A 72089-nucleotide genomic window follows, 5' to 3' on the forward strand; every position below is an offset into this window, starting at 1 on the left:
TCAGATATAATTGTAAGCTCCTGCATATTGCCTATGCAATCACGTCGTTTTTAAAAAAAAAAAAAAACATGTCCACGAATCTGTACACTCATTTTTGCATATACCATATGCAACCGTTAGTATTTGGTTTTGTTCGTCCTTAGCAACTGCACGTAACATGGTACATTTAAACTCACCATTGAGGTGGGCACCATCTACTACAAGGGTCGATTTACAAAAATTGACAAAAGCGCGTACCTACAATACATTGTATATCTATTCAAATACACCAAAATAAAATTAAAAAATAAAAAATAAAAAAATATTAAAATACTAACCGAACAACCAAGTGCGACGTACAAAAACTCAAAGCGATCATCACCATCTGTTTTAATATGTGTCATCGTACCCAGATTATGTTTGACCAAATTGTGGAAATAAGCCGGAAGTTTGGTAAAAAAATCATCTTTCGTACCCCTTAACAACAACAATGCATATTGCTTCGCACGCCATGCCTGATGGTATGAGATATTGATATTCAATTGAGCATTCATATCATTAATATCTTTTCCCCAATAAACTCTACTATAATCTTCAGCCAAAGCATCAGCAAGATATTCATCCAAAAAATATTTGTTTGCTTGTCGATGATTAGGTTGCAAAATTGTTGAAGAACATGTGTGTACATCAATAATTTATTCACTTGGAAAAGTCCATCAAAATTTTTAATTGCTTTTGCTCTTAGTAACCAATAACAATTTTTCGAAACACACACAACCTCATACATTGATTTTGTGGATCTACTTGTCCTTTTCTGAAAACCTTCTCGAAGACATTTTTTACCAATAGCCCGCTTTAAAAGTTCTTTGTTCTTAAATATATTCTCACATTCAATCTTTTGAAGATTGATGCTTACCATCTGTGTTGGGATATCTTCATTAATATCAACTGGACATGTTGGTAGAGAAGGCATACCGTAAAAAAAGTTATCGGGAAACTTAGCTTTAACTTCGTCACCCAACTCATCTCCATCTGAATTGCTTTCTAAGTCGGTTATATCTAAACTTACATCAGCAACATCAACATAATCCTCGTAAACATGCCTTTTTTCATCTTTTTGACGCATAATTTTTTTCTTTTCACTTTTATCTACTACACGTCTATTCATAACTTTAACTTCTTGTTCAGGAACATCAACATAACAACCACCCACGTCATTAAGATATGTACCAACATCATAATCACCAACATACTTGTAATTCTCAGGATCCACATAGTGAATAGGGGAATAAGTAACATTAATATTTTCAGCAACACTGTGAAATTAAGGTACACTAGGAGTATTGAAAGTACCTATCAGATCGTTGCTCCCTTTATAGCTGCATAAATTACCAACCGACTGATTTTCACTCTGACCAACCTCATTAACCTCATCTCCTTCATCAACCACCACAAACACTTTCACGGCCCTTCCTCCACCACATTTGATTACATTTATCAACATTCTAACATTCATGTCTTCAACTATGGCTGTATAATAATTCAATTCAGGATGATGAAAACGAAGACTAATTCTATATTTGTCTAACAAACCTATTTTGCTTCTCACCAAAGATACAAAATCACTATAACTAATATACTCAGAAAATATCAAAGCGAATTCAAAAATAGACATACGTATTCTAGATTTGTTTCAATAACTTGTCATCTCTCACCGGTTACAAGACAAACCAAATATTCAATCATTTTTTTAGAAAGATTCTAAAGAAATTTTATAAAGAAATAACAAGTAAACTGATAATTTTCTACAAAAGTTTATATATAATAAGGTTATTTCATAGTCAAACTCATTGATTTCATAGTCAAAATAAAAAATAAATAAATAAATAACATAAAATCACAAATCAAAGAGAGAGGAAATCGAGATGGACACAGTCCATTTGCAATTTTAGCCTGCTAAACCCTATATATATACAATAAAAATACCCCACCTGCAAATGTACAACCTGCAAATGTACAAGTGGCTAAAGCATATCTTTGCTTTAGTCACTTATACATTCGCAGATGGAATGTGAAAATATCATACATATCATTCTCATCTGCGATTTCGATGGCCAATTTTGCAATTTCAATTTTTTTTTTTTTTGACTATTTTCCACAAAAAATTTGTCATTTTCTCTTTCTTTAAAAATTAGATATGCATGTCTTTTTATTTATTTATTTATTTAGTTGAACTTGTTATATTCAATTTGGGGATGAGGTATTGGATATGGGAACTCATGATTCCCACCCACAAATCCATCAAAAGACAATTCTTCTGCTGCACATTACTTCACAACCGGCCACGATTGATAATGTCCGCTGTGTATCAATTTCCACCAAACTTTTAGGGTTTTGAAGAACCGAACAAATCGATCCATCATTCTTCACACACAATAAAACAATCGTCGAACGAATCCAGTAAGCATTGCTCATCTTTCTGTGCTTTTAATTACTAAATTTCACTTCTTTTTTGCAATATGAATCCCGCAATTCCGTTTGTTCAAGCTACTCATCCCAATTCGTATTAATGTTCATTGGGTCCTATGAACAGAAATGCTTAAATCGATGTTTTCCTGTTGCAAAGTTTACATATCGGAGACACGAAACAAATCTGCTCTGGAATCAATTGAACAAGCTGCAAAACTATTTCCGGAAGCAGCGATTGTCAATAAATTTGAAGATGAGAAGTACAACAGAGTAGGATACACACTTGTCTCAAAACACTCTCCAGATTCATGTCCCTTAAAGCATGCTGTTTTCTCAATGGTGAAATCGGCTTTTGAAGCCATTGATTTTGGATTGCATACTGGAACTCATCCGAGGCTTGGTGTTGTTGATCATATCTGTTTTCATCCGTTAGCTTCAACATCACTTGAACAAGTGGCTGGAATTGCCAAAGCTCTTGCTGTAGATATTGGATCCATACTTAAAGGTTTGCTTTCTTAACTAATATGTAAAACTCTCGTTATTGTGGGAAAATTTTTATGAATAAGTCATAATTTTTTTAATAGAAAAGTCTGATATCATAATCTCCAAGAAAGTCTTAATATTTTGGGTCAGTTTTACGGTTTAATCCCAATATTTATTTTGTGAACAAAAAAGTCCCGATTATCTAACTTTATACGATAATTTGTTGTTTTCTGTTGACAACAAAATAAGGGTTGTTTCGTTAATTTGGGCAAAATATAAAATAATCGGGACTTTTCTGTTCGAAAAATAAAAGTTAGGGAGTAAACCATAAACTGACCCAAAATATTAGGACTTTATCGGAGATTTCCCTTTCATGTTAAAATAAAAATAAGGATTTGTTTTTTTGTTAATTTGGGCAAAATATTAAATAATGAGAACTTTTCTGTTAAAAAAAATCATGACTATATCAAAATTTTCCCAAAATAATGAGACTTTTATGTATATTTCCCCACAAATAAATCAAAATTTTTTTTAAACCAAAGCTTAAACATTTTCAATAATCATTTCATGTATTTCAAATGAATAATGACGTTTTTGAACCATTATATTTGACAAAATACTTTCATTTAATTTGCTTATTATAACATCTTACTTTCATTTTTTCGATTACTGCATTGTACTTCTTTGAAGTAAAATATTTTAATAACAAAAAAATGAAAGTACAATACTATAATAGTGAACAAAAATGTCCCCAACTTTTTGTCAAATCACATCATAACTTACTATTACAGTTCACTACATGTCAAACACAGTACACAATACACAATATACAATACGCAGTACAATTGTATACTATACTGTCATAACAAAAGGCTATGCTAATATATACAAACATAGCCTACAGTCCCAACCTACACATACGGAGCCGCTCATGACACCGAAAGATCACTAGACTCCATCAGAAGGTCCCTCGGCTACTTCAACCCAAACACAACCACGCACCACTGGTCCGGTGGACCACGGTCCATGGTTCTACCACTCAAACCGGACCATGGTCCAGCCCACGCGGTTCAATCCAAAGGCGTGATCACCATCGGTACAACCAAGTGGGTCGATAACTACAACGTGCCCGTGTTTTGTGCTGACATGGCAACAGTTCGAAGGATTGCGAAAAGGGTGAGTCAGAGAGGAGGTGGGCTCACTTCGGTTCAGTCCATGGCTCTGGTTCATGGTGAGGTTATTGAGGTGGCTTGTAATTTGTTGGACCCGGGTGCGGTTGGTGGTGACAAGGTTCAGGGTGCGGTTGAAAAGGCGGGTTTGGAGGAGGGTGTATCGGTTGGTAAAGGGTATTTTACGGATCTTTCTCAAGAAGAGATTATTCAAAGTTATTTGGATTTGAATTGTTCTTGAATTTGAATTTGAATTGGAATAATTTGATATTTTGATGTAGTTATGTTGAAGGTGTGATTACATTGTTATTGATCTCTTATGATGTTGATGTAACATTCAATTTTTAACAAAGTAGCAATTATAAAATTATGTATTCGATCACTCTTTTTTTTGAATATAAATGTAAGGAAGAATTCAACAACCAACCTGAAATGTAATAGTTTATACATATATAAACTATTATATATGTATAAAAGAAACATTGTTGTACAATTAAATTAATTAAAAAACGGGTCAACTATTAACGGATTTTTACCTATTTATGACTTGGAATAACTAACCGGGTTTATTAAAAATTTGGTTGAACTGTTGACCCAAAACCCAGATTAATCCCATTGTTATGTTATTTTTATACGTAAGTTAGTTATTTTTTATTGGACAAAAGAGCTCTTACAAATTATGAGATTATGTGACATAAAAAAATATAACTATTTCAAATATTTAATGAATTGTTAAAAAAATTTCATTAATTTATATGTTTAGTAAGATATTATATTCATTTAAAACAAACTATTCATTATAAAAATTGAAAACCAGATTTGAGCAAGTCAACTAAAAAAACGGATATTAGTTAAATCATTGTTTATAACACCACAAATATGGAAGCCATACTCATTTTAGCACCAAAATACTATGAATAATCATAATAAATATTTCTAACACGTAGATGTAGCTTTACATTTTACACCCACATATCCAAAACTTTAATCATGTTGTATAGTGTCCAATGTAACAAACGCATAAGAAACAAAAAGGGCCTCAACCCGTATTAAGAAATAATACTTGCATTGATTTCTTTAAACTTTACAACTTGCAATTTTTACCCAAAAACAAAAATCAACTTTCAATCTATAAAAAACAATGTACACTTTCCCAAAATCTAACCCAACCCCTCTTCACGAAGGACACGTTTTACTTCCAAAATCATCCGACAAAAGCTCCACAAACAACTCATTCAACCTCACCGCACCCTTTCCGGGGCTAAAAACCGAATCATCACCACGAACCGCACACGGGTCCGAGCCACGGTCCGAGCCACCCACGCACCACGCACCACGACCGAACCGATGGGTTCGACCCAAAAGCTCTTGATCAATCTTGTCAAGAACCACATCATCTTTTTGAAATTTTCTTGCAAATGGCGCGCTACTATTCACCATTTTTTCAAAGTCTTTAATGGTTAAGTAACGCGGGTGTTGCTTTGGAGGCGTGTCCCACGCGATGTAATGAAGGTCGTGACTTATTGCGGTTTTTGTGAACTCTTCCGTGTTGCAAATGACTGTGTGGAAATAGCCTTCGGGTGAAGACACAAAGTTTGTGTAGTACATTAAAATTGTTCTTGGAAAATTATCGTATCCCCAAATGCAATATTCCACAAATGATCGTGTTAGCATTACCCATGCGGAGCCTATTATATTGTGAAAAAAAAATTGTAAGATACTGTTTCTTTTTAACTTAATGGACTTGGGCTGTGTTTGGCGGGCCACAGCTAAGATAGCTTATTTTTCAAGCTTTTTTAAGTTGTTATGTTTGACAAGTCAAAAAGTAGCTTATAAACTAGTTTTTTAAAAAGCTACTTAGACTAACCTTTTAGGAGCTTTTTAAAATCTTTTCAAATATATCCCTTAAATAATTATAGAAACACATTCTTTTAAATATTTTTTTATGTCATTTTATATATCTTTCAGTTAGTTTTACTAAACATTATTTTTTATCAGCTACCTTTTTATTTAACAAGTTTTTCAGCTATCAGCTGAAAAGCTAGCTAGTATGCCAAACATAACTTTAATGGAGACACATAATTAATCTAGTGAGCTATATATGAGTGTTTCTTTTACTAACTTGTGAAAGGAATCATGAGGGTTTTTGCATTTAAGTCCTAACTTATTTAGAATTTGCCTTTATTTGTTTTTAGGGCTAATGGGGGACGAAATTTGCCCACATATGAAAGTGTAGGGACTAAATCTGTAAATTTTCTATTAGGTAGGGACTATTTTGTAATTTTTTTAACATACGGACCGTTTCTCTAAATAAATAAAAATTACACAATGATATCTTCTGTGAATTACGGGGAAAATTTTTGTAATTTTTCTAAACATATGGACCGTTTTTGTAAAACAAAATACACAACATTTTCTGGAAATTATGGGGACAATTTTAGTAATTTATTTTCTACACAGGGTCAAACCTGCCAACATACAAAAATCTTAAACATATGGACTATTTTTTTAGAAAAAAAAGAAGAAAGTTTACAGACCTTTTCTGTAAATTAAAAAACTGCAGGGACTAAATTTACAAATTTATTCAGTTATAGCAGTGAAAATTACTTTGTATTTGATATAAATTTTTGACCCATGAATGAAGTACAAAGCTTTTACGACTCCCTTCCTTACAAAGAGATGTAAACGTTGACTTTTAGGTCAAAGTCAAACAAAAAACTACTTTTCAAATTTGAAATTAATATGGCTATTGAAATCAAACCTATCACCAACGTTAATATATTTTACCATAACATTCAAAAATAGTATAACCATCAAAATTTTATTGAAAAGACTGAAAAATCCTTGTCAATTTTGAATGTATAATTTTGACCCAAAAAGTCAAAGTAAACATACATCAATTCTCATTTTCTTTAGAAGATGCAGAGTGCTTTATAACTTGAGGCAAAATGTAGAAAAGCACTAGTACTTTCACCATTATATTTATTTAGCAACTTAACTATTTTCAAAAAAGCATGATGACTAAATCAATATAATGATTTATTTTTTGTAAATTGTCCTTTTAACTTATTATATCCAGAATTAGAAATCTTACCAGTGAACAATTTAAAAGATGTAGGAAGAGATCTTCTTTGTGAAGTGATTGCAAGATCCGATTTCTTTGACAAATAAAGACCGGGGTCCACAATAATCGGCTTTGCCCTTTGATTCCTACAAAAAAATACGTATCAAAAACTATCATTATTTTTGCAAGATTTAAAAAATAATAATAACAATAAGAATAATCAAATCTATGAAAGTACATTGTTGTTTCTTACAATTTCCATCCTGTAAGCTTTGTGTGTTCAATGAAGTTGAGAGTTCTTGACAAATTAGAGAAAACATGAAGTAGATCTACATGATTAAAACATGAGCAATTTATAAGAATGTAATTAAAATGTAACAATTAACAACATATAAAATGGAAGTAGGATGATGTAATAACTAATAAATAAACAAATGAAAGTATGTTGTTATTTCTTCCATTTAAGCTTAACAAAAAATATAATAATATTCTAGCAACACATGTAGATGTAGCCAAATAGACAAACTACAAGAATACCATTATTTGTTTTTTACGTTTCTTGTTTTTACAATGATGTGCGTGAAAGAATAAAGATAGAATCATCCTAAGATCATTTTTTACAATGTTGCTTCTTTTTACTTAATGGACTTAATGGAGACAGACTTAATACTATAAGCTATATATGAGTGTTTCTTTTTGTCTTAATACATAAAGAAAAAAACATCACACAAAAAGTCAGGGAAATGATGATTTTCTCTATTAAGTCGTTCTTTCTGCATTAAGTCTCTAATAAGTCAAAAATAAACAACACCAAAGTATCTAAAGGTAATAAGCATCACTATTCACTACCTACATTATTCATTTTACGGGTATCATTCCATTTTCCTATTTTTCCACACACAATGGCATCATTATTTCTACGAAGAAAAACGTTGAATGTAAAACACCTAAACAAATAGCATCCAAATATCAATGTTATAAATGTCATGAGTTGAATGATAATAAACCAACTAATGATATGGAAATTTCAAACTCACCATCTTGTGTCACAAGAGGATAATCAGAAGCACTAAGATTTATAAACCAATCCCAATTCAAACTCTCCTTCAACAAAATAGCAATAGCTTGAAGGGTTGTTGCTATCATTGTGGGGCCCTTATATGTCACCAAATTAGATTGAGCCATGACTCTAACATTCTCAACTTCAGAAAAAGTTGGATCGTTTTTAACAGCCATTGTTAACTCCAATCTTTCGCGAGGTGGAGCTTCAAGATCCATATGCAAGATGTATTGATTTCTTGGATGATAAACAGCTTGTAATGTTCTCATCATTCTCTTACTATCTCCCTTCGTACCTGAAATAAGGTAAGCTAATCTAGGGGCTTTTTCTTTCGGGAATTCACTAGGTTTTTCTATGTTCATGTCGACAAAAAACCCACTCGAATCATCTGATTTTGCAAAAGAAACTATATCGAAATGGGATGAATCGTGATTGTACGATGATGAGGATGAGGATGATGATGATGAATAAAACCCAAAAATGGCAGCTGAAATTAGAGTAATCCATACGAGCAAGCTTACAAAAAAGGGGATTATCCACTTTCTATCGCTATTGTATATCCTCCCTGAGTAAACATTAGCATGTTTCTTGAAATTCTTACCGAAAATTGACATCTAGGGCTTTGGGTAGACGAAAGTTTCGATTTTTTTAATCGACAACACATCAAACCCTTGAAATATCGCAAATTAACAGAAACCCATGTTTCGAAAACAATAAAGATCGAAATTCTGCGAAAGGAAATCAAGAATATGAACCTGGTGTGGAGAAATTAGTTGAATTTGAGTTGACTTGATTGCTCAAAACAGGAAATATCTTTGACCTTCGGACAATGGTTTTCAATCGATGGGGAAATACCGGAATAAAGACATATACAATTCAAATTCCAAGTGGGCTTTCGGTAGGCGAAAGCAAAGATCGTTTTTTGTTTATCAAGAAAAAAAAGAAACGAGACAAGACAGTAGTATTTTTAGGGCATGAAAAGGAGGAAGGTGGGGGTATGGAGAGTTTTTTAACTAAATGGGAGTAGATGATTGCGTAGATTGAGGTGGCGAGGGGACAACAACATCAGGAAGTGTTCTTCTTTTTAAAGTATTTTTAGAGTTGAAAACACTAATGGAGTAAAGCATAAGTTGGAATAAAAGCAGAGTTAACTTGTAAAATAAGGGGTTGAAATTGACCCTAGATTCGTGCTTTGTGACTTTGTGTTTCCATATAATTGGTTTATCTTGCATTCGACGATCCCGTGGGTTTGGGTTGTAAATTTTTTTATTTTTATTTTTAAAAATATTTTTAAATTCATTTACGTCTGATTTGAACATTCGACCTTAGAAAGGAATGACAACATCATCGTTAGGCTATGAGTCATTTAATTGTAAACTAGTTCTGAAACTCGTATATTATACGGGTTGATTAAAACAAAATGTTAAATAGAAACAATTAAATGAGAAGTTTATTTGAATTCGAAATTTGAAATAAATGAAAATTATGAGAAAAAAACATGCAAAAAATAAATAAATTAAAATTATTGTTTAGTTATCAGACTCGTATACTAAACAGGTTAATTATAACAAAATGTTAAAAACAAAGGTTTAAACTGTAAATTTATTTGAAATTGAAATTTAAATTTAAAATTTAAAATTTAAAATTAATATCATTTTGGTAGGTTTAATTTATGGAAACTAATTAATAATATATTAGATATGAAAAATGAAATAAATGACAAGTGGAAAATAAATATATCTTTAAATTATGACAAAATGACATGTGAAATATATCTTTAAATTATGACAAAATGTTAAAAACAAAGGTTTAAACTGTAAATTTATTTGAAATTGAAATTTAAAATTTAAAATTTAAAATTTAAAATTTAAAATTTAAAATTTAAAACTAATATCATTATGGTAGGTTTAATTTATGGATACTAATTAATAATATATTAGATATGAAAAATGAAATAAATGACAAGTGGAAAATAAATATATCTTTAAGTTATGACAAAATGACATGTGGCAATTTGAATGAGAGAAGAACATTTGACAAAATCATTTTTATTTATTAGGGTAGATGTTATAATTTATAGAATTATAGTGGAAGGAGGGTGGATTCGTAATCCATGACACGTCAATAATGTGTTTTGTTCCAAAATTCAATGATTTTCAAGGCATTATTTCCATGACATGTTAGATGTTTGAGTCAGAGTTCACCCAAGGAGATTAAAGTTGTGGTTCGGTCGTATGGTAGTGATCAAGCCTCAAAATCTCGTATTTTTTCCTTTACTTTCATTAAAGAGTATTAAACCATTCGATGTGAACAACTATTTATAACACTATTTTAGTGTCACTTTACATGTCACATCACCAATGATGTCATAACACTAAGTGGGAAAATGATCACTATGTTACATCTTTTTATAACACCAACTTTATTCCACTTTATAATTTCTTTTTTTTCGAATTTCTTTTTTGTTTTTTAATTAAAACAAATATATTTTAAATATAACATAATAAATAAAACATAATGTTTGAAAATTATAAATAACATAGAATAAAAATAATTTTTAAAAATTAAAAATAACATAGAAATTAATACATAACATCCAAAGTAAAAAAAAAAATACAACGCCATTCGTTAAAAAAACATTTTTTAAAAAAACTAAATGTTATTCGTTATCGTTATCGTTACCATAGAAAATATAATTCACCAAGTCCTTTTGAAGTTGTCTGTGTTTATTTGCGTCATGAATGTCAATGACTCGATGCAAATACTTTGTTGTTCCTGGTTGAAATTGAACGTGTCTGGGCTCCGTTGGGATATAGTGTGCAATATTGTGTCATTTATCTTCTACTACCATGTTATGCATTATGATACATGCATACATTATATATCGTAGAGTTTCTAAATCCAATGGTCGTGCTGCATGTTCAACTATATGTCACTTCGCCTTCAGCACTCCAAAAGAATGTTTCACATCCTTACCTGTTCCTTCTTGTCCTCTCTTAAAAAATTTGTCTCTTTCTTGATGCTGATGAATTCATGATGCAACTCGTGGTACTAAAAAGATTTTGAAATGGGCAATTCGTCTTTTATTACACTTACTAAGAGGTTAATAAGATGTTGTTTCTTAAGGAGTATTGGCCAAACAGTTTAAATCAATTTAATTGGTGTGTAATATAAGATCATAGTTGAGTTATTAGCTAATTATTTAGAAAAGGTGGTGGGGAGCATTGTCAGTATTAAGCAATCGACATTCATTAAATAATGTTTGTCTGTTTGGTGAGCTAAAGCATTGGAAATATTCTATTTGAATAGAACTATGTAATTTTAATAGATTGATTCAACCAAATTCTTAGATGAAAGTCAATTAAGGTTTTTATGTTCTTGTAATGTGTGATCCTTTACAAGAATCTTGCTAGTACTAGAATTAAACTCTTCAAAAAATAGCATGAAAAACAAACATAGTGTCTAGAAAAGCTAATTGTGGTTCAAATCCATAGCGATTTCAAATAAATCGTGTTTATAAAAGAATATACTAATTTGAAATATATAATATCATCATTAAATTGCAATGTTGGTGATCTGAGAGTAAAGGACTATTCATTTGGTTTGAAGAAGGAATAGCATAATGCAACATGCCAACATTGCATACATGTTTTCTTTGACAGAAATAAGAAGAACACCTTATGTAATAATCGACTGAGAGTTAGGATCCATTCTTGATTTTATGGGTTTGGAAGGTTAGAAGATTTCTCGATCTTATTCTTGAAACCCACACCTAAAACTCTAGAAAGGAAGTGATGATCCATGTGGTGACAGAATGAAGATAAGAAGATGAAGTGTGTTCTTTCACACACGCACAGAGAGATAGATAGATAGAGAGAGGGAGAGAGAGAGAGAGAGAGTGTGTGTGTGTGATGTTGGTCATTCTTGTATTTAATAATAATAATATATTAAAAGTAAATAAAGAAAACTAAAAATTAAATATATAAAAGATAAAAAAAAAAATAAAAAAAAGTCATTTCAATTTTTGAATACAATGAAACTAACTAAAGGACCATGTATCCAATTTTTTCAAGGTTTAAACAATTTTCCTCAAAAAATACATACAATTGATACCATTTTTTGTAGTTTTACTATATATATACTTAGTTTATTGTATTCTAACTACTTATTGTGTAGATATAAGGATGAATATGGACCAATCATTTTAATTATTTTAAGAAAATAATTTACTTATATTATTAAATTAAAGAAAAATAGAATAATACCATTTAATTAATAGAAGGGCAATATTGTACATTTGCATTGTCTTAAAATTAGGAAACACAAATTTAAAAAAGGAAATTTTTGGATTTTAGGGGATATTTGATAATCTTAAATTTGAATTCTGATTTTTTTTTAATAATTTAATTTAAATAATTCTAACATAATTTTTAATCATACCCGATTTTATTCTATCATAATCGCATTCTTTTATAATGATATTCTATGAAAATGCAAGCCATAAACTAATAAAGAGTCTACTTCTCGAAGAATAACAAGTTTTTGGATACAAGTAAAATTTTTTCTATCATATTATTAAAAAACTAAAAACTTTATATTATATTCTATGATAATGAAACACTCATTAATAAAAAAAGAAACATAATCTCGAGATTATTCTACCAGAATATAATATTACATATAGTATTATCATTCTATGGTAGATTATTTTGCCAAAATATAATGATGAGTAATGCTTTCTTTGGTGATCATTGTTCATCTCCAATGCACACACCATCATACAACCTTCATGTCCCCGATCACCATGCTCCCTTCACACATTATATGAGAATAACCGCCATGAAATCAAATTATGTAATAATAACATTCTGTTAGAATGCTTTTATATGACAGATAATAAAACAAACTTTAGTAATTCTAATAGAATGCATACCACATGGTCAGATATAATACTTTCTACCAAAATATAAGACTTTCTACAGATTATTCTAAAGAAAGAATACATTAGCTTCAGAAAATTCTTAAAGAATGGAACACTTATTGATGAAATGAATCACACCCAGAGAAGGAAAAAGGGATTTGATGGTACCCGAATCGAGAAACCTAATTTTTTTAGAGTTGAATTGATGAATAAAACGGATAGATCGCGTAAAAAATCAGAAAAAGAAATAGAATAAACATAAATTTTGATGAACCTCGAGAGTCTTATGATGCAAATAATCCAATAGCATTACATTCCAATTTGAAGAGATGATGTAGTAATCTACTGGTGTATCGTCTTGTAACCAAAAAAAGACATGGATGAATTTAGAAAAAAGAAAAGAGAAGTTGGTTAAACTTGTCAAACCTATCTAAACCGGATTAGAAGTAGCTTTGAAACTAGATGGTAGTTCAAAACTAACCACAAGAAGTTAAAGAATAATGAAATAATGGAAATATTTTTTTAGAGGAAGAGCCAATAAGGGGGTTGGAAAGAGCACCAAGTGGGTTTAATCCATAATCATTATGTATATCCTATACCAAGAAACATAGTGGCATTCAATTCACTTATAAACACTAGTAGTTCAAAACTAAGTACATGATGTTAAAAAAAATTATGAGATTATGAAAGTACCTTTTCATATGATTCTATGAATTCAATCCCAACTCACTTTCAATCAAAGATAGATTGGAATAAAATTCAAGTCCAATTCCTATGAAATTTGGCAAACACCCCCCCCCCCCCCCCGGTAAGATGCACTTCCAAATAGGAACTACAACAAAAAATACATGTAACATTCATTTGCATTCGTATCACCATTTCCAGTAAGAGATTTGAGTAAAAAATACGTTAAGAACACATATCTATTCTCAAAAACACCAAATTTTGTTGAAATGTATTCCTTGGCATTGCATTAAACACTTGCAGGGCATAATGAAACGACCCTTAACATTGACCAATTTCCAATAATGAGAATTACCCAAATGAATTAAATATTATTAACGATTGCAGATGAGATCGATTAAGAAAAAAAAAAGAACAACATTTATGGAAACCCATTTCAATTTCAAATCAAAACTAAATGGGGGGAACCAGAATGTTGAGCAGAAAATAGGTTAAGAAGACATACATATTCTCAAAAACACCTTAGGATGTGAGGAGTCAAATGACAAGAATACGATAACTATGTGTGTCATGAAGATTAGGCCAGACTTGTGGGCATAAGGTGTGATTATGAACCAATGTTGTCGGGGTAGGGAACAACTCTGGTCATCATCTATTCTACAATCGCAATCGTAGGGGATTAAGAACCAACGTTGTCTTTAAGAGATAAAGGCAATAAAGCATGTAGGCGGCTGGAATTGGATGATGTAGGGCTTTTGAAACGTAGGACAATACAATCTGCATGTATAAATGATGATAATATATATAGGCTTAATGATAATTAACAAAGTCATAAATAATTACCTAATATAAAAGGGCTTTGTTTTGGGATAAATATCACATAATTAAATTAAAAATATTAACTAAATATAAGATTACATAATTACCCTTTTGAAGTGATTGGCCTACAATGATTCTTACATTCACACAATAAATATTTAGAATACATGAACCTAGCTCTCTCTCTCTCTCTCTATATATATATATATATATATATATATATATATATAGGGTTAGGTTATTTTGTTTTCACTATCTATTGTGTGCATGTATGACTGATTCTGGACCAATCATTTTAGTTATTTTAAGAAAGTAATTAATGCATATTACATGTTGAAGATATAATAGGTATTAATTACATCTTCAGCATTTAATAAGCATTAATTACTTTCTTAAAATAACTAAAATGATTGGTCCAGAATCAATCATACATGCACACAATAGATAGTGAAAACATTTGAACCTAACTCTCTCTCTCTCTCTCTCTCTATATATATATATATATATATATATATATATATATATATATATAGTTTTAGACAAAACTGCAAAATGGTCCTTATGGTTTGTATTTTTTTTTCAAAAAACTGATCCAAGCCTTGACAAATATGGAAAAATTGTCATTTTTAGCTAGTTTATTGTGGTTTTATTCCCTTTTCAAATTGAAAATACTAATTTATCCTCTTAGTAGTTTTTAGATCTTTTTTCTATTGAATTTAAATTTTTATTAGATATAAATATAAGACTCTTGCTCTCTCTTACACACGCACACACTATTTCCCTTTTTTTCTCTCTTACTCTCTCATTCTCTCTCTCTCTCTCTCTCTCTCTCTCTCTCTCTCTCTCTCTTTCTCATGGACGCCATTCTTCAAACACTACCACTCGATTTTGATTTAGGGATTTTGATGACTGCTTGTAGAAATCTAAACGCCATTCTCACAACACATAAATTGTAACGCCAAGTTTCGGGTATGTTATTTATTTAAGTAATTTTAATAAATTGAAAGTTAGACCTCTGGTGACCGCGGCGTGTTATGGGAGTCCCATAACGTAGCTAAGGCAAGAATTTTCATGGCCTTTAAGTTGTTGTCATGGTGTGGCTTATATCGCCACCGGGTGGACGTTGTTTAATAACAAACCCTAATTCGGGTTTGAGCACCTATTTAAGGGAATATGATCGCTAGGGTTGGCCACCCTCAGCCTCATTCACTCTCCCTCAGCCTCCAAGAGAAAACCCTAGCTTCCTTTGCTTACCCTTGATCTTGTGTGTGTTTTGGTGGTGTTTTGAAGATTAAGAAGAAGAAGGCTATCTTGATCTTAGTTCCAGTAAGCAACTCTCTTCATCTATCTTGAGCATGTTTTTGGACCCTTGTGTGTCGTCAAAATCTAATCATTATGCTTTATATGTATAGATCTAGCTATTTCCCCCATATCTTCTTGGTGTGAGAATTTGGATGGTTGAATCTCATAAAGTTGGCAAATTTATGGATCCATGTTATCATTATAGTGTTATATGTTTTAGATCTTAGGATCTAGGTAGTTTTTGGTACCATGCTCAAGTTTAAGCCTTTATTTCCATGATTTTGACCTAAAATGGAAGGGACATGCATTGGACATGCATGTCCATAAAGTTGTGATTTTTAAGGTTTATTGGGAGTAAGAAACGCTTCAAGAAACTTTGGATGAGCAACTCTAGAAGTTTGTGATTCTTGTGTTAAAGCTAAGCACACTGGGCTACCTTTTTCGCATAATTCAATAAAAATGGTTGATTATTTTGAGTTATTATATATTGATGTTTGGTGTAAGTATCGTACACCCACTCTCTCGGGCGCTAATTATTTCCTAACGGTTGTTGACGATTACGGTAGAACTATTTAGGTCTATTTGCTCAAACACAAAAACGATGTATATTATTACCCGGTAAATTTCCATGAACTTGTAAAACTCAAATTAAGAAGTAGATTAAGCGAATTAGAACCGAAAATGGTGGGAAATTTATATTAGGCTCGATGAGATATTTTATGCAAAGGAAGGGATTGTCTTAGAAACAACTTGTCCACACACCCCTCAACAAAACAGGGTTGTCGAAAGAAATCATAGATACATACTTGAAATTACGCAAGCATTGAAGTTTGAAGTTAACCTTCCTGTCAAGTTCACAGAGGGGGTTTGTGTGCTCACTGCAACCTACATAATAAATTGGTTGCCATTAAAGGTTATAAGACATAAAACTCCTTATGAGGTCCTTTTTGGATGAAAACCAAAATAGTCACATGAAAGTCCTTGGATGTTTAGTATATGCCAGAAACATTGAAACAAGAGGTGACAAGTTCGAAGTGAGGGGGAGACCGGGTGTTTTTAATGGGTATCCACATGGCATGAAGGGGTATAAAGCGTTTAATATAAGAGACAAAAATATTATCATCTCCAGAGATGTGAAGTTTGTTGAGAACGATTTTCACTTTATGAATCCCATACCTCATGATAATCAAGCGGAAGACAATGAATTGTTGAGTGAAAGGCTCCATGTCACACCCCAAAACCGATAACGGCGGAATACGTTTCGGGGTGGAGGACGTCATGTACAGTATCATCACAATTGCATAATAGTAAAACCAAGAAACATACAACCATTGCATTTACATAGTGAATTTAATTACAAGTGTGTTTTGTAATGTTTAACAATCACCCAAAAGTAAATCAAAAATAAGAGATGGGTCTTGTGTGCTCCACCTTCTCCAAAAATGTTGCGTCTGTACCTGTCTATCTTTGACTTGAAGATACAAGTTATTTTGAAAACAAATATCAGCATAAAGCTGGTGAGTTCATAAGAGTTTAGTGTGAGTTTTTGTATACAAAGCAATAGTGCGAAAAAAATGTGCCATTTATATTCATAAGCAGTAGAAACCTAGAAAATCCCATATTTTCCAGAAAATACATTGTAAGTGAAAATCTGTTAAAAGTATGCATTCTTCCTTTTTGAAAACAGTTTATTGTAAAAGTATATTAGCAAATCTCCAAATAGTAATGTGATAGAATAGGTTAAGCCTGTAATCATTGATAGAGGTGCAAGCTTCCTTTAGTGATAGATACTTACTTACTTCGGGATGTAGTTTAGCGTTTAGTGAAATATTTTAGTGTAGTTATAGTGTATTCCTTGTATATTACTAATAGTGAGGATAATAGAGGATCCCATGACCTTCCCAGTCATGCACAGTATAGTGAAGTAGTGGCATCCCTGGGCCTGCACGGCGCGGACTGAAATTAACAGTTGGGATGTAATAGCGTCTGCCCCGTATAGATCTATACATGTAGTGTCGTCTTCCTGCCGGAAAACTCCGGGCGTAGTGGGTAGCGAATAGAGTATCTCGTAGTGGGTTGGTGTATTATTGTTTGTTTAGTGTTTTCTCTTCTGTTATAGTGTAGTAATCTTTTAGTATTGATCATAGTGTATTCTCTTACTAGTGTATTGTCTGGTAATAGTGAGTATTATAGTGTAGAGAGTAGTGACTTTAGCGAGTAGTAGCAGTAGCAACATTAACTATACTTATTATAGTTATCTTAGTGTGGATGGTTCTTGACATGTTAGAGACTTTAGTATTTAGTGAAAAGAGAAATATTCGTATCCCATACTAATATACAAGTTATATAACTAAGAAATCAACGACAGTCGGACAGATAACTACTACCCTAAGCCCACAATCAAACAAGAACAGGAAATAAGGCGAGATATCGGTCCTAAGTCCTCCAAGTCTTACTTATATAAATATATCAGAGTGGTTACATTTTATAAGTAAATTGATTTAAATAAAAGTATTTCCTAAAAGAACATTTAAAATCTGGCTTGCTGTCCAAAAATAGTTTTGAAAATGTATAAACCTGTTTATAAGGCATAGTGATAAATCACATGTGATTTGAACTAAGGATAGTGAATCACATGTGATTAATCCTCGTAACGTGGAAAATCATTCTGTAAAACTTCCCATAAACATATATAAGTAACTTGTATCTCCCCCCCCCCCCTAAAACATTTAAAACATTTGAAAGGTTCATTAAAGGGGTATGAACTCACCTGAAATCGCGTAATTCGGGTGAATCGGGTAAATCGGGTAAAAGTGTCGGTTGAGCGTTTGGTACCAAATAACGAATTGAGCACCTTTTAGGACCCTAATGTCATATGAAATATGTATTTTACAAGAAGTTAATCATCTTATGCTTTTCATTATAGTATTTGGACATTCTAGCATCGTTTTCGGGGTTTTAGGGCCTAGAAGGGGTTCCCGGGAGTGGTACAAGGCCAAGAATGATTTACGGGAGGGTCCATGAGCTCACTCCCTTGGAGTTTACGGCCCAAAGGCCACTCCTTGGGAGTTTACGGCCGTAAGCCCCCTAGGCTTGGCCGTAAACTCATGTGGTCCTCCAAATTGCATGTTTAAGGCCTTATTTCACTTCCTTACTTTAATGGTATGAGTCTTGGACCAATATGGAGGGATTAAACTCTTATTTTTGTGACATTTTGTGGAGTTTACGGCCAAGGCTTGTTCTTAGGCCGTAAACTCCATTTAATCCATCAAAATGGTTGTTTAAATGGTACAACATGTTCTCATTCACCTTAGATAAATCCTAGAAGGCCTTAAAATGAGTTTTGGGACAATTTGGCATGAAAATTGGGGAGTTTACGGCCCAAGAATATCCTTGGCCGTAAACTCTTCATTTGGCCTCAAAATGGGAAGTTTAATGGTACAACACACATCCAAGGGCCTTAGCTAAATTCCTTACATGCATTAGAGAAGTTTTGGGACTTGTTTGACACAAAAACTTGGGTGTTTACGGCCCAATCTTAGCCTTGGCCGTAAACTCCTCTTTTTGTCTTCAAATGATGTTGTTTGATGCATTTAAACCTTCCTTAGTGTCAAGTCTAAATCACCAAACACCTTAGATGAGTTTTTGGGGCTTTAAACAAGGATTTTTGGGGTTTTTGGGGTGTTTACGGCCTAAGCACAAGCTTGGGCCGTAAAATCCTTTTTAAGCTTCAATTCCTTGTGTTTTAGTGTCCAAACTCTCCTAGCTATATGCCTTAATTAGTCCATAAGCTTAAAGGAAGGGAAAATGAGGTTTTTGGCAAGTTTCTAGGGGTTTACGGCCTAAGGGGCTTCTTAGGCCGTAAACTCCTTTTTGGTCCTTGATTTCTATGATTTTGGCCTCTAAATACAGTGAAGTATGTCTAGATTAAGATAGGGAATGAGTCCTTACGTTTGGAAGCCGGAAATTCGCGGATTTGGGGTCGATTTCGGGTCTAGAGAGAGAAAGTAGTGAGAGAGAGAGTGAATGTGTGGTAAAAGAGTGTTCAAATGTTGTTTACACTCATTTCATATGCCTCGGGTATCGTACCCGATACACGGCTACCCGATGCTTAAAGTTTAACAGGGTTAAAACTTTTTACCCGGGTGAAGTGGTTGAAAAAGTAATATAACTCTATTAGGTTAAACGGGGTTAACACATACAAGTTATATTTACTTATGATAATATCAAGACATGCAAATAACTAGATATTCGGTTATTGACGATTCCAAATATTACAAAAAATAACGCATGGTGACGCATTCCGTTAGTGAAGATGGGATTTGTAACGGGAATAGATTTGGGGTTGTCACACTCCAAGAGAGCGATGAGAATCTGACGGTAAGGGTGATCGATAATGCACTAGAAGATGTTGACCAAAATACATTGGATCATAATACCCCAAGAAAACAGCATGAGACTTTTATAGTCGAAAGCGATCCTTAGCAGCCGGTGGAAGATATACGAGTAAGTACTATGGATAACGATCAGCTTGTTGATAACAATCAACTTGTTGATAACCATAGAGAGAAAGAAGTAAGTCTTGTCCTAGACATCTGGATGATTTTGTCGTCAAATTGCCCCCTTCGGTTAACCACGCACCACCCTCATCAAGTCAGGTTTCCTCGACAGTATATCCCATCTCTGATTTTGTTTCCTATGAAAAATTTACCGATTCGCATAAAGTGTTTTTCGTTGCCATTAGATCAAACAATGAGCCGAAAAAGTTTTAAACAAACAATGCAGGTTGCTAAATGGAAGGAAGTTATGCAAAAGGAAGTGAAGGCCCTAAAAGAAAATGGTACATGTACACTTGGAGAACTGCCAAGTGGGAAAAGAGCTACAAATTCAAATGGATCTATAAAATCAAATACAAAACCAATGGAAAAATAGAGAGAAACAAAGTACTACTCGTTACTAAGGGTTTCACTCGGCTAGAAGGTGTAGACTTTCATGACGCTTTTGCACCCGTTGCAAAACTTGTTACTGTTAGAAGCTTGCTTGTAATAGCGGTAAAGAAAGATTGGATCATGCATCAGCTTGATGTCAATAAAGCATTTCTTCATGACGATTTGGATAAGGAACTCTACATGAAGATCCCTTACGGCTTTGCTAAAGAAGAAAAAACGAGAGTTCAAAATCCTTGTATGGGATAAGACAAGAGTCGCACAATTGGTATCACAAGTTCATCATGGTTTTGTTAAAGATTGATTACAAGCAATCTCGTACAGAACATTCATTGTTTATATACAAATGTCAAGGAAGTTATGTGGCAACTCTTATCTATGTAGATGATCTCATACTTGTTGGTAATGATGCTTCGAAAATACAGGAAACGAAAGATTACGTGAATAAGGCGTTTAGCATAAAAGATCTTGGTATACTGAAGTATTTTTTTTGGGAATTGAAGTGGCGAGAACCGGAGACGTTCTTGTCTTAAGTCAATATAAATATACATGGGATATTCTGGAAGATAGTGGCATGGAAGGGTGTAGACCAAGCATCTTTTCGATGGAACAAAATCTGAAACTGGATCAAACTATAGATAGTCCTTGTGTTGACCCCAACTGATATCGACGTTTGGTTGGTAGGTTGCGTTACTTGCAGGCTCCGTGACCAGACATAGCATATACAGTGAATATTGAGTCAACTTGTGTTAGATCCACGACATCGACACATGGATGCAACCACTTGAGTTACCTGAAGAGAACAACATGGAAATGTGTCTTCTTTCCAAAAGCAAGAGGAATGAAGCTCATTGCATATTGTGATGTTGACCAGATTGGATGCTCTTTCATCGTAACATCACGAACAGGGTACTTGCTTCTTCTTGGTGGTGCTCCGATTTCTTGGGAAACTAAAAAACAGTCTATAGTTTACACTCATCCACTTAAGTAGAGTACAGGGCAATGACAAGTTCAACCAACGAAATCCTTTGGCTAAGGTGGCTATTAATAGATCTAGAAGTTAATCAAGATGGATCCACGCCTCTTTTTGTGATAATCAGGCAGCTAGACACATTGCCAATAATCATGTTTTTAATGAACGTACAAAGCATGTTGAAAGGGATTGCTTCTTAGTTCGGAAACGGGTGGAGTCTCAAGAAATTGTCTCTTTGCATCGATACAAGGCATCATGCTGACCTCCTTACCAATGCTTTGAGTACTCCACACCTTCAGTTTTTAATAGGCAAGTTGGGCATTCTTAATCTTCATGTTCCAACTTTAGAGGGGTATTGAATTTCAAATATTGTAGCTGTCATTATCTAGTTATATTTGGATTCTTGTTAGATAATTATTCACATCTATTAGTTTATCTTATTTCGTAGTTTTACTCATATTCAAACTCTTATGTATTTAAGCTACCTTCGACATAATGAATATAAAGTTTTTTTTTTTTACCATTATTGATTTCTTTACATATAAGTGTGTACTTCAACAATATGATGTACATTAATGTACTATAAAGATATAAAAAGACAAAACTTCATAAATGGTCCATGTGGTTTCCCAAAATTATAGTCTCTAACTTTAAAAAACCTCATACTTATAGAAAGTCTGTGTGGTTTTCAATATCTATCTAGTTAACTCTTCACCTACCTAAAAAGACTTATTTGCCATTTTTAATATATTTTTGATTTTCTTTATTAGGAGAAAGAAAATAAATAAAAATTCCATCCCTTCTTCTCCAAAACTCCCGCTCCTCTCCCTCACACACAGCCGCTCCTTTTGTCTCTGTGTCACTGCCACCAGATAGTGATTCAATATTTCAACAACAAAACCAATCAGACTTCAGTTTTATATCTTCAAAACTCAAGAAACACCCCTGTATTGCAGGTGAAAATTGAAATATTCTTTGAAAACTACACATTTTCTTTCTGAAATATTAGTGATAAATATATTAAAGAAGTTTGATTTGGTTGTTTATCATCTCTCATTTCTCTCATGCATTTCGTCAGACAGGTTCCCACCTAATCCATATCTTACCACACACATCTGGTTCATAAATGTTAAATTTCAAAATTTTAGGCAATTTAGAGATAAGATTTCAAGATCAAGAGTCGTCACTAAGGAGCAAGGATGGGTTCTGGAGTCAACTTTAAAACTACAATACAGACACTTTGGAGTAACAACTAATTATAATAAGAATAATTCATTATAACCAAATGCCTGAAACTGTCAATTACTATTTTCACATAAAACATGATCCGCAAGCAAATGGAACCAAGTCAACTTAAAAAAAAAAAAAAACGAAAATAATTAATTTAAAGCATCTTCAATAAACTAATTTCCGTCACTCTATTCTAGTCAGCTTCACATTTGATGGAACAACAAATCCTTTAGCTTGCAAACAAGAAATAACCTACCAACAAAAGTGATAAAATATTAGGATTTTGGACCATTGATACACGATACTTAAAACAAGTTAGCTTATCACAAGATATTAAAAGAAATTTCACCTTTGAACAATCAAACCCAATTTCAAGCTCCTTGACATGGCCAAGATTTAGTATAAATTCCTTAAACATCTCTTGTTCAGCTGCTTCAGGCATTGTAAAGACATTCGTGCTATTTCTACATCTCCTATTTAAGTTCGCTTTCACTAAAGAAGTCACATTTACCAATAAAAACCTCGACAACAAAAGTTCACCTTCGATTGTTAGTGATAAAATATTAGGAGCATTCATTTCAATGATATCGAATTTAAATCCAGATAACACCAAATTTTTAACACTCTTTGAAGTAATATCAAGCCGCTTACAACCATAACAATTATGCAATACCAACGTTTCCAAAACAGGACTCCCACATAATATATTTTCAATCAAATCTTCATCTAAACTCCCACAAATTATACACAAAGTCCTAAGATTTTTCCAACTAATCGCCCCAATTGGATTCAATATACAGTATGATAATGTCAGATCAGTAAAACATGAATTGATGAAGAAAACAGAATGATCTAACAGAAACTCAGGTTGCCAATCCCATCTCTGAAACTCCAAGTTAAGCTCTTCAACGTTACAACTTATAGCATATCGGATCCAATTCTTGTAAAGAGATTCAAATCGAATTTCAAAAAAAGTATGTACTTCAAATTTCTTGAGCTTCAATTGGCGACATTGAGCTAGGGTTTTGTCCACCGATAAAGCGCAATAGGACGCTATGGGATAATTTGAATGTGAAAGAATGAGAGTAGGTATGGAGGTCCAAAGATGCTTCCATCGCTTGGAGAGTGTACCTGTTTTAATGGCGTCTTTTGTGGAGGGTAAACGAGAAAGGATTTCCTGAAGCAAGCAATCAGGCAACGCACTAATTGCATCTTCTTCCACCTTCTCCATCACTTCTTGAAACTTAATCTGTTTCTGGGCAATTTTAGTTTGATGTTCTCCTTCTTCCAACATTTTCATCGCGGCAACAGAGGCACAGAGCAGTCGCTGCTTCCCTCCACGAAAACCTATAAAACCTCAATTGCCGTGTAATGTAAAAATCTGAAGTTTTGTTTGAGCCCCTAAACTTTGAAAATATACAATGCAATCTATATATTTATGTATTCGTAGACGTTTTTTTAAATGGTCGGTCTTTAGCCAAATGTGAAAAATATAATTTGGTAATGGGTTAACAATAAGAAACTATGTCTTATATACATATTTGATTATTTTTTTTGTAAATGATTCAACATTAAAAAGATAATAAATGTTCAATAAACGTAATAACCGGTCATAAATTTTTTGGGGTATTAATCACGTTATAAGTAAGAAAATTAATATGTTGTACTAATATAAAAAAAACATCTATTTTGAACACTATATATCCACAAAAGAAAATTAATATGTTGTACTAATATAAAAAAAGTAAATGTTATGAAAAAAAAGTAAACATTTTATTCTTTTCTAAATCCCATATTAATATTGTTTTACTATCGAATAGTTATTAGAAAATAAAAAACTTATTGTAGTTTGTACATTTAGGATCATTGTTGTTATTAATCCTTTGTCAAAACCATTAGTTAAGTTTAAATTCATCAAACTCCTTGAATTGAGAAATTATTTTTTATAATTTCAATTTATTCATTTTTCTATTTTACAGTATTTTAAGTTTTCGAAAATATATCAAACGTCCCCAATTAGAGAATCCCGATTTCAATCTTCAAATTTAGTGAACATTCAAATTAGTTTTGTGAAGCTTTTATATGTTTTAGCTTCAAACTTGTTCTACAATATATTTTTCTCCGAGAGTTTGATGTTAAATTTATATTTTTAATAGTTAGATGAGGTTATGTAGTTGATAAGATGTATTCGATAGTAAAAAAAAATCAAAATTAACTAATTTGAGGATGAATATACTAAATAACTAGTAATGAAGTTTCCCCGATTCTAATCGGTGTAAAGCTTGTAAAGCTTGTACGTGTCATATCACACATACCATACTCTTGCATCATCATGTCATTTTTTCTCGGCCCCATAAAACTGGTGGGTGTCATACCATACTTTTTTTTTTCTTTTCTTAATTGAATAAAATGTAATAAATTAAAAATAATAAAAGGAAAGTACTTCATTAATTAAATAAAATACATACTAAATTAAAAAAAAAAAAACATAATCGAAACATAGTTGAATAATATGTGACGTCTAATAATCGTTGCTCGACACGTCATCAAAATCCTCGTCCGAATCTCCTTCAAACATTTCTGATTCGTCGTTTATATAGTTGAATAAGTCGTCTTCAATAAAATCATCGACAACATGATTCGTTCGCGTATTGAATATGTGTTCCACCAAATCAGTGGGAAGGTTATCGTGTAAAACCCAGACATATATTTCCCATGTGTTCGCCATGTACTCCTTCGAACCAATACCAACTCCTTCGTTATTTGGTAAAGTTTCATTCTCAATGTAGCGGCAAATCGATTTCCCCTCATCTTCTAAAATCATACCATGTAATATGATACATGCGTATATTAGGGTACTTATTCGTCTGTGCTCCATAGATCGTGCCGATATTACGAGTATCTGTCAATGTCTCTTTATGACACAAAATGCACGCTCAATATCCTTCCTAGTAGATTCTTGTGTCACCTTAAACTTTAACCATTTGTCATCATTTAAACATGTGAATGATTTCACAAATACTACTAATTTGGGATATATTTCGTCAGTAAAGCAATACACATGCTTGTATGACGTCCGATTTGCTTGAAACGGTACATCATACGATTTCCCAAGGTAGATGTCATTGAATATAGACGATTTTTGTGGAACATTGATGTCGTTGTTGCCACCTGATGGACCAAAAAATGCATCTCAAAACCAAAGGTCATTCGACACCACTTCTTCTAAAATTAATGTCGGCTACTTTTGACACCTCACATAAACTGATTGTGCCACACATGGCACATTAGGGCACATTGATCACCCCAAGTGCATACAGTCAATACTACCAAGCATTCCAGGGAAGCCATGCTTGTTTTCATGTGTAGTATATAGTTGTTGGGTGTCGTTAATCCAAGACTTGTGTAAATAGTGACCGCGATAGAGGATATTCACAGCTTTAGCAAACTTGTATACACAATCCCGCATTGTTTGCTCCGACAACCGGCTATTTTGGGTCAACAAAAGTCAATTATGTCAAAAAAGTCAAATGGTTAAGACGAAACATTTTTACACCTTGCATTTGGGGATTCTCGGTTTTGGGACCCAAGAATATTGAGATTTCGGTTGAGAAGAACCGAAATCTCCTAGACCGAAACCTCTTAGACCGAAATCTCCTAGACCGAAGTCACATGCTAGAACGAAATCCATCTAAATTGAAGACCTTGGTGTTCTTGGTTTTACATGGACCAAAATCATGGAGATTTCGGTGGTGCTAGGCCGAAATCACAACTTTAAGGCGGTGGTCCTTTTCCCAAAGTGATATATTGCACATACCAATGCAAACATCACATCACTATCATACCATTTCTATATATTAGGCCGAAATTACCATCATTTCTTTATTTACTCTACAAACTCTCCCAATTTGCTCTCAAGAACGATTTCAATGTCTTCAAATCTTCATACAGTTTCCCAAGAAACACCTTCAAACTTTCCCAGGAGAACTAGTTCTTCATTTGATTCTTAGGAATTATTGTAAGTACCCTTGTTTAATCTAGTGTTTTATAACACTTTCATGTAGTTCAACTAATTTATATACAATAATATGTGTTAACAACTCATAGGATACAATTAACGTCAAGTGTTCTAACTTGAAGATCATCACCTTCACCTCGTTATCTAGTCAAGAACACACTCGAGGTAAGTTCATACCCCTACATTTTTTTTTGAGATTTTCATGTTTTAAGGGGAAGGGGGGGGGGGGGATACAAGTTAAACACAAGAGAATTTTTGTTATTATACAAATCGTTACAAATGTTTTCTTATATATATATATATATATATATATATATATATATATATATATATATATATATATATATATATATAAATGCTAAGTATACGAAATGACATTACTACCAAAATTATGAGTTTTTACCAGCAAAATTTACTAAAAATAGAAAGGTTTTCGGTTCAATGGAATATACATTATAAACTATAATAGGTATAGTTTATGAGTCATCTACACTATTTTACTAGTTCGGGATACAATACAAACATAATTATTTAAAAGCATAATTATTTTACACTACATAACTATTATGGAAGGATAATACTTTCACATACAAAAAGGATTTTCATTAAAATATACGTAAATCAATTGATATTGTCAATCGTTTACTAGAATTTCTTTTGCATGTTTTAACTTCCAGAATATTATGTTTTGTTTTACATATTATTCAAATTTTCCACAGTCGGTCATATGTTGGAAGTAGATATGAACTAAGACTGTCATGAAGTTGGTTGTAGGTGTTAAGTTTTAGGACAACACTTCATGAGTACTCATAAGTCCTGAGTATTGGAATCAACCCACGCTCATCGGTATCACTTCATGGAATTTATCTTGAGTGATCGTGAGACGGTAACATCATATAAGCCTTCAAACCTAGAGATATGATTTGTTGCCTATGAGTTGGTTATGCATTGATTGTACGAAAACACATTGGTAACTCGATGTTATAAAACGTGCTTTTGTGTATAATTCAACAAGTAGTTGAGCAAACATATGAGTCGAAGTTTATCTGTTCCTTCTTAGATTAGAAACTGATATATGGGACCCTCGATGATTTTGTTTTGACCTATGTACCAGGCCTGGTCAGAACTAAGTTGATGTGTTCAATTAAGTTCTTTGTCAAAAAAATCGGAAATCGGGAAACAAACAGTTGGACAATAAGAAAGACATTGTTCCATGTATTTGTTCGGCTGATATCTAGAACAGAGGATTATATGATCACTTATCTTAAATGGCGTATCATCATCTTCTCAGTTCCGAGAGACCTTGAAAGAGCTACGATTGTCGATCGGTTCCTGAAGTCATACTTGCAAATATAGTTATTAGACTTATCCAAGTGGGAGACTGTTGGATAAGGTGTCTAAATCCATAACTATTTCCGGTATGTACTTGACCCGACCCGACATGGTCCATTTGGGTTGAATGGCACCATGCATTGGATAAACTAAATGAGAGACATAACACTTATGGTTTATTAATATATTATAAGTTCTAATATATTAATAATATTATTTAATTAGTTTGATCCATAATTAATTTAAAATTAATTAAGTGATCAAAAGATAACTAATTAAATATATGGGTTGATTATGTAAATCATCCATAACTTATATAGTGGGCTAAGAGGCTCCAAGGATTATCAAGTTGGGTTCCACCCATAGGATGCTCCATGGAGTTAATCCATGGATCATGGAAATGAAGAGTCATATTACATTAGGGTTTACCTAATGCAACACACTATATAAACCATGTGACATCTCCCAAAATCGGCTACACATGCATACTTGAGGGCTAGAGCCGATTTTGAGTGTTATACTTTCTCTCCAAGTTTACTCCATAGCATTTGGTATTGTGTGAAGCATTTGAGGCATCACACTTGGGGTGCTAGGCTCACAAGGTTTCAAGGAATCAAAATCAACAACAAGGTATGTTATTCTATCTATTATTTAAGTTAAAATGTTCCCCATGTATGCTAGATAGGATCATGAACCTTGGAAATCAATTTTGCATGAATCTTAGACAAACATAGATCCAAGGTTTATTAGGGTTGCATGTACACTTAGGAAGTGTTAGAATGCTCAAAACCCATCAGTTTTGGTGTCACGAATCATCTTTATCAGCTTCTCATATTCACCTTTTGTAAGACCAAGGCCTTGAATTTGTGGATCTTCAGTAGTAGTGGTTACGTGGCTGCGCCTTTGTTTTTCCAGCGGAAGTCTTTGTGATTGGTGTTCTTGGTGTCCACCATTCCGGATATCCAATCAATTCTAAGCATCCTTCCATGTTGTGTCCTGCCTTTTGACAATGGGTACACAAACGATCATCATTTCTTTTCTTATTTGCTATTTGATTTGTGTTTCCTTTATTCTGATTCTTGGAGTAATTCTTTGATGTTTGAAACGCAGCAGAGTCATTAGTAATTACATGTGAGCTTCCAATTTGCTTTTGTTGTTCATCTTGACTGATAAGGTGGAATGTAAGTCCTAAGGTGGGTAGAGAATCAATGCTTAGTATTTGAGTTCTTAGCACACTATATTCATCACTTATTCCCATCAAGAAATCGTATAGCCTTTCCTTTTCACGCATCGCATTCATTTCTTTTGTGATATCGCAAGAACATCCTTGACCTAAACAAGTTGGTGTTGGATTGATCGATCGTATCTCATCCCATATTCCTCTGAGTTTTGTGTAATAAGCGGACACCTTTGAGTTCGTATGCTCTTAGAGCATTCTCCTTCCCATATCTTTCTTTCAAATCTTCCCATATCTCTTGAGCAGTAATACCAAATTTCACACTGTTCTTGATTTCTTTTTCCATGGAACTAACAAGCCACCCTCGAACCATAGCATTACACCTTGTCCAATTCATGACATCTTTTGATTTATCTTCTGGTTTGACAAGTGAGCCATCAACAAACACGAACTTGTTTTTGGTGTGAAGAGCATTCGTCATCTCATTCACCCAATCGTTGTAGTTCCCATCGCTTAATAGATTATCACCAACGAAGTTTAAGCCTGGATGATCAACCGATGAGAGAAAGTATGGGGATGATATGTTTATGGGTTTGTCAGTCGATGATGACAACGCAGAGGTTTCTCCTTCCGTCATATTATGCGAATCTTCAGTTTATCAGAGATCTCTACTCTGATGCCATAATAAATGATACTAAACATTCCTTTTCATTCAATTTTTAATGTGAGATTACAAAGGCCTATATATATAGATTGAAAATATGATAAACTAAGAAAACTAGATAAACTAGAAAATTTGAATAAAGATAACTTAGGCAAAAAGAAACGTAATCCTAAACAAACTCCAAAAACACCAAATCAAAGTTTTTGATTCAAAATATGGATAGCCTCAACATTGGCAACATCATCTTGTCAAATTATTAACTACACTGATTTTTGCCAACGTTAGGGCTTTCAAAAAAGCATCTCTTGCTTGGAAAGCAGGAATCCTAGAAATATCCCTCCTCCTCTATTTCATCTTCGTTTGGTGTTGTAAGCATAACTTCAACTACATCACGAAATGTAGGCTTATCAGATACCATTGTTATTTCTTTGTTCCTTCTTATAAAGTCATTTATTTGTTCAAAATCAAAACCAACATAACAGATGCTGATAAGGTAGCACGAGTAAAAGATGAGATAATAACCAAAAGACGCACAAGCTTCAGTTTACATTTATATCATTCATAACTAAGAATGAATATAACTTTCCTTGGTATTGTGTAACTGTTGCTGTTATCATAACTATGCCTGTTATTGTAACTATTATTGGTATTGTTATAGTTATTGAAATTGTGTTTTCATGTGCTTGTGCCCACTAAATGAAGTCACAATAGCTTGTGTTTGGCTTTTAGAGGTACAAAGATATAATAAGGAAAAACGTTAAAAGTGAAATGTTGGAGTAGAAAGAAATGAAGGTGGGATGCTATCCTATAATAAAAATAGAATCACTTGAAGTTGGTAATAGAAATATTGTAAATAAGGGAAGAAGAAGCACATAAAAACGCTTTTGTATAATGAGAGTATACTTGCAAGGTTTTCAGCAGCAAATCTTAAGTAAACAACTTTCAATTCTTTGGCATGATAATGATTTGCAAGTGCTAGAGGTCTACCAACAAAATTGACAGATATACCCTTACAAAGATGGGATTTACACATCCTTCTAAGTCTCCCCAAATCATATTTATCAATAGCAGCTAACAACTTGGCTATCAATGAATTTTCCGGATAAAATCCAAAAGGGTTGTCTGTCATATACCATTTAACTTCATAAAGTGACTTTCCTAAATTACCCTTTCTTATTCCAAGTATTTACCATGAGTGTCATTGCCATCATTTTATTATAGAATATATTTTACAATAAAAATCCATCTTGTTCTGCCTAAAAACTCTCATAAATAACAATATTTTGTTTTAGACAATTAATTTATAACTTGCATTATCAACTTCTTTATTATAGTGGCAACAAATGGATATTGAATACACTTTCTAGAAAATGCTTCATTTATGCACCTCAACAAAAGTTGTGCAAGTATCCCTTTTCATTTTGTTTACCCTTTCTTGTTTAATAATTAGTATTAAATATTATAAATAACATCCTTGGCTGTTTCCAAATCTATTCAATAAGTTTGAGTATTTTACCCTTCTGTCCTTGTTAAGTCCATTAAGTAAAAAGGAAACAACACCTTAGTTATGTGTTCCTCTAGATTCCCATTTTTTTTACTCTATGTAAGCATGTTATGATAAATAATCTAAAAAAAAAAACTAATATTACATTCAAGATCCAACTACTAATATGCTAATATCCATATTTATTAAATCTTGCAAAATAAATAGATGTTTGATTTGTGGAACTTCCTGAGGACAATTTTTGTGCAAAGCTTTACTTGCTAATATTCGTTCATGTGGTCATATTGCACTCACGACCGCTTCTTCGTGTGTTGCGGCTAATAATATACCAGGGGGAGAACAACTCACTCGCACTTTAAAATTTCTATCAATCTTGAAAATAACTCGGTCTGCCAGATTTCAAGACAAAGTGGTACTGCTCAACTACTTCGGACTGCAAAAGTAATCATTTGGGACGATGCATTTATGGCTATATGACATGCACCAGAGGCGATTGACCGTATAATGAAAGATATCACTGGTGTGATGCTACCATTTGGTGGAAAGATAATGGTTTTGGGAGGTGATTTCTGACAAGTGTTGTTGGTCATTAGACGTGGAACGCGAGTACAGACTGTGGATTCTAGCATACGAATGTCGCCTCTTTGGTATTCGATTATCAAGTTGCGGTTAACTGTTATATGAGAGCACTAATCGATCCATGGTTCTCAGACTTTCTATTACGTGTGGGTTGGAGTTGAAGAAACGGTGCACAGAAACTTTATTCGCATCCCTGATGATATGGTGATTCCCTTCACTGAAAAAGAAAGTTCATTGCATGATTTGATTGATGTAATTTTTTCATCCTTTGAAATTAATAGATCTGAACCTGATTATATTATTTCGCATGCAATACAACTCGCAAGAAATGACAGTGTCAATTAGATTAATGTTTATTTGATCGGTCGATTCCATGGAGAAGAGAGAATTTACTATAGTTTTGATGAAGCTATGGACGATATAAATAACTTCTATCCCGTGGAATTCTTGAACACGCTCAGTGTTAGTGGTTTTCCCCCTCATTACTTAAGACTAAAAGTTGGATGCCCGATAATACTCTCATAGAATCTCGAACCATCAAATAGATTATGTAACGATACTCGATTGATATGTAAATGTTTTTAGCATAATGTCATTGATGCCAAAATAGCTGTTGGTCAACATGTTCGGAAGATGATATTTTTCCAAGGATTTCTCTAAGTCTGTCCAAAGATGACATGTTCCCGTTCAAGCTGAAGAGAAAATGATTTCCAATTCGATTATGTTTTGCAATAACAACTAATAAAGCTCAGGGACAAACTATTCCAAATGTAGGAATTTATCTTCTAGAATCGGTTTTCTTGCAGGGCGAACTTTATGTGGCATTATCCATAGGGATATAACGTGCTACTACAAAAGTATTGGTGAAGCCTGGTGAACAATTCAATGATAGTGAAGTCTATACATCAAATATCGTGTATAAAGAAGTGTTGCACGATCAATAATGATCAGCCAATCATGTGTTCATATGCATTTGTAAAGAATCTCAACTTTTCATTTTTAATTCTTTCTGATTTCATTTCTGCTAGCAAGACTCTTATTGATAATTGCTTATATGTAGTAAACTATTTGCGCAAAAACACAAATCCCCTATTTGAACTAATTTCTGAAAAAAAATCACACCTAGCCCTTGGTGCGGCTAGATGGCTAGTGTGTGTGTGTGAGTATACAACATTTTAAAGAACTTCATGAAAGAAGTATTTAGGTTTCGCATATTTCGTATACCTCCATTAATTGTGTTGGTCACTGTTCGCATCTTAGTAAATTTTCATTAATTGAGATTTGAATAACAAATGGAATTTTTATAGATTTTTGTTTACCTTTCTATTTTCATCTTTATTTTCTTTAATATTTTTGAGATTCTTGTTCCAATGCATTGTGCTAGCTATTGAGTTTTCTTGGAAAGATATTCCAGTTCTGATCGAGTTAACTCAATGAGTCAAACGATGAATCTGGTTTTGACAACGATTCATAGGCAAACATCGTGATTTGAAGAGAGAACTATAAAGGTACGGAGAGGAAGGGAGGAACCCAGTTCACCATTGCACACCCCGAGGTCCACTGACAAGGTAGTAAGAGATCTCTGACATATAGAAGGAAACTTGAGTCTGTTATTTCTCTTTTAGTTATGAGGGTATTTTCTTTATGTGTGTGTATTGTTTTTCTTTTATTTTTAAATTAAAAAACTACTAAAATAAATATAAAATTGTAGAAAAAATTAAAAGGGTAAAATAGTCCTTTCAATTATTAGGACCAAAATCATGAGAAATTCTTAATTTTGGATCTTCATGTAAGTCGGAAACTTTTTGGACCTTATTCACAGTTTTCAGAAAACCACAGAGACCAATTTTGCAGTTTCATCTAGAATTTAATTATTAGAGTCTTAATACTATATAGAATTAATATCATAAAAAAATCATATAAAACATAAAATCAAGCATATGTAATATTCATATACAGTAGTATGTGAATTAGAAAGCGTCAAAGAGTTGTATAGAGTTTAATTGCAATCACGGGTCCGGCTTCTGAGTCAACATCATCCGAGGCATTCACTTCTTCGCCAAGATCTTCCACCACATCTCTAAACTCATCATCATCGTCTCTGTAATCCTCTTGTTTGCTCATTGCTCATTGCTCAGGGAGGGAACTCCAAAGTCGTCGATTCAGAGAGATCGGGGAGTTTGGGAGGGGGTAGACTCGTCGTGGTATACGAAAAGAACGATTGAATGTTTTTCTAATTAGGTTGGTCAACAGAACTTATTTGTTTTTTTTTGTTTGAGCTAAAAAAATCAGATGTATTCAATGGATTGACCCAAAATTGTTTTTTTATGTGAAATAGCCCATCATGGATTTCATACAAACGTGATTGTAGCGTCGCTATATCGGTGTCAAGAATCACGGTAAATCATGGTGCTAAGGTTGAACGACATGGAAGGTTTTTCACAGGTAAAAGCTAAGGTGGAAGGGGGGGGGGGGGGGTGTTAAATAATGACATAGCTTCATCTTCACTACCTTTTCACCGGAGCCTAATATATAGCACCACCGCTATTTCTTAGGGGACCGCTAACAGCTATAGCGTGTGATGAACCATAAAATGAACATCACGGATACGTTTGTCTGAGAGTTAAATCAAATGTTGCAAATTGCTAGTAAGAACATGGAAACAAAACCTAAGGAGCATAGACAAAGGTTTAGTGTTGGAAGAACATATATTGTTTTCACTTAAATTTGGACAACTCATCCTGGTTAAACCTTGTCAACCATTAATTGTCAAAAAGAGTGATTTAGTTTTGGGCAAAATACAAAAAATAAAAAACAAAAAAAAAATAATTATACCTTCATCATTTTATTGATTCAACCATTTAGCTCATTTATGTCGTGAATCAATCATTATATATTTTCCAACCGTATAAAAGACCCGATTCAAAAAAGCACTATGTATTTGACCAATTTATTGAATTGGTAATCAAAGCATTGTTTTTTATTCATAGATATTATCATAATAGTTTAGTGGCTAAATCGATAAAATAGGAAAAACAAATTATACTTTTTCTCTATTTTGCCCTTTTTGGAATTATAGAAATTGACTTTTGTCGTAAAATAACCATCATTTTGGACAAATAGTGGAAATCTAATATAACACATCTTGAAAACAAATCTACATCAACAAGGTGAACTTGCTGACCTCAGCTTTAGAGATTTTGGCATGGATATAGAGTTGTCAGTCATCTCCACAATCTATATATAACTTATAATGCTGCTGCTGCCGCCTAGAGGAATTATGCTGATCATCTGTTATGAACTGGTTTGTAATCACAGATTCAATAACAGATAAATAAGCAAATGATTCTAATATTGATTGAAAACACTCAATAATACCAAATGTTTACAAGAATGAAGAAGAATGAAGATAGTTTAGCTGATTCGAGATAGCCAATCTCCCAGAGGAATTAATTCCAAATTTCACACAAAAGATCAATGCCTCACTCCCTGCCCACTACCCTCTACTTATACTATCTAACATAACAAACTAGTAATATAAAATGCCCAAAATGCCCCTAACTCCCCTGCACTAATAAGATGCTCCTTATTTGTTGATTTCCCCAAACTACCCCTATCTAAACAATATCACTGAAGAGGGTGCATAACATCATCCTCCAAATTAACCGATTGAGGTGAATCATATATTGGTGCTCCAGATGTAAAAGACCATAGAATTTTACCTGAACTTATACCTACTTGACAAAATGTGCCATCTTGAGCAGCCACGACCAACGTAGCTTCCTGATTACTGAATGGAAAACATGGCATAAAAGATATTGACAAAATCACAGCCCAAGGCCTAAACATGATTTCAGTGGCTATATGAGTCATTTCTTAATTTTTTGCCTATTTCCTAGATAATAATTAAAGAAATTGGCTAGATTTGTCTTCTTCTCTAAAATGTAAACAAGTTACAAAGCAACTTAAATATCATATATACATATGAAGAATCTCTCCTTCCACACTATATAGAAACAATATACATGTCACATTTCATGACAATGGACCATCATCGACATTCAACAACACTTTTACAAATTAAAATTGATATTGTTTATAATACTTATGAAGAATCTCTCCTTCCACACTATACCCTTTCAAAACATTATATGTTTCTATAACAAGTTTCGGAAACCGGCTGCTAAAATATCCATCGAATTTTGTGGGGACCTCCCCCAACATACGTTGCAGTTTTTTCGAGAGTTGTCCATAGTGATTATATTTGTTTCTTATGGCTCGTAATAAATCACATACGTCGTCATAGTTGTATTCTCTGTGATGTTCAATGTTTTTTATGAGTCTCTTGTGTAATTTTTTGTCCCAATTTGTGTAATCACCGATGCTTTTGAGTGATTTTAGGATATCAGAATCGTTTTTGCGGTCTTCTAACTCTATGCGGTCACTTGCGTCTCGGAGGAAGGAGAGACGGGTATCAGGGTCCCAGAAGAGAGGGTGGTGGTACACTTCTACGGCTTTTGGTCTGGATAAGAAAAAATATGCAGATTTTTAATCTCTTAGAAAACAAAAGGGTAAAATATAGAATTTTACAATGGACTTGCGACTTTTGTAATATACTCTAATATATTAATACATTTTATATTTATTGAACAGGCCAGGAAAAAGTTAAAAATACGAAAAAATGAAAACAAATAATAAAATTCAAATACAAATAAAATGAATAAATTAAATATACGAAAAAATTAAAATATAATATGAAAACAAATATGAAAAAAACTAAAAAAATACTCACATGTTAAAACTAAAATTAAAATTTACTACAAAAATGCACATACATAAATTTATAATAAAATAAAACATTCAAATGAATATATGAATAATCAAACGTTAATATTCATATTAGAATTACTTCAATAATACACATATATAATATTCATTGCAGAATAATAACATAAACATAATGTTTTTATGTTTTCACAATATTTATAGTTTTTATTTGAACTTACTTCCACACACACACACACAGAGCTAGGTTCAAATGTGGACTGACATCTATTATGTGTACGTGTGGACAGAGCTATTCTATAAAATGACAAATAAAATATGTTGTTTGATAATATGAACACATTCAATTTTACATAATTATTGTCATTATAACTATTGTCATTATCATACATTCAATCTTGAATCTATAACCTTCAATGTCCATGTATGAGACTACACCATCTGGTATAGCTCTGACTGAAAATCCACAATATTTTTAATACAAGAAATAGCAATTTATTTATTTGTTTATTTTAGCATATCATACTTTCATTTTCTTTTACAATTACAGCATCATACTTTAAAAAATCTACCCAATTATAACAATGTAATTGGGAAGATTTTTCAAAGTACAATGAAAATAAAATTAAAAGTAAAAGTATGCTGAATCGATTTAGTGAATTAGATATTTTCTGTAGTAATTAATTTTTTTTACAATTTTTGACCATTAAAAAAAACATCACTCGGTACCTGTATTGTAAAAACGCAAAAGACAGAAAAGCAAACTGATGTACTGTCACAAATTTAAAGATTTAGCCGCTAAACTATTTTTTGTAGTAATTAAGACATTATAAGTGTTTTTAATCATTTATAAGAACCATTTTTTCCATTTACTGGTTTTCAAAAGAGGCAAAATACAGAAAAACAAAAACTACTTTTACTATTATATCAATTTAGCAACTGAACTACAATTTCTTTTATGATGACTATAATAATAATTGGCAAGACAATGGTTAATCCACGTTGTGCTTTTTCAAAATTTGCCCTATCCCATATCAAAAACAGATCTAGTAACAAGAAAATATGACTTTCATAACGGTCAAAAAAATAGAATGCTTTACTCGGTTGAGTGGTTAAATCGATAAGATGATTCTAGGTAAGGTGCAAAACATTAAATAATAAATATTACAATTAGGTCCCTCCAAAGTTTGCTCCTATGTTTATATGTGATATATTCTCTATCATTTATCAACTCAATGCTCAAGCAAGTCTAATTAATACACTCCACATGGTATTTTTAACTACTTTCACCATAGTTTATCATGTTGGAAAGAAATTTTAGATAATATGACATGAATCATACCTGGATTTAGGATCGGGATCTAGGAGACGAGAGATAAGATCATGGGCTTCAGGATATTTTTTTACCAATGACATACTTTTCTCCCCTTTCTTAATTCTTCCATCACGCCCATCCTCATCCTTACCGAATGGGTGGCGACCATGAGTTATACAAAAGAAAATCAGACACCCTAAACTGAACAAATCCACAGCACTCGTTTGTCCTTCTTTCTTCAAAAGTCGCTCAGGTGGTTGCCACCCAGAGCTCCCAATGCCTATTTAAAACATACAAGATATAGCAAAGTAGTTTCTAATTACAACATTGTACTCTCACATTATTCTTGAGAATTGCATTTCAAATGCCCATTATATAGCAATGAGATTATAATTATGATGGCATAGCACAAATTAACATTCCACCTAGGACGTACACAAGTAATGTATTGTTGGTGTGTCAAAAAATGTATAGTTTTTTTACATAAGAAAATGCACATATAATATGAGATTTAGATCATCATTGATGAAATGGACATATCAAACGAAATGTATAAATATTGTTATAAAAACCTGTCATTTTCTCTCATCTTTTTTAAAATAGCTAATATGTACAATTTTTGTTCTACCACCCCAGCATAATGTCACACGTGTACATCCGAACTGGACAATGACATTGCATAAAAATATGTTAACATGTGCCATGTCATCATGATTCGAATCTCACCGCTATAACGGGTAATTTTTCTAAAGCATAGAGCTATAACAAGAAAGAAATTGGGAACAAAATTGCTTTTTCTTGCATTTTGCCCATTCAAATGGTAGTAAAGTAATACATCATAATGAAAAATATGAAAGAAGACTTGCCTGTTGTGCTTTTTGTTAAAGAAGATTTGCCGGTGGATAGGCGTTTGCTAATGCCCATATCCGAGACTTTTGCACTAATAGATGTGTCTTTGTGTATTAAGATATTTTCAGGCTTTAAGTCACTGTGAATGATTCTATGTTTGTGTAAATGTACAAGTCCTCTAACTGTATCCCTGTAATTTATAATTTCCAATATATATATATATATATATATATATATATATATATATATATATATATATATATATATATATATATATATATATATATATATATATATATATATTCAGCAATGAATAGATGAGTAATCATACATTAAAACTAATATTAGAATTTACTACAATAATGCATATATACAAAATTAAAATAGAATAATAACATTCTAAAGAATATATGAATAATCAAATGTTAATATTCACATTAGAATTACTTCAATAATACACATATACAACATTTATTGCACAATAATGACATAAATATAGTGTTTTTATCTTTTCACACTATTTTACTTAATAAAGAAAAAACGGCTTAAAAGAGAAAGTTGGAAATAAGGCTTTCCCCATTTAGTCATAAATGTTAACATATTGGCCTCATTTATTTTTGGGTTAAATGCAACACATAGTGAAGTACTTAAGTTACTTTCTTTTTTTTTTTTTTTTTTTAATAATATCCTACTTTTATTTCATGCTTTTGCATCATTGTCCTAATTAATAAGAAGCAAAATGTAAAGTACCAAATCATAGCAATATCAAATACAAAGCAATTTTCACTGCTGGCTACAACTGAGTATATTTTTTCAAAGTATAATGTCCTAATAACAAAACAAAATTTAAAGTACAATTGGGTAAAGTTTTTTAAATAACAAAGTAATAATAAAGAAAAATAATGAAAATACAATGTTGTAATTGTTATAGAATGAAATGAAAGTAAGATGCTATAATAAAAAAATAAATCAAAATACATTTCTATTTCTTTCAATTACCCTTTTGTTCTTTCATTCCATTTTCTCATGTTTTCCATGACATTATCATATATATCATTTAATCATCATTTATCCATATATCACTTAATGGAAGAAAAAACGAAACATGGCTAACCTCATTACTTTCAACAATAGCGGTGAAGGGTACCCATTGCACTCCCATAATTTCAAATCCTTAAAAACTTTCATCATCGGTTGCAATTCAACACTCGAATTAGCAAGTGATAATATCAAATCATGTAAGCTACATACACACCTCTCGAGAGCAATATAAACAAAATCTTGATCATACTCCACACCATACAACCTCACAATATTAGGGTGTTGATCAGATACAATAAGATTTTGTATCTCTTTCAGAGCAACATCATAATGTTCCATCACAATCCTTTTCACAGCAACCTCCCTGCCATCATAATAACCCTTCAATACAATTGTCCCATTACTCCCCCTCCCAATTTCTTTATTATAAAACAACAACTTGCCAATTCTACGTTCATTCAAGTTCACACAAAGGTTAGCTGGATTTTTTGGCATTTCATAAATACGCCGAGGATTGTGGTGCAATTGTGGAGCAATATGATGGTGGCTAGAGAGGAGAGTAGTGTCATGAACTGTTGATAAACAGAGGAAACATTTTTTAACAAGAGCATTCAAATCAAAATCACCACCATCCACAAAATTACCAAATCCACAGATATCATGCAACACATACTCCACTCCATTCACCCATAAGATCTGGTTTGTAACCCTAATCTGGCATTCACCTTTCTTCTTCTCAAACACTGCTAAAGTTAATTGGAAGATAGTAGTTCCACTATTAGAACTTCCATCTTGTGATATGCATGGAGTTGCTTGTGCCTTGATCCCTAAATGATATACCTCTGGTATACCTACCTTATATACCGAAAGGTTTATTCCAGTTCTGGATTCCTGTACATATTTCTGGCCCAAACCTTGTTGGAAAACCACTGTGATTGGTGGAAGCAGCTCTTCTGTTGGATTCATGTTATAGTTTTCTCCCCATTTTTCAAAGAAATGAAGGGTAATTCTGCCACGAGAACAACATAAAACCGCTTATCATACACATATGATCAGTTAGTTCATACAACATAAAACAAAGTACACATCTACAACATGCATAACTGGAAACATGTTGACATAAAGTTCAAACAAAAATGTTTGCAGTGGTCATGATTATATATGTAAGAATAATGACTTTACCTGCCAGCAATAGAGGCATCATAAGTGAATTCAACAAGGTATCTTTCAGGGTCTTCTTGATCGGGCTTGATCTTCAAGGTTTCTTTCTTTATATTAATCTCGTTCTTTATAGACACACTCTGTTCATGCCCACAAGGATACCTACCACCGACCAACACCTGTTTTACTGGGTCCATAGCCATGCGGTGGTGGTCATAATATGGTGCAGGAAAGGGTGTTGCAGGCGGCGGTGGTGGGTACCGGTAATATGGAGGATGAATTGGTGGAATATAATGTTTAGTGTTAGGATATTGAGCAGAGTTAGGTGTCGCCGTGGCAAATACGTATCTGTTATCCTTGACCTCCGCCGGCGGCGGTGTAATGTGGTTTTGATTGTTTACCTGCTTGCTCCCACCACCGCCGTACCTCAGCCGGCTCTTTGAGCTCTTACTTCCAGACTTGGCCATTATCAAACCGACATTAGAACGTTGATCAAGAAGAAATATAGGGCTGGAAACTGTACAATTTTAACAGACCTTGGTTTACAAAACAACGAGAGTTTAGAAGAATAATATGAACATCAAGATAAGCAAAAATTAGCAACATCGAACTAACGATGATCTTGAAGTAACAATGATGAATCCCTAATTTTGGAGTTTCTCTCTCATTCAGTCACTCACTTCTACGGGAGTTAACCATAAAGTTGCAGAGTTAATTGAGAGCTTTTTGCAAAAATAGGATTGTTTGCAAAAACTTTGTTAAAAGTAGTATAGTTATAAAATTTAAAGTGATTTCTAAAGGTGGCGTTCTTTTGTATTTGGGTCCACCATAACTGATTTTATATGTTTGTAAATAGACTTTTAGTTTTCGTTTTTAACCATTTAACATTTATTTATTCATTTTCTTTTAAATTGAGTTTTGCATGTTAATAAGAATAAAATATAATACCATAAAAATTAAAATCTTATATAAAGCTAAGTTTAACTAAAAATATTATTTTAGTTTAAAATTTGGTATTTGTATTTCACATAAATTATATTTATATTATTTTATACCAAATTTGATTTTAATTTATTTCATACTTTACACTAAATTTTTATTTACTAATATTTCTTACTCGAACTTGGTTTAAGTCAAATACATTATAAATCTATTAAACATTTTTAATAAATATTTTTTTAGATAGATAGTTTGTTGGAGGAAATAAGGTTTATGTTGGAGATCTGGATACCTCTGGATCGTGTGAACACTTTTCGAACTGATATTTATACCCTATGTTTGGGTTGCAAGAAATTCAATCTAAGATAATTTAAGAGGACACTTACGAATCTAGGCAAAGAAAACATCAGCCAAATTGTGAGAAGGATTTTGTGTTCGTTTGAAGAAAACAGGAGCTAATAATTTTCGTATGTATCTTCTCAAAGAGAAGAGTCGTTTATATAATAAACGAGATTAGGGTTTTTACTTAGGGTTGGAAGCCGTCATGGGTTGCTTTGAAAGGAATCCAGAAAATCCAAAATTTAATGAGGATTTAGAGTTTCCAAAACTAACGAGTTTCATTAGTTTTACAATAATCACCCTCAAGAATTTGAATTTCCCACTAAGTTCTCATATGTAAAATTTAGAGAGGTTTTGGGGCGCCGCCTCAAACCCAGCCAGGGGCTCTGCTCCTTGGATCCCGCTAGGGGTGCTGCCCCTAGACCGAGCCAAAGGGACGATGCTCCTTTGGAAACCCCGAACCCAAGGGCGCTGCCGCCGAACCGCCGACTTGTCGCCGAACCGACTTCTAATTCGATCTTATACATGCGTGCACTCCACACAAACTTGTACACATATTAGATTACAAATTATGAAGCCTCTTAGCTCATATGTTCATTTTAGTTACATAAAATGACATGGTGACACTAAAATCACCAACAGTCATCCCCCATTTTAGTGTAACCCTTGAACAAACATAACATTATCAAAGCAAACCAAACTAGTACATAATGAAAATACAAAACGATTGAATTTCCACTTAGTATCATACACTTGCAAATACTCGAGAATCAAGGTGTAACACTCGGTTTCGGATTTGCTTCTTTATTCGGGGTTGCGGCCCAATCCTCAGTGGTTATGAGGATCATGACCTTGGGAAAGGAAGATTTTGGCCCTTCTCGGGTGTGGGTGTTATGGTCTAAGTGATCTGAGTGTTCGATTGAGTCTTCGGAGGTCAAGGGTATAATCTTAATTTGATATTTCAGGTCTCTTATGGATTTTGGGTTTTGTTTGGGAGGTTCTAAGACTTAAGTGTGTTGTTAGAAGTGTAGGGCTTCTCGCCACCTTTCCGTGGATATAAGGTTCGTTGGAAAACAGACCAAAGACAAAGAAAGGGTTTTAGGGGTTCCATGAGTACGCGGGGCGTACTCATTAGGAACATGGGGCGTAGAAGGTTAAATGGTCACGGGTGGTTTGTGTGTACGTTGGGCGTACTAAGGGGTACGCGGGATGTACTCCCTTTAAAGCAAAACACTAATTCAGGGTTCCTACCCTATATAAACAACATTATACCACTCCTTTGGTCATTTAAAGTCAACGACCACCTCTTTTGACATACATAAAACCCTAGTGTGCCTTAGGTGAGGCTTGAAGCTTGAAAGAAGGTTCTTGGTGATTTGTGCAAGAGAAGAAGCAGGTGGAAGACTCAACCTCTGGAGAAGAGCCTAGATATCTAGTGTTAGCATCTTCACCTCGAGACTTTAGAGGTATAAAATTTCTATCTTGGCTACTCATTGAATATATCTACTTTTGGGTTGGTTTATGACCATTTTAGTCCATTTTGCTTGGTCTTTGTGAGCTAGGGTTGTTTTAGGAGCTCAATCTAGTAGATTTGGACATTTTAAGGGTCCCTCATTCATAAAAGTGCAAGCTTTGAGGAGTTTTTGAATTCATGGATGTGTTAAGACCATACATTAAGCTCTTTTGAGCTCTAGAGCCTCATTAAGCCATGCATGTTAGTAAAGTTGCCAACTATACTTGAAAAGCTATCCATAGGAATCATACCAGAGATTTTTGAGCAAGGGATGAAGAGATTAAGTGGTTAATGAGAAGAAGGAGATTTAGGAGAGTACGCTGGAGGTACCCATTTGGGGTACGTCGCACATACTGGCCCCAATGGGCGTACGCTGGGCGTATTCGGTCAGGGTGAGTTTCTTTGATTGTTAACCTTTTTGGACATTTGACCATTGACCAGAAGTTGATTTGGGTTGATCATTGGATATTTTGGGCCTTTTCGGGATAGGTCCATGATGGATTTAAGCCTAATTGGGATATTTGGGCCTTATTAGGCCTTGTGGTGTCATTTCGAGTTCGGGCTATCATTTGGGCTTGTATTGTTTGACGTTTTGTTGAGCTAGCTATGAATGTATGTTTTAGTTTAGGAAATGTTAATGGGTTTCAAGGAAAGGCCCATGTGATGGTTTGGGCCTAATTTGGAAAATTAGACCATTAATGGGCTTTATGGATCTTGTAGTTGGACCTTTTTGGTTTTGGGCTTGGGCCTTAGTTTTGGTTCATGATTAGGTTAGGGGTAAGACAGTCATTTTACCCCAAATATGGATTATGGATTACAGTTTGGAACCCAATTGCTAATTGGGTGTTATTTTGGTATGGATGGCTCGGGCGGTCTTCCAGGCGGCAGCTAGAGATTTCTTTCAGTGAACTTCTGCATTCGAGGTGAGTCTTCTCACTATATCCATAGGTCGAAGGAACCAATGCCGACCCATTACGTGTTATGTGGTATGCTAGTTGTTTCTGTGATACTTTCATGGAAGACCCCGGGGGGAACCCGTGGCAATTAGATATCAGACCATGGGAGGAAGCCTATGGCATTCCAGGTAAAGACCATGGGGAGCCCATGTCATACCAGATAAAGACCATGGGGGGATCCCATGGCAACTATATGTATGTGCATGATAATCTGTGGTTGTATGTGGTATGGTATTTTGGGGAACTCACTAAGCTTTGTGCTTATGGTTTTTAGTTTATGTTTCAGGTACTTCAGTTTTCAATTGGGAGAGCTCTGGATGATTGCAGAGCACACATCACATGTTTTCATATTCTGCGAACTACTTTGATTTGATGATGTTATGCTAAATGTTTTGTTACCTTGGTTTTTGGGAGGAATATGTATTAACGATTTATAAATCTAAAAACAATATTTTTATGGCATGATTTTCGGGTCGTTACAATTTGGTATCATAGCCTTGGTTTGAGGGATTCGGACATACTCTCGGGTGTGTCTGAACTCAAACTGAGGATTGGTAAAGTTTTCAAAAAGAAAAGTATTTTCAAGAAAAGAGTTTTCTAAAATAAGAGAAGGTTGTGGCGCAAGCAATCAGCCAGGCTCAAGTAAGTTTTCCCAAAATATCCATACATGTTATCTGTTATGATTTGATTTATGAATCTACGAATTGCATGCTAGTTAGGACTAAGGATCTGCTTAATTCTTGCATGATAAAATGCTAGGAGCAATGCCTTTGTATGTATGTTGTATGAGCTGGTAGGCTTGCATGCTAGCGCAGATTAGTTAGTGGTAGTTTGGCCGGTTATGTGATACCTTGTTGTATTAGGTGAATTGGATGTTATGCTGAGATGGGAATATCTAACAGAACTAGTAATTGCTAAGTGTATGCTTTAAAAATTGTATACGGTTAGGATCTTATAGCCCTAGAATATTTGATTTGGCCTTATTTCCTGTTCCTTGTCTGGTTGTTGTTCTAGGCTAGAGTCTGTTATTCGACAGTCTATTTGATTATGTTCTGTGTATAATTTGCATGCATAAGGCAACCGACAGTAAGCGTGAAATTTCTAGCATAAGTGGTGGTGTGTGGGTTGAATGTTATATTATAGTTCTATGGATTGGAGTGTTACTGCACGAATGTTGCTTGCTTTGTGCTTTGTGTAACTCTTAGATGATGGGGTTAGCTAGTAAGTGAATATGATTGTATTCATGAGGTGGATGACTGGCATTATGAGGAGTTCCTTAGCAGTTGATGGCAGGGTGAGGTCCGGAACCTAGGAGAGCCTAGGGATTGCTTCAATAGATTTCGTTGCGCTGTTTAGTGAGTTTTCGGGGGCATAAGATTGAGAAGGTGACTTAGAGGATTCGGGATGATTCTTGAGGAAAGTATGGATAGGTGTGGAAAGTAGCATTGGGCCCGTACTATTGAAAGCACATGATCCATACTCGAATCGGGGAGAGTCTTGGAGAATCTAAGAAGCCTGGGGAAGAGGGGGTCAAATCAGGTGCAGGCAGGGGAGGGTCGCGGGAAGAACAACGACTGGGATTCGGCAGGGTCGGGGTTAGTGCAGCACGCGCGGGAAACTACACGATTGTTAGGACATAATTTGTGGTTTATACTTTGCTTTTCAAGGCTTTTATAGTTCTCGGTTTTGGACTGAAATCTCTATGATCTCGGTGGTGTTTGGACCGAAATCACCATGTGATTTCGGTTGGGTTATTGGGTTGGGCCTTTCTAACTAGGTATTAGGTATAAAATGTTTATCATCAGCCTATTCTAGGGTGTGGTTTTTTTTTTTCGAGAACTGAGAGAGAAAGAGAGAACCGAGAGAGTAATTGTGGATCTTATGTACTATACTATTATCAATATAGTGTGCATTATAGATTCATCACTGTGTTCTTTTTTCATATTTATGATTTGTGGCATTCACTTGATTGAGATTCTGCACCAATTATAGTGATTTCGATGATACATTCAGATCGAGTTTTACAATTGGTATCAGAGCTTGGAAAGGGTATCAATCGATTCAATGGCCTTGAGAACTTGTTTTCAGCTGCTTGGAGATCATTGGTTTAATCGAAAATTGATAAGTTTCGATTTAAATTGATAAAATTTTTTGTTGTTTATCGATTAACTGTTCTTGGGATTCTTAGTATTCATAGTGTTCTTCGTGGATTCATTTGAATTTTCGGGACTAAATTTGGATCCTTATGAATTAAAATCACGAAATTTAAGGGTTGTCGGTAACTTCCTGATAGGAAAGCAAGGTTTTCGGTTCCAACATCTTAAGGGTTTTCGGTGGGTCTTGGTCAAATTTGAAGGTTTTCAGTCAACGGTTTGACAGAAATCTATACTAGAAATAAGCGTTTTCGGTATTTGTTCTCGGCCGAAATCAACAGTTCTTGGTCAAATTTTTCGTTGTTCTCGGTCAACGCTTTTGGAGTTTTCGATCAACTCACTAGTTGACTTTCCTTGTTTTCGGTAATTTTTGATTTTTGGGTGTTCTCGGTTTTTTTTAATTAAAATGGAATCTCAGTACAACAATTTAGTGCATCATGAGTTGGATTCTATTATGGGGACTGCCACTCGTATTCCTTGACTTTTGTCTGCTGATGGGTTTCCGGAATGGAAATTCATAATTGAGAAGCACATTAAAATGAAGAATGCCAAGATATGGAGGAGCATTCTCAAAGGTCCAGTCAGGATTACAACTTCGGATGATGAAGCTAAAACTGTAGTTGATAAAAATATAGAGAACTATACGGATGAGGACTTTGAAAAGCTTGAAGAACATGACAGAGCTCTTGCCACTCTTACCATGGCCTTATCTCGTGAAATTGCCCAAGGCTTTATGGAATACACGTTTGCAAAGGATTTATGAGAGGCCTTGATTAAGGTTTATGAGAGAAATGAGGACATGAGGCAGAGCAGACAAGACATGCTTCGACAGAGGTTCAACATGTTTAATCATGTTCAAGGGGACTCTCTTGAAATTCAACTACAAAGGTTTATTACCCTTACTACTGAGATGAGTACGGCTGGGATCAATCTACCATGCACATAAATTAACAAGAAGCTGCTGAATTCTCTTCCACCTAGCTGGGACATGAATGTGTTAGTGATTAAGAAGACTAGAGATATGAGCAAGCTTTCCCTTGTAGAAGTGATGGCTATAATCAAGGCACACGACATGGATGATAAGCAACGTGAAATCTGACGGGTTTTATAAACTATAACACTCCTATGGTGCACATACAACCCTAATGCTTTGGATCTAAGTTTTATCTAGTTATAAATGCAACAAAAATTATCCAAAGCATGAAATCTACAACTAGCATACAATTTGATATTTGCAACATAAAATCAAGTTAGATGAATTGTAGCACCTGGTTCCTGGTACGTATTCCTTGTAATTAATATTTCTTAAATTATGCATTTTTGCCTTGGACTCGGCGAGTTGAAGGACCAACTCGCCGAGTAGGAGCGGGATAAGACACGGGGTCTGAGCTTTGGACTCGGCGAGTAGACCCTGTTTGGGCAAAAACCCTAACCCGGGTGTTTGCACCTTATTTAAACGCTCTAACTTGGCCTCCTTTGTCCCTAACACTTCCAGAGAGCTGTATAGTGAAATCCTAGCCCCCATATTGTTCTTGTGAGTGATTTTGGCTTTGTGAAGGAGGTTTGGAGCTTAGAAGAAGAAGGAGGAGGTTGAAGAGTACAAGGAGGGGAGGTAGATCCGGAATCTACACTGTGAGAAGCTTTCATTCAGGTAGAAAAGTTCTTACCTTGATCACTAGTTCATTAGATCCCCTTTTTGTCCCAAATTGGTGGTTTTCAATCCCTAAAACCTCAAACTCCATGTGTTTATGCTCTATGTTTTGTAAGGACTTCAGATATGGACCTTATGGGCATCTTAGAAGTATAAAGTCTCTGTGGTTGAAGTGATTGAGGTCCCTATTGAGTGTATGACCTCATAAAGAGCTTGGATTTGCCTTTTGGAGCTTATAGGGCCGTGCATGCACGTAAAGTTTGCAACTTTACATGATAAGCATGCCCTAGGAGAATAGATCTATGGTTTAGAAGCGTTGCATGTCTCAGATTTGGCCTGTATGGGAAATGGGTCGAAGGGACTCGGCGAGTCCCAAAGTGGAACTCGGCGAGTTCTATGAAGATGGTATTAGACTCGACGAGTTGGATGAACAACTCGGCGAGTCCTATGAAGATTGCCTGGAACTCGATGAGTTGTTCTTAAAACTCGGCGATTCATATGAACTATTACTGAGTAAGAGGGGTTTAAGTGTTGAAGGTCCAACCCTTCGTATCTGCACGCGGAATTAGCAATTTAACGTGTAGAAATAGTCCCAGAAGCCCAAATCCTCATAATATATGCTCTGGTGAGGATTTGGAAGCGAGTAAGAGATCTGCTCGTGGGGACTCGGCGAGTTGTTCTTGGACTCGGCGAGTCGGATCACGAGTCGGTCCAATCGTCCCATGCAGTGAGTTAAGGGTGACTCAGTGAGTGGGAAGAGGGACTTGTCGAGTAGGAACGGGTTAGTAGGAGGAGGACTCGGCGAGTCTGTGCCATGACTCAGCGAGTCCAGTCAACTGGAAGTTGACTTTGACCATGGAGTTGACCTTGGACCAGGGGTGGGTCAGTCATTTGACCTAAGGGTATTTATGAGTGGCTAATCTATGTTTATGGATTTATAGCCGGAGGATTACCGGTGCAGTAGTCAGACGTCTAGCAGTCAGACTTTCGGTAGCTACTTTTCGAGTTGAGTTTCCTTCCAGTAGCAACGGGTCTAAGGCAACAAGGCCGGCCCGTGTAGACGATATGTTAGTGTCGGAGTGTGGGCAGAGCCCGTATCTCATAGTTGAGTTTGATTATGATATATGCCAGTATGATAGAATTGGTTATACTCGTTGTCTGTGTGATACTTGTATGTTATGGTTAAGCAGTTGAGTGTGGGCGAGGCCCGTATCTCTCTGATAGTGGAGTGTGGGCGAGGCCCGTATCTCTCTGATAGCGGAGTGTGGGCGAGGCCCGTATCTCTCAGATAGTGGAGTGTGGGCGAGGCCAGTATCTCCCAGATAGCGGAGTGTGGGCGAGGCCCGTATCTCCCAGCTAGCGGAGTATGGGCGAGGCCTGTATCTTCATGAGTGTGGGCGAGGCCCGTATCTCCTAGTTGTTCATTGTATGTTTGTATGGTATGAGGTATTATGGGGGAACTCACTAAGCTTTGTGCTTACGGTTTACAGTTTTGTTTTCAGGTACCTCTTCTTCAAGGGGGAAGGAGTTCGCGCGGTAGCGGTACATCATACACGCACCTTGTTTTCCGCACCATGAGTCATTCTGGGATTTTGTACTCTGATAGTGGATCGTTTTCATGTTTCGGTTTTCAGACACGATGTATGTTATGAAATGGTTTGTCCATACAATGTTTTAATTACAATCGTTTTTAAAGTATTGATTTAAAAAGAAATATTTGGACGTGAAATTTGGGTCGTTACAAGTTGGTATCAGAGCCCTGGTTTGAGGGATTCAGACACACCCTCGGGGGTGTCTAAACTCAAATCGAGGGATTAAAAGATTTAAAAAAGGAAATGTTATCTTAAAGTTAAGAAAAGAGTTTTTGAGAAGGAACGAAGTGTGTGATGTATGCGACCGGCTGAGCTCAAGTAAGTATTCCCCAAAGTACCTATACAAGTTTATGTTTCGTTTATCAGTTACAGTAGAACAGCATGCTAGAATAGGACTAAGGATCTAGGAGTGATGCCTTATGTGCCTGCTTTATGTGCTTTAGCTTATGAGAGTTGCATGCTAGTATTGAGTAGACAGTAGTAGGATAGCCTGTTTAGGTTATGCCTGGTAGTATGAGCCTAGCATTGTATGCTAGTTCAACCTCTCATTATGAGGACAGACTTGCTTGAGTAGTTCCCCTGCGTCCGAATGCTGCTTGCTATGTGCGCAGCTCTCGTTTGAGTCCAACCATTGTAGGGACGGGTCTGTTACTCGAAGGATTATCTGAGCCTCATCACACGTGATGGTATTCAGGTAATGGCTAATTGACATTACAAGGAGGCCTTCAGCAGCTGAGGACCGGGCAGGGTGGAGTCAGAGATTCCCTAGGGCAAACCTAGGACGAGTATAGTAGTGATTAGCAGTAGAGAAAGGGATCTGGTGGAGTCAAGGCAGTCCTTGAAGAAGGTACGGATAGATGTGGAAGGTAGTATGGGCCCGTACTACTGAAAGCAGAGGATCCGTACCCGAACTAAGGAAGGCCAAGACAAGACCGGGGAACTTGAAATAGATGTGATCCCTTTAGAGGTATCAGTATCACTAACGGTTGCCTGTGTGTATTGTAGAATGGTGGTACTATGCCAGAGGCCAGCTGGTGGCAGTTCTGGAGAGGGATCAGATCAGGTTCCGAGCTAGTAGATGAGAGGCTACACGAGTTCATCGCGTCAGAGATCACCAGAGGCATTCTTAAGTCGACCCCCATCATTTTCGGGTCGATCAAGGAAGGGATAGTTGAGCTGATGGAGGACCGCCTCAGGGCGTTCAGGAGTGACATGGCATCTGGCCAGTCAGGATCTCGCACACTGTCCTTTAAGGACTTCAGGGGTAGTGGTGCGCTAGATTTCCACGGGGCAAAGGACCCCATTGCTGCCAGACGATGCATTGCGGACATTGAGTCCGCACAGCTGACCAGCTTTTGCCCCGAAGGGTCGAAGGTGAGATATGCAGCAGGATGTTTACGAGACCGAGCTAGGGATTGGTGGGAGTCCGTCGGTGACTCATTGGGAGCCTCGGATGTTGAGGCTATGACCTGGTTGGACTTTGTGACCAGGTTCAGGGCAGAGTTTGCGCCGGCTGTCGAGCTTCAGCAGCTGGCCAGAGAGTTTTTAGACATGAGACAGACTATAGAGACTGTGGCGGAGATCACCGCCAAGTTCCGGGAGAGGGCAATGCTGGTGCCCCAGTATGCGGGAGATGAGGATATGAGGAGGACCCGCTATCATGACATGCTACGGGCTGACATCCGGGAGCATGTTAGCTTTTCAGCTTGCCCTACCTTGGAGCCCATGATCGCCAGGGCAAGGGAGAGGGAGATTGATTTGGAGCATATTTGGAAGAGGAAGGCAGAGACGGGGCAGGTGGTTGGGGCTTCGGGGAAGAAGCCTAAGGGATCAGATGGTAGGCCGAAAGGCCAAGGAAGGCCAGGCCGCCGCGGGAAATGCGGCAGGTCGCACGAGGGAACATGTAGATTGGGATCGTCGGGCTGCTACAAGTGCGCCAAGACGGGGCACTTTAGCAGGGATTGTACTGCCCCTGTCTCGGTTGTTCAGACATCTGAGTTGCTGTGTTTCCACTGCAACCAGAGGGGCCACAAGAGGGCCAATTGCCCCCAGTTAACAGCAGCATCAACGCCGGTGAAGGCGCCAGCTCCAGCGACTCTGAGGATCACATATGGCTGGCAGGGCAAGTCAGAGGCTCCAGTGGTAAGAAGTTGGGCCTTTCAGCTGACTACAGAGGAGGCACGTGCCACGCTCGATGTGGTGATGGGTATGATTTCTTATTCATGCTTTATGTTATGCTGCTGTAATTTTGATATGCTATATGTATGTGCTCTGTTTAGGATCGTTCCATATGAACGATATCCCAGTTTAGGTGTTGTTTGATTCGGGGGCTACCCGATCGTTTGTTTCTCTTGCGCTTAGCAAGATGTCTCCTGAGTCTTCGGGCACGTTGGATTGCCCTTTAGAGGTGGATATTGCCGATGATCGATCGGTGCGAGCATCAGCAGTGTTCTGGGATTGTGTTTTGAGGTTGTTTGAGGAGCGCTACTTGGTGGATTTGGTTCCCATTCCGTTGCGTGGGAACAAGGTGATTATAGGCATGGATTGGTTGAGCCTTAATGGGGCGGTGATAGATTGTGCACAGCAGCTGGTGCGGATCAGGACCCCAAGTGGGGGAGAGTTGGTGATCCATGGTGAGAGGCCACAACGTGGACCCGTGGTATGTTCAGCAGTGAGAGCTAGGCGCTACCTTCAGCAGGGTTGCGCGGGATATGTCGCGTATGTTATGGACACCCAGGAGGCGGGTAAGGCGACGGTGAGCGAGGTTCCGGTGGTATGAGACTACGCTGATGTATTCCCCGAGGAGCTTCCGGGAATACCTCCGGAGCGACAGGTAGGGTTCAGGATCGAGCTAGTCCTCGGTGCGGCTCCGATAGCCAAGGCACCGTACCGGTTGGCTCCTCCCGAGATGCAGGAGTTGTCTACACAGCTGCAGGAGCTGTTAGACAAAGGATTCATTAGACCGAGCAGTTCACCCTGGGGAGCCCCGATTCTGTTTGTGAAGAAGAAGGATGGGTCGCATCGGATGTGTATAGATTATCGGGAACTAAATAAGGTAACGGTGAAGAACCGTTACCCACTTCTGAGGATTGATGACCTCTTTGACCAGTTATAGGGAGCATCTTGGTTCTCCAGGATCGATTTGCGTTCGGGTTATCAACAGATGAGGGTCAGAGAGGAGGATGTGCAGAAGACCGCGTTTCGGACGTGATATGGCCATTATGAGTTTGTGGTGATGCTGTTTGGGCTCACCAATGCCCCTGCCGCGTTCATGGACCTCATGAACCGCGTGTGCTGAACCGGTCTGTGATAGTTTTCATTGATGACATCTTGGTTTATTCCAAGACACAGGAGGAACATGAGGGGCATCTGCGAGAGGTGTTGGAGACCCTGAGGAGGGAGAGCTTATATGCTAAGTTCTCTAAGTGTGAGTTCTGGTTGCGCGAGGTACAGTTCCTTGGGCACCTTGTCAAAAAGGACGGGATTTTGGTGGATCCGGCCAAGGTGGAGGTCGTGATGAGGTGGGAGGTTCCAAAGTCTCCATCTGAGATTCGGAGTTTCCTAGGATTAGCAGGCTACTATCGAAGATTCATTCAGGACTTCTCCAAGATAGTCGTACCCCTGACACGGTTGACTAAGAAAGTCGTGGTCTTTCGATAGGGGCCTGAGCAGTAGGCAGCGTTTGAGGTTCTGAGACAGAGATTGAGCAAGGCGCCAATTAGCCCTGCCAGAGGGCGTAGAGGATTTTGTGGTATATTGTGACGCGTCCATTTCGGGGTTGGGCGCGGTACTGATGTAGAGAGGGCATGTCATTTCCTACGCTTCGAGGCAGCTGAAGCCTCATGAGGTGAACTACCTGACGCACGATTTAGAGTTGGGGGTGGTGGTCTTCGCCCTCAAGATTTGGCAACATTACCTCTATGGGGTTCAGTGTAGTATTTACACGGACCACAAGAGCTTGAGGTACCTTATGGAGCAGCCAAACCTGAACATGAGGCAGCGTCGGTGGCTTGATGTGGTGAAGGATTATGATTGTGAGATCCTTTACCACTCGGGGAAGGCCAATGTGGTGGCTGATGCGCTTAGCCGCAAGGCGGCGCCGATCAGGGATATCTGCATGCGGATGACAGTGGTGACTCCGCTATTGGAGCAGATTCGGGAGGCCCAGCAGGAGGCCATGAAGGAGGAACATCGGAAGAGTGAGCGCATAGTGGGTCATGTTTCCTCGTTCAATTATGATAGCCGAGGATTATTGACACTACACCGTAGGGTGTGGGTGCCGTATCTCGGAGGCGTGCGCCAGGTCTTGATGGAGGAGGCGCACAAATCCCGATTCTCCATTCATCCTGGGGAAACGAAGATGTATAGGGATCTTCGTCTAGACTATTGGTGGCCCTGCATGAAGCGGGATGTAGCTTGGTACGTTGAGCGGTGTTTGACCTGCAGGAAGGTCAAGGCCGAGCATCAGAGACCACACGGAAAGATGCATCCGTTGGATATTCTGTTGTGGAAATGGGAAGATATTATGATGGATTTTATCACAAAGCTTCCCAGGACCGCGCAAGGGGTGGATTCGATATGGGTCATCATGGATCGATTGACCAAGAGCGCCCATTTTATTCCGTTCTAGGAGAGCATCTCGGTCAAAAAGTTGGCCGACATCTATATCAGAGAGATAATGGCACGACACGGGGTGCCAATATTAGTGATTTCAGACAGGGATGTGCGTTTTACTTCTAGGTTTTGGAAGAGGTTTCACGACGAGTTGGGCACTCGTCTGCATTTTAGCACCGCCTTTCACCCGCAGACAGATGGTCAGAGTGAGCGGACCATACATAATCTTGAGGATATGTTGCGGGCATGCGTGCTAGACTTCGGTGGTAGTTGGGATACCTATCTTCCTCTAGCTGAGTTCTCATACAACAATAACTACCACGCAAGTATTGACCGTCCTCCCTTCGAGATGTTGTACGGGCAGAGGTGCAGGACCCTGATATGTTGGGGTGAAGTTGGCCAGAGGGTCATGGGGAGCAGGCTTCAGACTGCACAGAGTCGGCAGAAAAGTTATGCCGATAAGCGCCGTTCAGACTTGGAATTCCAAGTCGGGGATATGGTTCTTCTGAAGGTGTCGCCATAGAAAGGCGTCATCCGATTCAGGAAGCAAGGCAAGTTGGGCCCAAGGTACATCGGGCCATTCAGGGTTATAGCTCGGGTGGGCAAGGTAGCGTATAGGTTGCATCTGCCAGCCGAACTCAGCCAGATCCACAACACTTTCCACGTCTCTTAGTTGCAGTAGTGTCTGGTGGACGACTCGGCCATGGTGCCTTTGGAGGATATTCAGGTCGACGACAGCTTGAATTACATTGAGAGGCCAGTAGTAGTCCTCGACCAGAAGTCGAAGGATTTGAGGAATAAGAGAGTGGAACTCATAAAGGTGCAATGGCAGCACCAGAAGGGATCGGAGTGGACTTGGGAGCCGATGGAAGAGATGATGGAGCACTACCCCGAGCTGTTTTAGGATCGAGCAGCAGACTTCGAGGACGAAGTCTAAAATAAGTGAGGGAGATTTGTAGCACCTGGTTCCTGGTATGTATTCCTTGTAATTAATATTTCTTAAATTATGAATTTTTGCCTTGGACTCGGCGAGTTGAAAGAACAACTCGCCGAGTAGGAGCGGGATAAGACGCGGGGTCTGAGCTTTGGACTCGGCGAGTCGGTTCCCGGACTCGGCGAGTAGACCTTGTTTGGGCAAAAACTCTAACCCGGGGGTTTGCACCCTATTTAAACGCTCTAACTTGGCCTCTTTTGTCCCTAACACTTCCAGAGAGTTGTAGAGCGAAACCCTAGCCCCCATATTGTTCTTGTGAGTGATTTTGGCTTTGTGAAGGAGGTTTGGAGCTTAGAAGAAGAAGGAGGAGGTTGAAGAGTACAAGGAGGGGAGGTAGATCCGGAATCTATACTGTGAGAAGCTTTCATTCAGGTAGAAAAGTTCTTACCTTGATCACTAGTTCATTAGATCCCCTTTTGTCCCAAATTGGTGGTTTTCAAGCCCTAAAACCTCAAACTCCATGTGTTTATGCTCTATGTTTTGTAAGGACTTCAGATCTAGACCTTATGGGCATCTTAGAAGTATAAAGTCTCTGTGGTTGAAGTGATTGAGGTCCCTATTGAGTGTATGGCCTCATAAAGAGCTTGGATTTGCCTTTTGGAGCTTATAGGGCCATGCATGCACGTAAAGTTTGCAACTTTACGTGATAAGCATGCCCTAGGAGCATAGATCTATGGTTTAGAAGCGTTGCATGTCTCATATTTGGCCTGTATGGGAAATGGGTCGAAGGGACTCGGCGAGTTCTATGAAGATGGTCTTAGACTCGGCAAGTTGGATGAACAACTCGACGAGTCCTATGAAGATTGCCTGGAACTCGACGAGTTGTTCTTAAAACTTGGCGAGTCATATGAACTGTTACTGAGTAAGACAGGTTTAAGTGTTGAAGGTCCAACCCTTCGTATCTGCACGCGGAATTAGCAATTTAACATGTAGAAATAGTCCCAGAAGCCCAAATCCTCATAATATATGCTCTGGTGAGGATTTGGAAGCGAGTAAGAGATTTGCTCGTGGGGACTCGGCGAGTTGTTCTTGGACTCGGCGAGTCGGATCACAAGTCGGTCCAATCATCCCACGCAGTGAGTTAAGGGTGACTCAATGAGTGGGAAGAGGGACTTGTCGAGTAGGAACGGGTTAGTAGGAGGAGGACTCGGTGAGTCCAGTCAACTGGAAGTTGACTTTGACCATGGAGTTGACCTTGGACCAGGGGTGGGTCAGTCATTTGACCTAAGGGTATTTATGAGTGGCTAATCTATGTTTATGGATTTATAGCCGGAGGATTACCGGTGCAGCAGCCAGACGTCTAGTAGTCAGACTTTCGGTAGCTACTTTTCGAGGTGATTTTCCTTCCAGTAGCAACGGGTCTAAGGCAACAAGGCCGGACCGTGTAGATGATATGTTAGTGTCGGAGTGTGGGCAGAGCCCATATCTCATAGTTGAGTTTGATTATGATATATGACAGTATGATAGAATTGGTTATACTCGTTGTCTGTGTGATACTTGTATGTTATGGTTAAGCAGTTGAGTGTGGGCGAGGCCCGTATCTCTCTGATAGTGGAGTGTGGGCGAGGCCCGTATCTCCCAGATAGCGGACTGTGGGCGAGGCCTGTATCTCCCAGATAGCGGAGTCTGGGTGAGGCCCGTATCTCCCAGCTAGCGGAGTGTGGGCGAGGCCCGTATCTTCATGAGTGTGGGCGAGGCCCGTATCTCCTAGTTGTTCATTGTATGTTTGTATGGTATGAGGTATTATGGGGGAACTCACTAAGCTTCGTGCTTACGGTTTACAGTTTTGTTTTCAGGTACCTCTTCTTGAAGGGGGAAGGAGCTGGCGCGGTAGCGATACATCATACACGCACCTTGTTTTCCGCACCATGAGTCATTCTGGGATTTTGTACTCTGATAGTGGATCATTTTCATGTTTCGGTTTTTAGACACGATGTATGTTATGAAATGGTTTGATCATACAGTGTTTTAATTACAATCGTTTTCTAAAGTATTGATTTAAAAAGAAAATTTTGGACGTGAAATTTGGGTCATTACATGAATACCTCTATATTGTAGCTTGTAGAATTTGGCCTTTCAAGAGCTTAGCACCTCAAGTGTGATGCCTCTAATGGAATCACAAGACACCATGAACAAATGGATGATAATGAGAGAGAGGTCGCGAACCACTAAAATCGACTAGGGTTCAACTAGGAACTCTTAGGTGACAATTTTGGAGCTAAGGGGTTACTCTTTTAGTGTGGAATTCCTAGAGTTTAAACTTGTAAACCCTAATCCAATCCCTTGGGCCTTTAATCCAATAATCCATATGATAAGCCCTTTACACTAACTCTTAGTTCATTCTAATCAACAGGGATCATTAGCCTAAATTTTAAGTATCACTGATTTACTTAATCAGTCACCATTAATTTAATTAGTCTCTTTTGATCACAAAATTCATTCCAAATTAATTCTTGATCAATACCAATTAAATAATATGATTTCTTAATTAATATATTATACTTATAATATATTAATAAATCACAAATAACCTCTTTCACAAAATCCTTCCTATCAAATTGTTTAGGTGAAGGCAACCCGAAATGGACCATGCTACTATCGGGTCAAGTACATACCAATTATAGTTATGGGCTTAGACACCTAATCCAACAGTCTCCCACTTTGATTAGTCTAATAACTATTATTGCAAGTACAACTCCAAAATTTGATTAACAATCATAGCTTTCAAAAGTCGTTGTTGAACTTTGATCTTTTCAGTAACGCGTCCTTTAGATAAGGGATCTTATGTTTCTCCATTCTAGATATCGTATGAACTCAAACATGGATTATAATCATTCTCTCTGTCCATGTGTTGTTTCCCGATTTCCGATTTATGACGACTGACTAATTGAACAAATCAAATCTATCCAGGCTTGGCCAAGCACTTAGGGTTGTCATCACTAAATCATCGTGGGGCCCACATATATCGCTTTTATCCCTCTTAGGGTAAAAGGAATGGATAAAATTTGACTCATATGCTTGTCCTATTTACTCATCAAATCACACACAACAATACGTTTTATAACACCAAGTTACTGGTTTGTTTTCATATCATCAATGTGCAACCAACTTGTAAACTGCAACTATATGTCTTCGTTTCAAGAATATAAGATATTATCGTCTCATAGTCACTCGTGATCAAATCCATGAAGTGATTCAAATGAGCGTGGGTTTAATCCAATACTCGAATCTTGTTACATGAGTACTCATGAACATTGCAACAAACTTGTGCTATGTCTAAACACTTTAGACAATGTACCGTCGAATTCATGACAATCTTACCTCATTACTTACTTCCAAATTATGATTGACTGTGGATGTTTGAATAATCTTATTATTCGGGAAGTCAAAACACGCGGAATGAAACACAAGAATAATCTAATTTAATATGGTCTCAAAACTTTTAAGTATAAATATAACATTTATTATTTATCACTATATTGATTACACATTATTCATTGTATAATGTTTCAATTAATCAACTTAATACTTGAATTAAAACAATAGTTATCCCATGCTCCAAGCATGCACACTATGTTTACCTATGGTCCTTACTTTCTGAAATAGATCAATTGAAAACATTTCAATGATGGTCATTTCACAATTCCAAATCCTTAGTGTAAGAATACCTAATTCTTGCCACTATAAGAGTGTGTTAGATTCTAAACTATCATGCAATGATTCCTTTTGTAATGTCATGGTATCAAAGTCACAGAGACTTTGCCAATGATATTACAAAACTCTCCACTGGAGATTGATAACAAAACAATTCCAAGGAAGCAAAGTCTCAAATTCAAAGTACACTCCTTCGAACATCCTTCTTGCACAAAAGTTTCTAACCTACACATAGATTCTTAATATCCATTTCCCATTATGGAAACATTTCCATATTTTCCATATGACAACTCCTTATTAATATAATCATGTTTATTCATAATAATGTCAATATGGTTCATCCATTACTATACTTCCAACTATCCTTAAGCAACCAATCCTTAGCGAACCTTAGATCGTCCTTGACAATTGTTTAATAACTTTAGTCATATCCAGTTCTAGTCCTTTTTCCCTCTTAATACCCTAGGCATTTGGAAAAATTAGAACACGTGAATATTATAGCATATGCAATCAATCCTATATCTGAAACATATGAGATATGATTCATAATGTCTTAAATAAAGACATGACACTTGACCAGTCTTTTGCTATAATATTTTCATATATAGAACTTTCAATGTTGAACATTTCAACCTGAAATTCATATATTCTCATGACTAAGTTTGATTAAAACTTCAATCTAAACTTTTAGATTTGAAATTAAGTATAAGTATCCTCTCCCTTACTATAACGAAACAACTTTTCAAATTCTGCAACTTTGCAAAATTCTTAACCCTTGTTCCTATAACCAGTATTGCTAACTTGCAACACTTCACATAATAATCATGCTCCCACTATCATGATAATTATATTCCTACTAGCATAACACTTATGGTCACACTAACATTGAAATGTATCCAGAAATCAGCTGAACTTCTAGAGGTCAGTAATCATTGACTTTCATACCAAAGTTCAGATTTCTGATACGAGATGATTCTATAAGCCTTTATCTAAGCTCATATACCTTTTAATTAGAAAGCTCATATGTGTGTCTAAACCATTTCAGAACTTACAACAATAAGTCCCAAATGTTCAAACTATTTGCCATTTCTCATAATTCGAACTATGAAGAGGGATGAGGTAATTATAATCGAATTTGAGAACGTAATTAACACAACTGCTATCTTCTCAAAATCTACTTAGTGAAAGTGTTTGATTACAATCATTTTCATGAATTGGAGAGACGCCTTTGTCACTTAGATTTTATGGTGTATGTGTTCCTATCCATCTGAAAATATCATTTCCAACCATAATCATAAGACAAGGTCTATGACAAAATCAAACTCATATGGACTGAACTTACTCAATCTTAATTTCTTGTCACTTGGCAGCATAAGGGCCTACCATGCCTTCCAAGTTGTCGAGAGGTCACCCTTACTAACTAATGAACTTTCACTAATCAAGGTGTTCTGCCTTACACAAAAAATTGAGAAATCATATAACTCACATGCATAGTCAACTTTAACTGGAATGGCACATAAACAAGAATATGTCAACACGATAGGTTAGAAACCTCAAGTCGTGTGCTAGTAATAAACGATAGGTTTATTCTTGATTAGCTCTTGAAGCTTTTCAAGGTCTTTAAGACTCCCACTAACCTCTTGACATATAAGATTCTCTTGTCAAGAACGTTTCCTTGACAAACAAATATCCAAGAGTTAGTGCAGATTCTTATCAAGAAAAACACTTCATTTAATTGGTCTTAGTTGGTCTTTGTTTTAACCAAAACATTACAACTAACAATTTCAAATGTGTTATAAACCTACTTAAGACATGTCACTCAAGTCACAGTCTTGGAGTATTGTCACACCCCGCTAAAGCGGAAACACGAGGTGTGGTAGTATAAGGGTTTCATAGCAAAAGTTAAAAGACAACACCAACCATAGTATTAAAAATCATTACAAATTTACAATGGGGTTGAACAAATTTTAAAAGAAATTACAATGAAAATTGGAATACAATACATGCGAATGCTCCTAATAGTGAAGTGTCCCTAAGTGCCACTTACTTGATGATTCCTGAAAAAGCATTTAAAACGAGCGTCAACTATGAAAATAGTTGGTGAGTACTCACAAGTTTGAAAATAATATTGGTTTCATGAATCGAAATCATAATTTTTGATATAAGTTTCCATAGATAAAAAAAATTTATTGCTAAAATGAGTAAATAAATTTGTGTAAACAAAGTTCGTTGTCATCATGAGAAATAAAGTATGTTGCCCAAAAGAAATGCAACGATCATATCCTCATGGGAAATAAAGTTTGTTACTACAATGAGTAATCAAGTTTCATTACTACAAGGAGCAAACAAGTTTGTTACTATAAGAAGCAACCAAGTTTGTTGCTAAAACAAGTAAATAAGTATTTAGTAACAAAAGTTCGTTGTTATAATGAGATACAAAGTTCATTACTATAATGAGAAACAAAGTTCATTGCTATAATGAGAAACAAAGTTCATTGCTATAATAAGAAACAAAGTTGATTGCTATAATTAATAAACAAGTTTATTGCCATAATAAATAACAAGTTTATTGCTATAATGAGTAACGAGTTTGTATGTGTATGAGCAAACAATGAGTTCTCAACCAAACATATGACTGAAGCCCTATCAAGATCTATGCTTATCGTTGCATAGATGAATATGGTATCATGCACTCCAGCAATAGGGCGAGTGAGGAGTTGTCAATTCCTAATAGCGCTATCCATAATGACCATTGGCTCAAAGAGTTAATGGTTAGAGATAAGGGAAGGGCCTTAATACGATAAGTTCTCATGTTTCGTGTTGCATAGACATATATAGAGAGATATAGCAATAAAATAGCAATCATGTTTGATACAAATCAATTTAAATACAACATTCAAATAATAGTTTTTCGGGACATGCTTTTCCACCCCAAAACATAAAAACTGAAAATAAGGGAGTGCGTGAATACTCACAATATGCAAAATAATGTAATCAAGTTTATATGAGTCAATTAAATACCACGAACATAAATAGTTTAGGACATGCTTTTCCACCCCAAAATATAAAAACCGAAAATAGGGGAGTACATGAATACTCACAATATGCATTGAGATGATGCAAATGGTGTCTTGAACTACACTCCACTCGTACCACTATCGTTTTCCTACAACGATGTTACACACTAATGAGTCTCTAATTGAAATCTAATACTAGTATACTTACTACTAAAATAGAATTATACTAATAATGTGTCAAAATTTAATATTGATAAGTTACAAACATTTTTCTATGGAAATTAAGTTTCAAAGAATCAATTGTTATATAACAATTTAAGTGGAAAATTTCCATTATTGAAATGTTAATATTTAACATTTTAGAGGTGTTTCAATGATTAAATATTCAAAACTAAATCAATTTAGTTGTAAACTTTCCAAAACTTTTCATTTCAGTTGTAATTGAAGTCAAAGACCTTAAGATAAATTTTCTTGACTTTTTGATTTGTCTAATTATTTTTCACCATTTAATTCCTTGAATAATCATATAATCATGAAAAAATAGTAAAAAGTTAATAAAAATTACCAAACTTCAGATTTTGGTAATAACTAAATTAAAAGACTTCCAGATAATTTTTTTTGGTTTATAGATATGTATAACCAATTTTCTTATATTTAATTCTCTAAATAGTTAAAAATTCATGAAAAATAGCAATCAGTTAAGAAAATTCTCCAAACTTCTTATATTACTTCCATTACACATAAATAAGTTGGGAAAAATATTAAAATGGATTTATAAACTGTTTAACCCAATTTTATAATTTTTGTGCTATTATTCTAATAAAAATGGAGATAAATAGAAAACTTTTTCCAAAATCGTCCAAAATTTTTGTAACACTGTTATTACATATATAGAATCTGTGAAAGATATAAAAGATATTTTTCAATGAGTTTTGCTATTTTCCTTGTTTAATCCTCTTAAATAATCATTAACTGAATAATAATTATTAAACAGTTAAAGTAAATTACAAAAAGTTTTGTACACTTCACTTACAGAGTAAATAATATGGGGAAAATACTAAATGTGGTTTTAATATACTGAAATCCAATTTTGTGTATTTAAGTGTATCTAATCTTAGAAAATATGAGAAAAATAGTATACTGAAGATAAAAATCATAAAAACTTTTTTGTGGCCTCCTAATGTACTACAAAGTGTTCTGGTAAATATTCATGAATTTTGGATGAGCAGAACTATTTGTTCTATTTTTAGGCCATTATAAATACAAAAATCGGGGAAAAATAGTAATACAACATGGAAAATTCTGAAATTATTTTTCTGAGTCTTTCACATATGGGTGAAGCTGTGAAAATTTCTAGTAGCCCTTTCGCCTTTTCTAACATGGTTTTATGATTTATTGGAGCCAATCAAAAAGAAAATTCAAAAACATGTTAAACAGTAACAAAAATAAATGAAATTTAATGTGAAGTCATTATTTAGCATAGGGGTTATCCACAAATTTACCTAGTATTTATAGACCTCAGAAATATTTTATATGATTTATTGCCCTATTTTGTTGCAATAATTATAATAATTCTTGAAAAATGAATTATTTTCTGGAAATTTACAGAGCATCTTATTTTGTTGATGGGAATCTGGGAAAAATCGGATTTGGTCAGAAAAGGAGTTTTAGATATTTATTTGGAAATAAATCCTTCATGAACATATTTGAAAGCTTTTAACAACATACTTTGATGATCTAGCATATAAGCTTGAGGATCATCACATGCATGTTGGTTTGAAGATCATTCATGAGTTTGAGATGTTCAAAAATCATTTTTGAAAGAAAACTTAGGGTGCATGTGGTGATTTTTACCCAAAACTTGTAGAAAAGTGCATTATATTGATTTTGACTTAGGTTTTGGTCCTTGGATTTCACCATTAACAACATGCATGTTGTTTTTGGGTGAAATACTACCACCATCATCATCAAAACTGTGAGTTTGTGTGTGTGTGTATGTTTATGTGTTCATGATCTTTCATTAGAATGGAGTAGAAGATGGAGAAAATCCATGAAAAACATGTAAAACTTGAAGGAAAAGAGAAGGAAAATGAATGATTTTCGGGTTTACCTTTAAGAACACCTCAAGATGATTAAGATTTAGAGTTCATGGTGTGTTCTATGACCCATTTTCTGGAGAATTTCGTGGTTGAGGGAGAGAGGAAGAGAGAATAGAGAGAAAATGAAGTGAAAGAGAAAGAGATGGAGTGGGTGAGTGAAATTGAATAAATGACTTGGGAAAATGGTGTATTGGGGAGAGGGGGCCGACTTTTGAGGGTATAATATCCCTCTCTCTTTCATTTTTCTTTATAAAATTTAAATATTTTATAAAAATATCAAATATTTATAAAAGATGCAACTTAACCAAGTTTTTATGCATAAAAGTGTTGATTTTTGATTTATAAATTTAGGGTAATGTTAATGAGTTAAATTTTATTTGCCTTGAATATATTATATTAATTTTAATTATTATAAGATAATATTACAAGGTTTATAATTATTTTTATAGAATTTTTAAGGTTAAAGTTTGTAAATGTGAGTTTTTAGGGCATTTAGGGTTTTTGAGAGTTTGTAAATCTTTGGATATCAAAATTACTTGAATTTTGGAACTTCAAACTATTTTAGAGTTTCATAACTCTTATTCAAATTAGAAATATTTTTTGTAATTTATTTTATTGGTTTATTGGCATTCTATGTAGTGATTCCGAGATTCAAATGAAATTGAGGAATCAAGTATACTAGTCCTAGTTTCAACTTTGACTTAAGTTTCTATGAGACTCTGACCTAACCTTTTCTACTAGGTCAACTGCATGATGTGTGTATATGATTCATGAAATGTTGTTTGAGTCAAAGAGTGACCCAAATATGGATAGTCACTACAGCTCAGTAGATGTAGAATTCACATATCAATGTGAAATCTAAGTACACTATCCATTGATTCTAATTGTTTCCAAGTTTCTAGTAGGTTATAACTTAGCTTCTAGTTACTAAGTCTAGTATGTGTAGTGCCTATATGTGCAACTAAGTCTAGTCAAATCTAGAACCGACTTGAATTTTGACGGTTGTCACAGTCTCCCCTGGTTGAAAGAATTTCGTCCCGAAATTCAATTCGTGACGTATTCAATTAGAACTCAGCCGAATACAATTGTATAGTTGGAGAGGTGGTAACTTCAAGAGCTCTTTGATTATTTTGGGTGAACTCCTCAAGTGAAGGTCCCAACTAGTGTTTCTCTAAATCGAGTTATGTCGTCTAGATTATGGAAAATTTGGTTCATGGAATCATCATCCAACCATGGCGACCTAGTCGAAAAAGATCATCTAGTTAGATATTATCTAACTTAAAAGAACGTTATAAGCTTTGCTGAAGCACCAAGTGCATTAAGCGTTAAATCCGCATTGATCCTCAAGTCGCATTCTAAATTAGCATTAAGTGTAAATTCGCCACCTAATAAACTATGACAGATTTAGTTTATGTGTAACACCGAAAATTTCAAAATAATTTTTCGCATAATATAAAAACATATTCATTTAATTTTCATAAAACATCAGTGTTTGAAACTCCAATCAATGTCATACAATGAATCCCAAGATCACATATCATAAAAATCCCATGTGTGTGTACTGATCAAGCCGGCGCCTTCCCACGGTCATCACTAGTACCTGAAACAAATAACACCAACACTGTAAGCACAAAGCTTAGTGAGTTCCCCAAAATACCACGCATAACACATATTAGCCACTCGAGGCTATAACTCTGTGGGTCCGTAGACCCTACTCGGTGAACCCTCTGGTTCTAACTCTAGGAACCTTCCGGTTCCAGCTCTATAAACATGCACAACATAAATCACATAGAAATAATGCAGTACAACACATACATATAACATACAAATACTCTATCACATAACTCTGGTTACCTACTCAAGGTAAAGTATAGTGAGAAGACTCACCTCGCGTATCTCGATAACTCGCAAATCCTGGAAATCACTCGCGCTCGATCCTCCGAGCTATAATCCTCCTATAACACCATATATCCCTAATTAACACTTCACAACTAAGGTTGACTACCCCTATCAAGTCAACACTGGTTAACTCTGGTCAATGGTCAACGGTCATCGGTCAACTTTGACCGGACTCGGCGAGTGCACTAGAGCGACTCGACGAGTCTATACGTGTTCACTGACTCCCTAGGATCCTCTCTTGACACGTCGAGTACTTCCCTGACTCGACGAGTTCCACCTGGCATGAATCGCGGGGCCACCACGACTTAACTCGCCGAGTCTCAAGAACAACTCGGCGAGTTCCAGCTCGACTCAGTCCACCTGTCAACCCTCTCTGACTATCCCTGACTCACTGAGTCAACCCTTAACTCGGTAAGACCACTCGCTGAGTGGTTATGGACAATCTTCATGCTACTCGCCGAGTCTGTTCTTCAGACTCGGCGAGTTCATGCCATGCATCAATTCAAACTCGCTCCTGAGGTTAGATCCGTCCCAATGATTCATAGATCCAGTCCTTCCAAGTTCATTCATCACGTAAAGTCACTATCTTGGCTACCATGCGACGCCTACAAGGCTTCTTTTGGTGAAATGACAACTAAAATGGTAACCTAAGTCCACAACTCCAAAGGAAAGGCATAAAGCAGAGCATTTGGGACTCTCTGGACCTACTAAGGTCCAGATCTAGGTACCGATTCCCCATGGGACCTCTCACACTCCAATTACAAGGTAAACAAGGCATGAAGAAACCCTAGATTTGACGATATCGCTAAAAACATGAGAATAAGCTCTGAATATTACCTCAAATAGCTTCCTCTGCCGAAATGAAAGTAGATCCAAGCTCCCCAACTCTCCTAGCTTGGCCTTCCTCTTCCCTTCTTGCTAACACACACAAAGATGGTGAACAATGGCCTCTTTTCTCACTTACAAGGACTCTCAGATGCTCTGGTGCTCTCAAGGTTGAAGGTAGCCGCAATGAAGGGCTATAAGGTCCTTTAAATAGGGCTCAGAGCCGGGAAATTAGGGTTTCATTAAACAGCGTGGACTCGCCGAGTCCACTCTTGGACTCGTCGAGTCCGGACGCGAACCCGCGTCCAAATCCACGATCCTACTCGGCGAGTCTAGGCTCCAACTCGCCGAGTCTCCTCACAAATTACCAAAAATAAATAAATGAATAATACCTGGGAATCCAGGCTGTTACATTATGCTATACATTACTACATTCGTACTTCAAGAGTACAACATTAAATAATTATTTAAGTATAACTATGATCCTATACAGTATACACACAGATTCAAATGCGAAAGAACCATATAGAATCACACGCAAACTAGTTAATACAGGATTGTGAGACAACACTTTAATTGTACCTTTCGGGGTATAGGATAAATCATATCATAGTATAACCAGAGTCTCCTGGAGGGACATTGTGAGATTTGTGAACAGATCTATTCGGGATTGACAATCCCACACCTGAACTGCTAGCTATAGTTAGGCAGGCATGCATGGGGTGCCAAATGTCATTTATCCAACACTTGAAGAACGTCGTAAAGGTCACTAGGTCATATCAAGCATGTTTATACGACTCACAATAGTATAAACTAACCTTTTTTACGGGATTTCATTCTTCATTAGTTTTATCTTAATTAATAGAACTACTATACATTACACTGGAGGATTTAAGGGATACAATACTCGGTTTTATTTTAAATAATAAGACTATTATATATACTGGTAGTAGCCATGGTTTTCAAACAAAACATATAGCCAGAGTTTTCAAACAGAACATACTATACATACTGGTGGTAGCCAGGGGTTTCCAAACAAAACATACTATACATACAAGTGGTAATCAAGTTTTTCGAACAGAAAACAGTAACGAACATACATGTTAGAAAATTGGATTTTCTTGGGAAAAATGCATACATTTTTACAGAATTCAATGACTGGTTTTCAGTACAAAAACATTCTTATGAACTCACCAGCTTTATGCTGATACTTTTTCAAAAATCGCTTGTATTCTCAGGAAATCAGTAGACAGGTACCTCGACAGACTTTTGAAGAGAGGAAGCATATAAAGTCACGTCTTTTATATTTTGTTATATTTTTGATGTATAAAAACATGAAACAAACAGATGTAACTATTATATATATATATATATATATATATATATATATCCAATGTAGTGGTTGTGTTTACTTTGATTACTATGATGCAATTATTGTGATACTACATATGACATCATCCATCCCTGAACGTTTCCACCGTTCCGGTTTGGGGGTGTGACAGATTGGTATCAGAGCTATTGTTTATAATGAACTAAGTATACAAAACCTTACATGGTATACAACTATAAACACTAAGGGGCCAAAGTGATTTGAACTAAAAGTATACTTTTTAAAATATAATTATTTTATAAGTAGTATACAAGTATACATACGTACCAAAAATAGTATCATGAGTAGAGAAAACAAAATTATTTGGATGTTGGACACTGCGGTTAAACCTGGATAGGTATGTAATCATGTCTGGGATCAATATAGCCTAATCAACTATATTTATTTGAGACATGACCAACATGTGACTGGGAGTGACCGAGGTGTTGCAGTAACCCTAAAACTTACCAAGCTATGTATATCAATATATCAATAGAACAGAGTATACAACTTAAAATACTATAGGAGTATGTTAGTTAGAGCCGAATACAGTGTAGGGATTCTTTCCAAGTGTCGCTACTCATTTCTTCCTTGCGATAGTTTACTTGCATTGGTAACCTTTCCTTGTTTATCTCTTAGTAGAACACTCTATCTATCAGACTGAGATATATCTTGTTTCATGTCTCTTGATTCAAAGATCTAGAGGACTTACCATCCTCTTCTTCCTGATTATTTTTAGAATAAGATGCCTCCCAGGAAGAGAACCAACAGAAAGAACCAAAATCCCCCAACGGAACCGACGCCACCACCTCCTCAATTCGATCCTACCATGTTCCAGGCAGCAGTTACAACCGCTGTGGCTACCGCAATGTCGCAGATAAATTCTGGCAGCTCTAGCGGGCCGGGAAGTGGTACGCATCCCCTAAATCTTGAGGGTGGCCAGGGACACCAGAATGAGTGTTTCTATAAAGATTTCATGAATGCGAAGCCTCAAAGTCCTTCGACAGAAATGAAGGAGTCATTACCCTAACCCGATGGATTGAGAAGATCGAATCGGTCTTCAAAATCTGTGTGTGCTCCGAGGCAAACAAAGTGAAGTTCGCCGCCTGCACCTTTACCGATAGAGCATTGACTTGGTGGAACAGTCAAGTCAAATCCCTAACTCTGTCGGTAGCTAATGTCATGGGTTGGGAGAGTTTAAAGGAACTGATGCTTATCGAGTATTGTCCTAGGGGCGAGATGCAGAAGCTGGAGCATGAGCTTAGGAACTTGAAGATGAAGGGTTCCGACATTGCCACCTATACAAATAGATTCTGCGATTTGGCTCTTCTCTGTCCGGGAATGGTCACATCAGAAAGCAAAAAGATAGAGAGGTACATTTGGGGATTGACGCCCCCAACTCAAGGAAATGTTTTGGCTGCTAAACATCTCATATTCGACAACGCCAAGTTCCTGGCACAGACCCTGATAGATCACGGAGTTGATCTCGATGAAGTGACATCTGCTCCCGAACCACCAAAGGAGAGTGGTGGGAAGAAGAAGTTTTGGAACAAGCGAAAGGGCCAGTCTTCGCATGAGCGCTCCAAGAAACAAGTTGTGGTAGTTCATGTTGCAACCACACTTGCCGCTGTTCCTGCAGCTCAAGCACCTACCAGTAGATATGTTGGTACTCTTCCAAAGTGCGAAAAATGCAAATTTCATCATCACGGACCCTTCCGTGATTTTCAATGCAACAGTTATGGCAAAGAGGGGCACACATCCCGATTTTGCAAGACACCAGCCCAACCAACCAATCAGGCTCCTGGAGTGGGTGTTGGTCAAGCCTGTTATGGCTGTGGGGAGATCGGGCACTTCAAGAGGAATTTCCCCAAGGCAACAACAACTGGCAACACAGGGAGAGTGCTGGCGATGGGCCAAGAGGAGGCAGTTGCTGATCCCACCATTTGTTACGAGTATGTTCCTCCTTGACAACTCTTATGCATGCATTTTGGTGCGGAGAGAAGTTTTGTTAGTCATGCATTCAAGCATCTACTCAAGCATAAATCCCAACCTTTAACCGAAACATTTACCGTCGAGATGGATAACGGAAAGAAAGAGAGCACTAACGACATATTCATAGGCTGTACCCTAACTTTAAACGATCATTCCTTCCTGATCGACCTTATGCCAATTTCCATAAAATGCTTCGATGTCATCATCGGCATGGATTGGTTGAACCCCAATCATGCTGATATCCTTTGCTATGAAAAAGCCATTCGTCTCAATCTGCCCTCGGGCGAAGCCCTCATAATCTATGGTGATAAACTTAACTCAAACCTTCGTATCATTTCATGCATCCAAGCCCAGAAATATATGCGAAAGGAATGCTATGCATTCCTAGCGCATGTCATTGACGACAAGAAAAAAGTTAAAGACCTCGAGAGCATCCCCGAAGTCTGCAACTTTCTTGATGTCTTTCTCAAAGATCTTCCCGGAATCCCTCCCGAGCGCCAAGTCGAGTTCCAAATTGACTTAATCCCCATAGCTACCCCTATAGCTAAATCCCCATACCGTCTAGCGCCGGCAGAAATGGAAGAGTTATCCAGTCAGCTCAATGAAGTACTCAACAAGGGATTCATCAGACCAAGTTCCTCACCCTGGGGAGCCCCGGTCTTGTTTATGAAGAAGAAAGATGGATCCTTTCGGATGTGCATAGATTATCGTGAACTGAACAAGCTTACCATCAAAAACCGTTATCTCCTACCTAGAATCGACAACCGCTTTGATCAACTTCAAGGAGCTGGCTATTTCTCAAAGATAGATCTGAGATTAGGGTACCACCAGTTGTGAGTCCATGAGAATGATGTTCCCAAGACAGCTTTTCGGACTAGGTATGGTCACTATGAGTTTGTAGTGATGCCCTTTGGTCAAACCAACGCACCCGTTGTATTCATGGATCTAATGAATCGGGT

The 72089-nt window shown here is 36.0% G+C and overlaps 4 protein-coding genes across 6 annotated transcripts; 1 reads left to right on the forward strand and 3 right to left on the reverse strand.

Annotated features, from left to right (window-relative positions):
- The first annotated feature begins 2219 nt into the window (after positions 1–2219).
- LOC111906214 (uncharacterized) lies at positions 2220–4482 on the forward strand. Its single transcript, XM_023901938.3, has 3 exons — positions 2220–2439; positions 2573–2953; positions 3836–4482. The coding sequence occupies exons 2-3, from the start codon at positions 2575–2577 to the stop codon at positions 4339–4341; spliced, it is 885 nt and encodes a 294-aa protein (XP_023757706.1). The 5' UTR covers positions 2220–2439; positions 2573–2574; the 3' UTR covers positions 4342–4482.
- A 667-nt stretch (positions 4483–5149) lies between these two features.
- On the reverse strand, positions 5150–9332 carry LOC111906215 (beta-glucuronosyltransferase GlcAT14B). The gene is made up of 4 exons (XM_023901939.3): positions 8202–9332; positions 7418–7493; positions 7195–7310; positions 5150–5788 (listed from the first exon to the last, which is right to left on the reverse strand). Exons 1-4 carry the CDS (start codon positions 8836–8838, stop codon positions 5277–5279), a joined length of 1341 nt encoding a protein of 446 aa, XP_023757707.1. The 5' UTR covers positions 8839–9332; the 3' UTR covers positions 5150–5276.
- A 13082-nt stretch (positions 9333–22414) lies between these two features.
- On the reverse strand, positions 22415–24491 carry LOC111906216 (F-box protein At5g03100). 3 transcript variants are annotated; one of them, XM_023901942.3, is made up of 3 exons: positions 24231–24491; positions 23449–23591; positions 22415–23351 (listed from the first exon to the last, which is right to left on the reverse strand). In XM_023901942.3, the coding sequence occupies exons 1-3, from the start codon at positions 24397–24399 to the stop codon at positions 23283–23285; spliced, it is 381 nt and encodes a 126-aa protein (XP_023757710.1). In that variant the 5' UTR covers positions 24400–24491; the 3' UTR covers positions 22415–23282. The 3 variants fall into 3 exon arrangements, with proteins under 3 accessions (XP_023757710.1, XP_023757709.1, XP_023757708.1); XM_023901941.3 differs by having other exon boundaries at positions 22416–23351; positions 23449–24039; positions 24231–24354; XM_023901940.3 differs by having other exon boundaries at positions 22475–23351; positions 23449–24485.
- Positions 24492–36326: 11835 nt separating this feature from the next.
- LOC111906218 (serine/threonine-protein kinase/endoribonuclease IRE1a) lies at positions 36327–42259 on the reverse strand. Its single transcript, XM_023901943.3, has 5 exons — positions 41546–42259; positions 40437–41372; positions 39340–39512; positions 38501–38753; positions 36327–36895 (listed from the first exon to the last, which is right to left on the reverse strand). The coding sequence occupies exons 1-5, from the start codon at positions 41989–41991 to the stop codon at positions 36454–36456; spliced, it is 2250 nt and encodes a 749-aa protein (XP_023757711.1). The 5' UTR covers positions 41992–42259; the 3' UTR covers positions 36327–36453.
- Between the last annotated feature and the right edge of the window lie 29830 nt (positions 42260–72089).

The sequence above is a fragment of the Lactuca sativa genome, chromosome 8, assembly GCF_002870075.4.
Source record: "Lactuca sativa cultivar Salinas chromosome 8, Lsat_Salinas_v11, whole genome shotgun sequence".
NCBI lineage: Eukaryota > Viridiplantae > Streptophyta > Magnoliopsida > Asterales > Asteraceae > Lactuca > Lactuca sativa.

What these genes read in the sequence shown, in the direction of transcription:
- LOC111906215 (XM_023901939.3), bottom strand. Translation starts at nt 8,838, where the DNA reads ATGTCAATTTTCGGTAAGAATTTCAAGAAACATGCTAATGTTTACTCA. An exon ending in TCCTCTTGTGACACAAGATG is followed by an intron (nt 7,494 to 8,201) that starts GTGAGTTTGAAA and finishes TTAATCATGTAG; the next exon opens with ATCTACTTCATGTTTTCTCT. An exon ending in AAGCTTACAGGATGGAAATT is followed by an intron (nt 7,311 to 7,417) that starts GTAAGAAACAAC and finishes ATTTTTTTGTAG; the next exon opens with GAATCAAAGGGCAAAGCCGA.
- LOC111906218 (XM_023901943.3), bottom strand. Translation starts at nt 41,991, where the DNA reads ATGGCCAAGTCTGGAAGTAAGAGCTCAAAGAGCCGGCTGAGGTACGGC. An exon ending in GATGCCTCTATTGCTGGCAG is followed by an intron (nt 41,373 to 41,545) that starts GTAAAGTCATTA and finishes TTCTCGTGGCAG; the next exon opens with AATTACCCTTCATTTCTTTG. An exon ending in GATCCCGATCCTAAATCCAG is followed by an intron (nt 36,896 to 38,500) that starts GTATGATTCATG and finishes TTTCTTATCCAG; the next exon opens with ACCAAAAGCCGTAGAAGTGT.
- LOC111906214 (XM_023901938.3), top strand. Translation starts at nt 2,575, where the DNA reads ATGCTTAAATCGATGTTTTCCTGTTGCAAAGTTTACATATCGGAGACA. An exon ending in TATTGGATCCATACTTAAAG is followed by an intron (nt 2,954 to 3,835) that starts GTTTGCTTTCTT and finishes CATAGCCTACAG; the next exon opens with TCCCAACCTACACATACGGA.
- LOC111906216 (XM_023901940.3), bottom strand. Translation starts at nt 24,399, where the DNA reads ATGAAAATGTTGGAAGAAGGAGAACATCAAACTAAAATTGCCCAGAAA. An exon ending in TTGGGTTTGATTGTTCAAAG is followed by an intron (nt 23,352 to 23,448) that starts GTGAAATTTCTT and finishes TTTTGTTGGTAG; the next exon opens with GTTATTTCTTGTTTGCAAGC.